This window comes from Triticum aestivum, chromosome 2B (assembly GCF_018294505.1).
Source record: "Triticum aestivum cultivar Chinese Spring chromosome 2B, IWGSC CS RefSeq v2.1, whole genome shotgun sequence".
Taxonomy (NCBI): Eukaryota; Viridiplantae; Streptophyta; class Magnoliopsida; order Poales; family Poaceae; genus Triticum; species Triticum aestivum.
Window position 1 is genome coordinate 535,849,390 of NC_057798.1, and position 71,691 is coordinate 535,921,080.

General features: G+C 47.7%; 3 protein-coding genes across 3 annotated transcripts; 1 reads left to right on the top strand and 2 right to left on the bottom strand.

Annotated features, from left to right (window-relative positions):
- Positions 1-36,853: 36,853 nt before the first annotated feature.
- Positions 36,854-39,292, top strand: LOC123045888 (cytochrome b561 and DOMON domain-containing protein At3g07570). The gene is made up of 4 exons (XM_044469118.1): positions 36,854-37,338; positions 37,446-37,845; positions 37,971-38,269; positions 38,787-39,292. The coding sequence occupies exons 1-4, from the start codon at positions 37,147-37,149 to the stop codon at positions 39,021-39,023; spliced, it is 1,128 nt and encodes a 375-aa protein (XP_044325053.1). The 5' UTR covers positions 36,854-37,146; the 3' UTR covers positions 39,024-39,292.
- Positions 39,293-39,558: 266 nt separating this feature from the next.
- LOC123045889 (transcription factor RF2a) lies at positions 39,559-44,438 on the bottom strand. Its single transcript, XM_044469119.1, has 4 exons — positions 43,486-44,438; positions 42,392-42,524; positions 40,666-40,750; positions 39,559-40,330 (listed from the first exon to the last, which is right to left on the bottom strand). The coding sequence occupies exons 1-4, from the start codon at positions 44,010-44,012 to the stop codon at positions 39,927-39,929; spliced, it is 1,149 nt and encodes a 382-aa protein (XP_044325054.1). The 5' UTR covers positions 44,013-44,438; the 3' UTR covers positions 39,559-39,926.
- A 2,363-nt stretch (positions 44,439-46,801) lies between these two features.
- LOC123045890 (homeobox protein Hox-B3) lies at positions 46,802-52,727 on the bottom strand. Its single transcript, XM_044469120.1, has 7 exons — positions 52,380-52,727; positions 51,727-51,826; positions 51,555-51,620; positions 49,161-49,275; positions 48,200-48,282; positions 48,044-48,105; positions 46,802-47,266 (listed from the first exon to the last, which is right to left on the bottom strand). The coding sequence occupies exons 1-7, from the start codon at positions 52,592-52,594 to the stop codon at positions 47,158-47,160; spliced, it is 750 nt and encodes a 249-aa protein (XP_044325055.1). The 5' UTR covers positions 52,595-52,727; the 3' UTR covers positions 46,802-47,157.
- Between the last annotated feature and the right edge of the window lie 18,964 nt (positions 52,728-71,691).

Sequence of the window (71,691 nt, forward strand, 5' to 3'; positions counted from 1 at the left end):
CGGAGCGCCGAAAAAGGCCCCAAGATGGGATCTCACGGGTACAGAAGGTTGCAGTGGTGGAAATAGGGTCTCGTGGTGCTCCTTGATGTTTTTAGGGTATGTGGATATATATAGGCGAAGGAAGTCAGTCAGGGGCGCCATGAGGGGCCCATGAGGGTGGGGGACGCGCCTACCCCACCTGGGCGCTCCTCCCTGCCTCGTGGCTGCCTTGTTTATTTCTTGACGTCCACTCCAAGTCTCCTAGATTGCGTTTGTTCCAAAACTAACTCTCCCGAAGGATTCATTCCGTTTGGACTCCGTTTGATATTCCTTTTCTGCGAAACACTGAAGTAGGCAAAAAAACAGCAATTTGGGTTGGGCCTCCGGTTAATAGGTTAGTCCCAAAAATGATATAAAAGTGTATAGTAAAGCCCATAAACAACCAAAACAGGTAATATAATAGCATAGAACAATCAAAAATTATAGATACGTTGGAGAGATGATAACAATGATCTCCTATTCTAACATAAACAACAGGCATGCCAACAACAGGTCTATGTTTATTTTTAGTATCGGGTCTAGCAATTCTAGCAGCTTCATCACAGAAGTAAATAACATGCCCATCAATATTATCGACCAAGAGATCCTTAACCATAGCAATACTATGTTCAACTTTAATTTGCTCAGGGGGTGTAGGTGTTTTAGCATTACTCTTACGAACCATAGTTGAAGCTTTAGCATGACCCTTTATTCTAACAGGGAAAGGTGGATTCTCAATATAAGCAGTAGGAACAATAGGATCAACATTATAAGTGATAGTCTTTTCTTCAACTTTAATAGGTTCTACTACTTTTACTTCAATGGGAGGATGATATTTAAACCACTTCTCTTTAGGGAGATCAACATGACGTATCACCAGTCACCTCCTTTTCTTCACCGACGTGATGACACGCCTAGAGAATCGGTCCGAAAGGGCTCGTGCGCTTGTTGAAGAGAGGAGCCGCGGCCTACTCAGGTGCGTGTTCTCCCGCGTCTTCAGCCACCTCCAGAGCACCTACCCCAACTTCGATTTTGATGCCGCCATTGCCCCCGTGCCCGAGGCCACCCCGGGCGACCTGGCGCGTTGGGTAGAAGCCAACGTGGATGCTCTAGTCAAGGCCTTCACCTCCGAGGATGACATAGTGGTGGTCGATGCGGATGAAGGCGACATGGTCGACGATGGTGAGGGCGGCGTCGGTGATGGCGATGGTGATGCCAGCGACGGCGACAGTGACGCCAGCAACACGTTTGAGGGCGACCCGGAGGGTGCAGTGAGCGACATGTACGATTGAGCCCGCGCTTCCTTGTCGCTGACCCTGCATGCGAAAGCTCGGGCATAGCCTTGGAAGTTGTAAGAGCATTTTGGGAGGGGAGCCCCTCATGTAAACAGATTATTGCTTCTATTCCTTAGGCCAAGCCAGAGATGTGTTTTTATGAGCCCGCGAGTCTCGCCGCAAGCTTGCCGCTGTAATTTACCTTAGTCCGGACAAGTTCCGAACCGTCCGAGGGCCGTGAACTTCTGAGGAGCATGTCGATCCGTCCGAGGGCGCCTCGCGAGAAGCAAACGTCAGCCATGGTAGAACATGCGTGCTTCACGCGTATGCTATGCCCAGCCCCCGCCCAGGAGGGGCTCGCGAGGGGGAGGCAGCAGGGGCAAAATCCAAATCAAGGCAAGGAACCAGATTGCAGGAAATCGGACGAACGAGAAAAGGCACCCCTGCGCACACCAATGAAAATTCAACTTCAAACTTAAATCCAAAGCCAGAAATCGGGGCTACGGAAAAGAGGTTAAAAGCAAATGGTTGCGTCCGGCGCCTAGTCTAGTCATCTTGTCTCCTCACCAGCGTGGAGCTAAGTGCTACCACTGGGACATGGGAGGGAGCCCCCAAGGCCCAAGGGTTGCACTCCTGAGACTCCGGGGCGTGTACAGCCCCACTCATTATTATGTGAGAATGTCACAAGAGGAGACCTTCACAGGCGTGAGCCTTACTTCATATTGCCAGACGAGGGCCCCACCTTGCGCTGCCCTCAACCACCATTGGGGCGTCCGGAAACCAGGACGAAGCCAAGGGGCAAAGGGGACGCTAGCGGCGCCCCCGGCAACCACGGGTCCTCTGCCGAGGGAAGGCTCGCCAGCACCTCCCTGGCAGAGGGCCTACCTCCAGGGGACGCCCTGCTCCGCATGATACGGGAAGGGGCCTTGCTCCCGGCCCCTTCCCTGCAGCCCCCAGTGCGCTCCTCGTGGTGGAAGGGAGGATGTCGAGCTGGGGCCACCATCCGCGGCTGTGACCTGATCCTCCTGCGACCCATGGTTAGCGTAAGCTTGCTCCTGAGAGATTAGTGGTACCCTGTAGCTGTTTTTGCCGGCACAGTTGGTGAGGCTCCCGGAGGCTCCTGGAAAGCCTCAGCTTCTAGCGCCTCCTCCTCCTAGCCTGGCTCGAGGAACAAGCCAAGGTCGTCCTCCAACGTGTACTCCTGGTCCACCATGCGGGGCACGTAGGCCTCCGAGGCCGTCGCCCCGAAGACCTTGCCGAAGTGCCCCACGCTCCATGTTGCCCGGTGTCGGTGTCAAAACTGGCGGATCTTGGGTAGGGGGTCCCGAACTGTGCGTCTAAGGCTAATGGTAACAGGAGGTGGGGGACACAATGTTTACCTAGGTTCGGGCCCTCTCTATGGAGGTAATACCCTACTTCCTGCTTGATTGATCCTGATGAATATGAGAATTACAAGAGTTGATCTACCACGAGATCGTATTGGCTAAACCCTAGAGGTCTAATCTATGAAGTTGTGATGGTTGTGGCTAAACCCTAGAAGTCTAAACCCTCCGGCTTATATAGACACCGGGGGGCTAGGGTTATACAAAGTCGGTTATAGAGAAAGGAATCTACATATCCGAATCACCAAGCTTGCCTTACACGCAAAGGAGAGTCCCATCCGGACACGGGACGAAGTCTTCTATCCTGTATCTTCATAGTCCAACAGTCCGGCCAATGTATATAGTCCGGCTGTCCGAGGACCCCTTAGTCCAGGACTCCCTCAGTAGCCCCTGAACCAGGCTTCAATGACGATGAGTCCGGCGCACAGATTGTCTTCGGCATTGCAAGGCGGGTTCCTTCTCCGAATACTTCAAAGTAAATTCCGAACACAAGAATCATGTCCGACTCTGCAAAACAAATACCACACACAACCGTAGAGAGTATAATATTTCACGAGTCCAATCCGCTGACAACTTTTTGTAGCATGACATCACGCCACTGCCCGGTCATTATTCGAACCGTTTTTTAGCCTGCCGCTCCGTATTTCAAGAGATGGTTTCATTGGCACGTCTTGTCGAAGCAGAGATCATGTCCCCTTATCACAGGATTCTCATCAATACGGGCATGGGTAACCCAAGTGCGTCATCTACACGGTGCTTGGGGAATGGGCGGATTTTAAGACGAGCAGGGAGGCGCATGACTTTTACTGCCTTTATAAAGGGATAAGGATGCATCCTTGTTCACCCAGGCCTTCTCCTTCGTCTGCCCATCCATTCTCGAGCTCCAGCGCCCAAGCTCTAGCTTTCTCCGCCCAAAAAATCACTCCAACCATGTCCGGATCTAGAGCTGGAGGGAAGTGGATGGCCTCCTCTGTCAAGAAGAAGGACATCAAGGAGCTCCGGGAGGCTGGGTACCTGGCCAAGGAAATCGCTTATCGCCTTCCGGCCAAGGGACAAATCGTCCCCACCCTGGAGCCCCAGGAAAGGGTGGTGTTTCTCACACACTTCGTCCGTGGGCTGGGATTCCCTCTCCACCTGTTTGTCCACAGACTAATGTTTTACTACGGGCTAGACTTCCATGATTTGGCCCCCAACTCTATCCTCAACATCTCGGCATTCATTTTCTTGTGCGAGGCCTTTCTCCGCATCCCACCTCACTTCGGCCTATGGCTGAAGACCTTCAATGTGAAGCCCAAGGTGGTGAGTGGCCAACAAGCTGAGTGTGGGGGCGCCATGGTGGGCAAGATGCCCAATGCCACCTGGCCCGAGGGCTCCTTTGTGGAGACGGTGAAGGGGTGGCAGTCGGGGTGGTTCTACATCACCGAGCCGCGTGACACCAACTGAGCGGCGGCCCCCAAATTCCGATCCGGAGTTCCGCTGCGGCTCACCTCCTGGCAAGAGAAGGGCCTAACCTGGGATTCTTTGGACGAGCTGACTGGGCTCCAGACATGTGTCTAGAACATGATAACCAAGAGAATCAAGCTCGTCAGCGTGATCCAGGTTATTCTCATTCGTCGGATCCTTCCGTGCCAACGCCGGACTTGCTATTTGTGGGAGTTCGATCCGGCCAAGCACCAGACGCTACTAGAGCTCTTCAGCATGATGCACGAAGACATCTGGAAGGTGCTCTTCAAAGCCGGCGAGGCACCACCACCCACAACCGAGGATCGCGTGCTTAGCTTGAAACGTCAGGCTAATTAGGTAAGTCCTTTCATGTTTTCAAGGTATACCCTTTACCGACATATTTTGAGGAAGGAACCTAAGCCTTCCTATCAATTTTTTCAGGCTTGGATAGCGATAGCGGAGCGGATTAACTGTTCGGCTCCGCTACCCAAAGACCAAGAAACCCCACTTCTGACGAAGATGTTGTTTCCGGTGCCTTATGAGGTGCCGAAAAACAAGGCCAAGAAGACGGCCAAGGGGACCAAAGATGGTCTCCATCGCTAGGGCGCTTCAGACGTGATGTCCGAAGACGTCGAGGATCACAAGAAGACGGCCAAGGGGACCAAAGATGGTCTACATCACAAGGGCGCTTCGGACGCGATGTTCGAAGACGTCGAGGATCACTCCTCCGTCGCCGGAGATGACGAGGAGGAGGAAGAAGAAGAAGAGGAGATCTATTTCCCCCCCCCCCTTGGAAGAAGAAGAAAAGGAGATCGATTCCACACATGGGGAGGCCGAGGCATCCAAGAAGGGGAAGACTTCCCTTCCGGACAACTCCGCGGCGACCACCAACAGCGGTAGGGAGTGGGAGCCCAGGGTCAAGCCCTGGCCAAATCGTAAGTACCTGGACACAGTAATATATCCGGCCTTTTTACTTTATTGCTTTTAATAGGCCAGATCGTATACTTGCAGTCCGGCTGAGTCCAACATCGATCTATCCTCCTCTTCGGAGGGATTGCTGGACCCGTCGGTGATGAACAACGAGTCCCTTCCGACGGCCTCCTCCCCCAAGGCCGCGGACAACACCGAGGTGTTGTCTCGAAGGATCCCAGGCCAGGGAGAGGATCAGGTGGCCATCCCGGTGGTGCCGGAGGGCAAAACCCCGGTTGCCGAACACATGGGGGACCGACCCCTATGGACACCGATGATGGGGGTCGTCTCCAACTCGTCCCCCAGCCGAATACAGCTCCGGAGACCCAAGTGGCTCCGGATTCAGGCAGGCCGCCTCTTTCGAACGTGAGGGGTGAACCAACTCCACCGGTGACCTCTGTCTATCCAAAGGCACCGGATAGATTACTGGAAGCGCTACAAGGCGCTTCCATTGTGGAAGAACACCGTACTCTTATGAGTACGGTGATTGAGAAGGTCCAGTCCGCCAAAAGCGGACTGACCGAAGCCTGCACTAGCCTTCTAACAGGCTTTGAGGTAAGTAATATAATTGTAAAAGAATATCATAGTGTAGACAGTAGCCCCTGATGCTCTGTTGGTGTTCGGAAAGAAAAGCCGAACAAAGGATCAAAATAATTTTCGCAGGAGTCTAACATAAGATGTCTATGTGAGTAAGCAGGCGTTGCTGCTGGCTGCTGCTGCTCATACTGCAGAGGTCTCCGGACTGAAGCAGAATCTAGAGCGGGCCGGGGAAGAGCTCGGCCTTGTGAAGAAGCAGTTGGAAGAGAGCAAAGGTATGTAGTAACCTGCGTGTATATTTAGGACGGATGAATGGTTCATGCTGACTAAAGTGTTATGAACTTTAGTAGGGGCCACGACCAAGGTGGCAGCCGTCAAGAAGGCGTTAGCCGAGGCCGAGAACAAAGCGGCCAAGGAATGCGCCACGCGCGAGAAGCAGGAGGCCCGGGTCAGCGAGGTCTAGCAAGAGCTCCAAGACGCCGTCAAGAAGTATGAGTCATTGGAGCGTGATTCTAAGACTCAAGAGTCCGAACTTGCCAAGGCCCGCCAGAGTGCATAAGATGCTCGAGCCGAAGCCCCTCTATGAAATCCAAGCGGCCAAGAAGATCGCAGCGGGTAAGGCTTTCATTATGCAAAGCAAGTCTGTGAAGGAAAGGTTCCTTTTACTTACCCGAATTTGGAGCTCTCTAGGGGCGTTTGCAGATCTACCGCGCAGCATATCAGATGCTGCAGAGTTCTATCGAGCTGAATAACGGAGCTCTACAGAGAAGCTGTTCTGGTCTCAATACCTTGGACCAGAACATCCAGTGCCCTTTAGCGACCAGCTGAAACAGCTGGTCGAGCTGCATCAGGTGTCCGAACTAGCCATGAAGGACCTAATAGTCCGGCTATGGCCTGCTGAGCCCATGCCCAGCAGCTACTTCAGACTCGTGAAGCGGCTTGTCAGTGCCTGCCAGCGGCTTGAAGTTATAAAGCAGTCGGTTTGCATTGAAGGTGCGCGGATGGCCTTTGCCCGCGCCAAGATGCACTGGGTGAAGATGGATGCCAAGAAGTTGATGACCGAGCGGCCGCCTGAGGTCAAGGAGCACCGCGGACCCGAGCTATATTTTGATAGTGTCCTGGAGGGATACCGCCTTGCGGCGGAGCAATGTGCCAAGGATATCATATTCCCATTAATACATTCATGTTATCCTGTCCTGTAATATGAAACAAGGTCGTTATGTAATATAATGCTTGTTACTTTAAAATTTTACCTCTTGTGCGCCGTTTATGAAATCTGAGAGTTGGCCAGTCGTCGGCTTCTGCCCCCACGTAGATAGTACGGGGGTGTTCGGGATTTAAACACTCTTTACTCCAAATTTTGGTCCTTAAAGGAGGTGTTTAACGCAACGAACAAGGCAATCGGACGATACGGCTTTATCACCCTCACTTAGCCATAGGAGTTTGACAATGAGAATTTTGGCGAAGCCCCCGGTATTCGGAAGGCTAAAGTTGGGGCACTATACACGCCTAATCAGATAAAAACCGATCCCTCGCATAAAGCAGAAAAAATCTCTAAGGATTTGAAAACCTCTCGAACAGCTGACCAACTCTCGCCGCATAATGACAGTCAGTTTTCTGCTTTCTCTACTGACGTGCTCGTCCGGAAGAACTGGGACACAATCACAGTAGTTCTCCCTTTACTACCCTAGCCGATATAGCAGAACGTAAGGTAGTAAGCACAGGAGCCAGGCAACCCAACTATTGACCAAAGACATGATTCGGAGCTGATGCATATAATGTTATAAGTTCGGGGTGCCGAACTGTACTGTAAAAGTGTTCGGACTTTATTGCCGTATTGCGGGGCGTGATGAAGCCCTGGCGAAGTAATGCGTACCAGAGTGTACGGGTGCAATTTATAAAAGATACAAAGTCAAGGAAAAATCAAGTAATAAGCTGACATCGCAAATTATTTTCCATTGTAATTTGATTAATACGTCGAGGCGTACTTGTACAAGTAATGTGATAAGCAAATAAGGCTATTTGACATGCCAAGACCAAGAGCGAGCTGCGTGTGGGTATGTAAAACAGGTATAGCGATCGTTAGCAGAGATCACCTGGGGATTCTCTTGTACGTCAAAGCTCCTTGCCTCCTTGGTGTGTCCGTCCCGTGATGGGTCCGATGATCAGGTTATCAGAAAAGCCTCAAGAAGACAAAAACCCTGAAAGAAAGAGAAAAAGTGAAGGTATGCGGATCCAGGGGCGGTTGTGCCGCATTGTGGACCGCGGTCTAGCTGTGCCTCCATCCATGCCCATGGTATTTTAAGTGTGTAGTTATGTACGCGCGGCACAAATTTCATCGCTTGATTGGGACTGGGACGAAGGCCGAATTGCTAGTCAAGCTCTGGACGAGCTGGACGGTCCTGCTACAGAGCAGTTCGGACTCGCTTAACGGTGTACGAGGGCTTTACTGCCGAATTGAGGTTCTGCCTAAAAAGGCAACTCTGTACTTCTGCTGCAAGGGCCACGGTGTGCTCCTCGGTACGGAGGGAGCGCTCTATATTTCCATTGACTGTTATAACACCGCGTGGTCTGTGTCGGCATTCTGGGAACGGGGGTCCCCAGACTTGCCTGCCTGCAGCCCACGATATGGCTCCACCAGTGGCCCAGTATGGCATGCCTTCATCAACCAACACTCAAGACCCTCGCGAGGGGCCAAGCCTCGCAGGGCGGATGACACAAGGCCTCCTCAGGAGCGGACTCACCAGGCAGGCTCGCGAGGGAGGCGGAGAGATCAAGGCAAGGGGTACCTCGTGAGGTTCCCGTGATGCAAGCCATGACGACCAAGGCCACGCAGGCGCCAGCACGCGCAGCGTTCTCATTTCCCCTTTGGTGCTAAGGGGGCAAGCACAGGCATGGAGTACCGAGGCATCAGGCAAAGGTTTCCATATCGGTGCAACAAGACCAAGACCAGCAGGACGGCAGGATGGAGGTCATCGTGGAGCCCAAGACGGCAGCACCACCAGTGCCTTTGATAGACGAAGACCACCTTTAGTCAAGATAGCTTGTACTAGTTGTCCCCCTTCAAATTGGTTGTTGTTGGATCCCTTCCCGCTCAATATTTGGGGAGAGTACCAGGGCCTCTATAAATAGGACTAGCCACCACAGTAGGAGGCAATGGATCTCGACCCGAGCCTCAACTAAGCTAGGACGGATCATTCAGATTACCCTCACCCACACAAGTTCACCAAGCACAAGAACACCTCTCCTCAGGAGGCTGTTCTTCCCTTGTACTGTTCATCATCAGCCCAAGAGGCAATCCACCACCACCACACAGGAGTAGGGTATTACACAACAATGGTGGCCCGAACCTATATAAATCTTGTGTCTCTTGTGTTGTGAGTTCATCGAGCTAGCTTAGGGATCGCGGCGAGGCTGAGAGCGAGATTCGGTATGGGGAAATCTTCATGCGCACCCTAGTGTTCGAACCTCAAGGGTTTTGCCAGAACCCTAAATCTGACATTGGGCGCGCCAGGTAGGGGTGCACCGAAATATTTCTTCCCCTAATCCGCGTCCCACCGCTTCATCGCATCCATGTCTGACGCCCGTCGAGCCCGCGCTGAGCACCGGGCCGCTCTCACCGCACACGTCACCCAGACGGCTCCTGTCGGTGGACCTCCACGTCGTTCTCTGTCGCCTTCCGCCAACGCCTCCACCGGCCTGATGGGGAACGAGCAGCAAGCATCCTTGCTGCACCCCTCGGTGCGGCAGGACGGCCGCACTGCCACTCCGTCGCTAACCCCAGTTGGCTCATCGTCCCATGCTCGTCGCGCCCGCATGTATGCACAGGCCGCGCTGCTTATGGCACGCGAGCTCTTGCGTTACCGCCCCGTCAACAACTTCTACGAGGAGTGGCTCACTTGCATCACCGAGCTTGTTAGTGCCGCAGGGGGCTCTCCCGCGTCGTCCCTCTCGTTGCCTCACCCTCCGCCAGGTACGGGCGACATGGCTCATGGAGCACCTCCACTGCCTCTGCCCCAGGACGGCGCCCTGGCGCCAAGGCGCGCGGCCCCTGGGAGGGACCCACCGCGTCCAGCGCCCGCGCGACAAGAAGGAAGCTGTTAAGAAGTCCCTCGACCTCAAGAAGGCGCCCCCGTGCTCCCTGCACCGGCGTGACAAGACCGCGTGCTGCCTGTGGCGGCGGTGCACGGGTATCGTCAAGAGCAAGCTCCACTCCAGCAAAGGGCCTCGGTGAGCACAGCAGGCTGCCGTGCCTACACCCCCAAGCTGCGTAGCGTCGCCTGGCCCAGCAAGTTCAAGCCGGACCTGCCTCCTCGCTATGACGGCACCCCGAACCCGTGGAGTTCTTGCAGCTCTACGAGCTGAGCATCGAGGCGGCCAACGGCGACTAGAAGGTCATGGCGAATTGGTTTCCCATGGCACTCAAGGACGGTGCCCGCTCATGGCTCCTGAACCTGCCTCCCGGCTCGAACTCCTCCTGGGATGAGATGCGCAGTCGCTTCATCGCCAACTTCCAGGGCACTCGCGACCGCCCCCCGGCCACGGGTGACCTGTGCCGCATCAAGCAACATCCTGGGGAGACCCTGCAGAAATACATCCAGCGCTTCAATAGCGTCCGCCTCAAGATCCCTAAGGTGACGAACGAGGCCATCATCTCAGCGTTCTCTGATGGCGTCCGTGACGTCAAGATGAAGGAGGAGCTCGCCATCCATGAGGAGTTGTGCACATCCCTGGAGCTGTTCAACCTGGCGACCAAGTGCACAAGAGCTGAAGAAGGACGCCTCTCCCTCCTCGAGCTCCCGGCTGCCGGCCCAGAAGAAAAGAAGACCAAGGCCAAGGATGTGAAGCGCAAGGGAGTGGCCGTGCTCGCGGTAGAACCAGACACGAAGCACGGCAGGGACCAGCCGGAGTCGTCCAAGGGCAGCCGACCATTCTGTGCCTACCACAACCTCCACACCCGCAACACCAATGATTGCCAGGAGATCAGGGCCGTTCGAGAAGGATGCTTCGATCGGCGCAACGACCGGGGCTACGGCCGAGGAGGAGGACATGGCGGAGGATGATGGGTGATATGTATCCAATGTATCTATAATTTTTGATTGCTCCATGCTACTTTATCTACTGTTTTGGACTATATTGGGCTTTATTTTCCACTTTTATATTATTTTTGGGACTAACCTATTAACTGGAGGTCCAGCCCAGAATTGATGTTTTTTGCCTATTTCAGTGTTTCGAAGAAACGGAATATCAAATGGAGTCCAAACGGAATGAAACCTTCGGGAACTTGATTTTCAAACCGAACGTGATCCAGGAGACTTGGACCCTACTCCAAGAAGTGCCAGAGGCGGTCACAAGGGTGGAGGGCGCCCCCCCCCCCCGGGCGTGCCCCTACCTCGTGGGCCCCCTGTTGCTCCACCGACGTACTCCTTCCTCCTATATATACCTACGTACCCCCGACAGATCAAAAGGGGAGCCAAAAACCTAATTCCACCGCCGCAACCTTCTGTATCCACAAGATCCCATCTTGGGGCCTGTTCCGGAGCTCCGCCGGAGGGGGAATCCAGCATGGAGGGCTTCTACATCAACACCATAGCCCCTCTGATGAAGTGTGAGTAGTTACTTCAGACCTTCGGGTCCATAGCTAGTAGCTAGATGGCTTCTTCTCTCTTTTTGGATCTCAATACAATGTTCTCCCCCTCTCTTGTGGAGATCTATTTGACGTAATCTTCTTTTTGCGGTGTGTTTGTTGAGACCGATGAATTGTGGGTTTATGATCCAGTATTATCTATGGAAAATATTTGAATCTTCTCTGAATTCTTTTATGTATGATTGAGTTATCTTTGCAAGTCTCTTCGAATTATCCGTTTGGTTTGGCCAACTAGATTGGTAGTTCTTGAAATGGGAGAAGTGTTTAGCTTTGGGTTCAATCTTGCGGTGTCCTTAACCAGTGACAGAAAGGGTTGCAAGGCATGTATTGTATTGTCGCCATCGAGGATAACAAGATGGGGGTTTTATCATATTGCATGAATTTATCCCTCTACATCATGTCATCTTGCTTAAGGCGTTACTCTGTTTTTAACTTAATACTCTAGATGCATGTTGGATAGCGGTCGATGAGTGGAGTAATAGTAGTAGATGCAGAATCGTTTCGATCTACTTGTCTCGGACGTGATGCCTATATACATGATCATTACCTAGATATACTCATAACTATGCTCAATTCTGTCAATTGCTCAACAGTAATTTGTTCACCCACCGTAGAATATCTATGCTCTCGAGAGAAGCCACTAGTGAAACCTATGGCCCCCGGGTCTATTCTCATCATATCAATCGCTATCGCTTTATTTACTTGCTTTATTTTTACTTTGCCTTTTACTCTTCACTTTGCATCTATCTATCAAAAATACCAAAAATATTATTTATCATCTCTATCAGATCTCACCCTCGTAAGTGACCGTGAAGGGATTGACAACCCCTAATCGCATTGGTTGCGAGTAGCTATCGTTTTGTGTAGGTACGAGGGACTTGTGCGTGGTCTCCTACTGGATTGATACCTTGGTTCTCAAAAACTGAGGGAAATACTTAAGCTACTTTACTGCATCATCCTCTCCTCTTCGAGGAAAACCAACGCAGTGCTCAAGAGGTAGCAATGGGACGACCGTGGCCCTCGTCAGGAGTGGCGTGACCGACCTTGTGAGGATCACTGGTAGGACCAGCCTCACGAGGGCGCCTGGAGGGACCAGTCCCGTGAGGGCACCTGGAGGGATCAGCCTCGCGAGGACCGCCCCCAGGGGAACGCAGGCCTTCCTCCGCTGTCACCGCTGCCAAGAAGGAATGACAACCATCATTAGGACGAGGGGGCTGGGGGCTTCCAGGAGCCACGTGCTATCGCTTGCATCTTGGGCGGAGCTCAGGCCCCAGCCTCTCAGCGTATCTTCAAGCAGTTTGCTTGCAACGTGAACGCAGCCCTCCCCAGGTTCGAGGCCACGCACCCGCTCAGGTGGTCCAAGTGCGCCATCACCTTTAGCTCGGCAGATCAACCCAAGTGTGTGGCTACTACTGGCGTTCTCCCGATGCTCTGCTCACCTGTCATCAGCAACGTGCAAGTTACCAGGACCCTCATCGACGGTGGCGCGGGACTTAACGTCCTGTCCGTTGAGATGTTCGACAACCTTCAAGTGCCATATGATCAACTTCAGCCTACCAAGCCCTTCTCAGGAGTTACTGACGGTTCCACCACCCCAATAGGGCAGGTCCGCCTCCCTGTCACCTTCAGACAGTGCGACAACTACCGCACCGAGCTCATCTGTCGGATGTGGGGTTCTGGCAAACCCTTAAGGTTTGAACTCTGGGTGCGTGCGAAGATCTTTCCTCTACCAACCCACGTCTCAACGCCTCGCTGAGAATCTAGACTACACGATGAACAACACGAGGGACACGAGGTTTATACTGGTTCAGGCCACCATTGCGGTGTAATACTCTACTCCAGTGTGTGGTGAGTGGATTGCCTCAGCGGCTGATGATGGATAGTACAAAGGAAGAACAACCTCGCGAGGGGTGTTCTTGTGGTGGTGTGCTTGGAGAGGAATTGCTCCGTCTCTGTTGGCTCTGGGTGAGATCCAGATGAGATCAAAATGAGATCCCCCCCTCCTACTGTGGTGGCTAGTCCTATATATAGAGGCCCTGGTCCTCTTCCCAAATATTGAGTGGGAAGGGCACCAACAACGGCCATTTTGAAGGGGAACATCTAGTACAGCTTATCCTGACTAAAGTTGGTCTTCGACTGCCAAAGACTCTGGTGATGACACCATCCTGGGCTCCACGGTGACCTCCGTCCTGCCGCTCTGCCGGTCTTGGTCCTGTTGCACCGGAATGGCAACCTTTGCCTAATGCCTCGGTACCCCGCGCATGCGCTTGCCCCCTTTGCACCAAAGAGGAAACAAGGACACTGCGCAGGCCGGCACCCGCCTGGCGCCTGCCTGGCCTTGATCGTCATGGCTTGCGTCATGAGCACCTCGTGGGTACCCTTGCCTTGATCTCTCCGCCTCCTCGCGAGCCTTGTCTGGCGAGGCCGCTCCTGGGGAAGCCTCTTGTCGTCCGCCCCGCGAGGCTTGGCCCCTCGCGAGGGTCTTGGGCTTGAGTCGATGAATATGGGTCGAACTGGGCCACCACTTGAGCCACGCCGCAGGCCGCAGGCAGGCAAGTCTGGGGACCCCCGTTCCCAGAACGCCGACATCATCAACCTCGATGTCGCCCACATCCACCTACCGTACAATGCCATCCTCGGGTATCCAGCCCTGGCTAGGTTCATGGCAGTGACCCACCACGGCTACAACGTCCTCAAGATCCCAGGAGCAGCGGAATCATCACGATCCCCTGCAAAGAGAGAGATGCGGTATGCTCCCTTGAGCATGCCTTCCAAGCTACAGCAATCAAGGACCCGGACAGTAGGGGCGAAAACCCTCCTGAGGCCATCCCCAAGAAGAAGAAACAACCGCTCCGCACAGGGTCTCAGGAGGTCGGCACCTCAGGTGGTGCCGCGTCAGGATCAGCGCCCGTGCTTGGGGAGCCTCCTTCCATTGCATAGGAAGGCACGCCCGGCGCCCTCCTTGGGCAGGGCTCGGGGGCTCTCGTCTGGAGGGCCTCAGACCTCGCCAACATCGCGAGGGAGGCGCTCGGGCACCACTTGGAGGCGTGCTTCACGGCACGTTTCCCTCAGGAAGGCACATGGCGTGTAAAGCCCAACGTTCTGGAGTTCATTGCCAAGACCACTCAGGAGCTTCAGGAAGCGAGGGTCGTGCGCGGCGACCGCCGCTTGCCCGGCGTGGCTCCCCATCCGAGCAAGGATGGTGGGCTGCGTGTCTATGTCGACGTCCCAGGGCTCAACCGAGCCGCATCTCAGGAGCACTTCTGGCCTTCGTGTGTGGGACGCTGCGAGGGTCCATGGCACAGCTACGTTCGCATGCCTTTTGGCCTGCCGAACGTGGCTGCCACCTACCAGCGTCACCTATGGAGCATTCTAGCGTCTTAGGAGGCTAGGCACCACGCGGTCCTAGCGAAGATGGAGACGGTCCTCAAGGAAGCACCTGGACCCCCAGAGCCTCCCGAGGCTCAGGGCCCTGGTGGCTCGTGAGGATCGGCCCCTTCAACGCGCATCTTCGGTTGCCCCAACACCCCCTCTACAACGAAACCAGGTGACATCCCCCAAGTTCATTTCAGCTGGGAGCGCCCTCACGACTGCATCATTCCCAGGCCGCATGGGTCCGTCCCTGCAACATGTATCTCTTTTTATGTCTTTAGCTTACCTTGCTGGGGGCACCCCTCGGGCTGCATCATCCCCGAGCCGCTTGGGTCTGACCCAGTGGCATGTATCCATTCTGCATCTACCTATGCAGATTTGCCTTTCATGCCTAATCTACCTATGATTATCACCTGCTCGATTGCCACCTACCACGGGAGCCGCTCGCGCTAGCACGGCGCTTGTGCACGGGTCCGTCCCTGCAACACCAACAAATCTGAGCGGTCGAGCTCTGGCTCGCGGCAGGCTCGTGCGCGTCACCTCACCAGGCCCTCAGTGCCCTCACCTCTCTCTCAGAGAAACCAATGGCCGGCCGGCAATCATAATGGCAACTCGTTCTTTTCTCGTGCTGACTTACAGTAACCTCCTGAGGTCTACAGCGGGCGGCACCACGAGCTCCTTCTCTTTCCCATGCAATCCACTTGCGCGTTAAAAGGGGGGCTCCTGAGCATCGCGACTCAGGAGCTCTTACTGGCTCTCCAGCCCTCACCCCCTGGCCTTGACCACGGCATCGCGACCTGGCATACCAGCGGCGGCTGAGCTCGCTCGAGGGCCGGGACCTGAGGACGTAGAGCCCGAAGGAGAGTGCGGGAAATTAAGGGGGAGGCTCGCATGGGCCTAACCTAGCTGTGCCACAGCTGCCGACGCACAAGTCTGGCGGAACGCAAGGGAACGACTCCAGATTGCCGAGATAAGTTTCACGCCTAGAACAGCTAATCGTTACAATGCGGAATTTCTCACTTGATGCGGCCCTGTGGCAGCAATGTTGCCTTCCTTTCTCACCTCTTGGAGGCTGCTTGCATGCTAAAGGGGACCTCCTGAGCATCGCGCCTCAGGGGCTCTTACTGGACCTCGGGCCGCTCACCTCCTGGCCTTGACCACGGCATCGCGACCTGGCATACCAGGGACGGCTACAGCCTGCCTGGGGACCGGGACCTGTCAGCGTAGAGCGCCAGGTTGTCACGAGGTTAGAAAGGGGGAGCCAAGCCGGGACAGGACAAGCACTCGCATGATTTCATAATAAGGATAACATCAACAAAATGCATCGCGGACCCTTTACATGCCCCACCGGGGTGTTTCTCGATTCCTCATAGGGAACAAAAAGGAAAGAACTTTGAGGAGCCCTAACTACACGTGTCATCATGGCCAACGCCATCATCAACAGTGGGCCTCAAGAGGCCGGCGCCAACCCCATCCAGATCAGCGATGGCGACGGCCCGATTCTGCCGCCTTGCTCCGGGCGCGGCAAGACCTCGGGGGTGCGTAGCTGTCGTCGCTCGTCTCCGGAGTCTCGTAGAGTTTGGGATAGTCGTCGGGCTCCCGAGCATCGCTGCTGCTGCCGGAGGAGTCATTGGGGGAGCGTACGGCAGGCCCAGCCCCCGCCGCGTCAATCGCCTGACTGCCTCCTCCAGGGCAGCACTCCAGGCGGCGGCCTTCCGCGTCGAAGACCTTGAAGAACAACATGGAGGCGCCGTCGTACTCAAAATGGATCACGAGGGCGCCCCCCATTTGGCAGACTCGGGCGACCTCGCCCCAGCCTCGGGTCATGAAAAGCTTGCCCGGGGAAATGACCACAACCTCCGCTCCAGGCGCCGGGGCGCCACAGTCGGTGTGTTGCATCCAAAGCTCGAGAGGCCCCCTCGGCGGCATCTCGGTGGAGAAGAACACAGGAAGGTGGATCCAGGTGCTTGGAGGCATCACCGCATGCAGCACGAGCTCGCGAGAGGAGCCCACAGCATGGACTCCAGGGGCGACAGCGCGCGCTACCATGGCGCGCCGACCTTGGCTGCGGCGCGGGCAGCGTCGCTTGCCGCCCCTTTCTCCAGAGCACCCGGCTCGGGCGCTCTGGGGTAGCGGGTACCCAGGAGGTGGCCGCTCGCACCAAGGCCTCGTCATCACCAGCCTCACAACCTTGCCGAGGCGGCAGCGGACCGGCCTCTTCTTCGGCGGGAGCGGATCGGGCTTGTCCCGGGGAGCCTTCCCCTTCTCTTTGACCGAGAATCTGCGGATCAGCGACATCGGTGTCAAGACTGGAGGTGGAGTGGGGAAGAAGAAGCGAGCGGAATGGGAAGAGATGGGCGACGGGGGCTCTCGCCCCTCCTCATTTATAGCCCAAGGGAACCCAACCGTCGACCTCCACGATCACGGGTAATGATAACCCTTTTTGCATGCAGCAGGGACTCGTCAAGTCGGGCAGTTACCGAGGCAGCATGGGGAAGCGGAGACACCCATGTCCAATCAATCGCCACGCGTCGACCAAGGCTGTAGGCTATTGGGCCCCGCGGCGCTCCGCACTTGCCCTTTGGCTTCGCCGCTAAGCCAAGTCCGAGCGCGCCTTGGGCCCGGGGGCTACTGTCGGCATTTTGGGAACGGGGGTCCCTAGACTTGCCTGCCTGTGGCCCACGACATGGCTCCACCATTGGCCCAGTATGGCCCGTCTTCATCAACCAACACTCAAGACCCTCGCGATGGGCTAAACCTTGCGGGAAGGACGACACAAGGCCTCCTCAGGAGCGGCCTCACCAGGCAGGCTTGCGAGGGAGGCGGAGAGATCAAGGCAAGGGGTACCTCGTGAGGTTCCTGTGACGCAAGCCATGACGACCAAGGCCAGGCGGGCGCCAGAGCACGCAATGTGTGCTAAGGGGGCAAGCGCAGGCGTGGAGTACCGAGGCATCAGGCAAAGGTTTACATATTGGTGCAACAAGACCAAGACCAGCAGGATGGCAGGACGGAGGTCATTGTGGAGCCCAAGACAACATCACCACCAACGCCTTTGACAGGCAAAGACCACCTTTAGTCAGGATAGCTTGTACTAGTTGTCCCCCTTCAAATTGGCCGTTGTTGGATCCCTTCCCGCTCAATATTTGGGGAGAGGACCAGGGCCTCTATAAACAGGACTAGCCACCACAGTAGGAGGCAATGGATCTCGACCCGAGACTCAACTAAGCTAGGACGGATCATTCAGATCACCCTCACCCACACAAGTTCACCAAGCACAAGAACACCTCTTCTCAAGTGGTTGTTCTTCCCTTGTATTGTTCATCACAGCCCAAGAGGCAATCCACCACCACCACACAAGAGTAGAGTATTACACCACAACGGTGGCTGAACCTGTATAAATCTTGTGTCTCTTGTATTGTGAGTTCAACGAGCTAGCTTAGGGATCGCGGCGAGGCTGAGAGCGAGTTTCGGTAGGGGAAAATCTTCGTGCGCACCCCAGTGTTCGAACCTCAAGGGTTTTGCCGAAACCCTAAATCCGACAGTCCGGGCATCTTTAGCTTGAGGTACGCATAGTGCGGCACCGCATTGAATCTAGCAAATGCGGTTCGTCCGAGCAGTGCATGATAACCACTGCGGAAGGGGACGATATCGAAGATCAACTCTTCGCTTCGGAAATTATCCGGGGATCCGAAGACCACTTCCAGTGTGATTGAGCCCGTACAACAGGCCTCTACACCTGGTATGACACCTTTAAAGGTGGTTTTTGTGGGCTTGATCCTTGATGGATCGACACCCATTTTGCACACTGTATTCTGACAGAGCAGGTTCAGGCTACTGCCACCATCCATAAGGACTCGCATAAGGTGGAATCCATCAATAATTGGGTCAAGGAACAGTGCGGCTGAACCGCCATGACGGATACTGGTCGGATGGTCCCTGCAATCGAAGGTGATCGGACAAGAGGACCATGGGTTGAATTTTGGGGCGACTGGCTCCATTGCATAGACGTCCCTGAGTGCACACTTGTGCTCCCTCTTGGGGATAGGGGTGGCGTATATCATGTTCACTATTTTGATTTGGAGGGGGGTTCTTCTGTCCCATGTGTTTGGTGGTCGGTGATGAAGTCATGTACCTAGGGTAGGGTCATGGACTTGTCCAAGGTACCCTCCCCAAAGACATCTTTTAGAAGAAGTTGTCTTCCAGTCGACCAAGAGGAACTCCACTCGATGGACTAGAAGACACTCGACGAACATGAAGACACTCGACCATGAAGACTCACTCGACCACCAGGAGTCCAAGATCTACTTTGTATCCAAACGGTCTGTAATTAAGTAGTCTTTATGGTCATAATGACACTTTATGTAAGGCGTTACCAGTAACGCCCGACCTTAATGTACTTTAACCCTCCGCTACGTGGGCTGGCTGGGGTCTTGGCGTCCTCTATATAAGCCACCCCCCTCCACTGGTAGAAGGGTTCGCACCCCTGTAACTCTCACACATATAATCCAGTCGACCGCCTTCGGGCTCCGAGACGTAGGGTTGTTACTTCCTCTGAGAAGGGACTGAACTCGTAAAACACTTGTGTGCACAACTGCTCCATAGCTAGGATCTTGCCTCTCCATACCTACCCCCTATTCTACTCTCAGACTTAGAACCACGGCAGTTGGCGCCCACCGTGGGGCAGGTGTCTTAGCGACTTATTGGAGAAGTTGCAATCTTTTCGATTCCCATCATCATGGTTTCCGGTGGAGTTTTGGTTGAGGGCCGCGAGATCCGTCTCGGTGTGCTCACATTCATCGCCGACGACTCTGCCTGGCTGCAGGAGGCTCCGCTCGACGTGGATGCGCTCCCGGTCCGCGGAGCTACGCACTTTCGAGTATGCGTCCGCGGCGTCCTTCTGCGGCAACCGTCGACCCAGTATCGGCCGGTTTTCGTGTCATCAAGCCTAACACGTCGCCAAAAGGTGAGTGCTGGAAAATGTCAGCGGAGCTGAACTCTAAGACCGGCGCCCAATCAGGATAGATGGACGCGGGTGCACACAGTCTGGAACCCATGGCCGAAGACGAGTCCGAGGTTCCGGTGACGCAAGCCCAGCTCGATATTGGGTCTGTGTGCGGCTTGAGCGCCGCTGAGTCTGCGGCCTCCGTGGCGGGGTTAAGCTTCCCGTCTTCGGACAACGCAGCCCGCTCTGGCTCTAGGGCCAGGGCGGGCACAGGTGCTATCTCCTATGTGTGGCCCGATGATAGATCTAGGTCATGTTCATCGTGGTGGCTGGGGACATCCGTCATGGGCTCGAATCCGTCAAAGATCAAGTCTCCGCGGATATCGGCCACAAAATTCAGGCTTCCAAATCTAACCTGATGGCTAGGGTCGTAGCTATCGATCTGCTCTAGATGGCCAAGCGAGTTGGCCCGCAGTGTGAAGCCGCCGAATATGAAGATCTGTCCGGGGAGGAAGGTCTCCCCCTAGACTGCATTGTTGTGGACGATTGATGGAGCCATCAAGCCTATCTTCGACGACACAGAGGAACTCTCAATGAAAGCACCAATGTCGGTGTCAAAACCGGCGGATCTCGGCTAGGGGGTCCCGAACTGTACGTCTAAGGCTAATGGTAACAGGAGGCGGGGGACACAATGTTTACCCAGGTTTGGGCCCTCTCTGTGGAGGTAATACCCTACTTCCTGCTTGATTGATCTTGATGAATATGAGTATTACAAGAGTTGATCTACCACAAGATCGTAATAGCTAAACCCTAGAAGTCTAGCCTATGAAGTTGTGATGGTTATGGCTAAACCCTAGAAGTCTAAACCCTCCGGTTTATATAGACACGGGGGGGCTAGGGTTATACAAAGTCGGTTACAGAGAAAGGAATCTACCGAATTGCCAAGCTTGCCTTCCACGCAAAGGAGAGTCCCATCCAGACACGGGACAAAGTCTTCTATCTTGTATCTTCATAGTCCAACAGTCCGGCCAAAGTATATAGTCTGGCTGTCCGAGGACCCCTTAGTCCAGGACTCCCTCACCCGGCCCAGTGCGCCGCCATGAGGATGGTAGGGTGGCATCTCGCTGGGGCTGCGGGTGGTAACGCTCGTGCCCGTGCTCATTAGAGGTGGCGCGGGTGCGATTGTGCGTCCGGTGCTGTTGGTCACGCCGGTGTCGATGAAGCCTCTTGGTGCGCCCGGGGGCACGCGGGCGCGGCAAGACCCGCCAGCAATTCGGCCGTGGCCTGAGGCGTAAGCAGGGAGCAGAAGGGTGGTGCTCCCGAGGCCGCGGCGTCCAGTAGCTCGGCAACACGCTCCAGCAATGCATCTCGGTCGCTCTCCATCAACCGACATCGCAGCAGCTCCCGAGCCACCGTGAGCACGGCCCTCATGTTTGCTTGCTCCCGTCGGCTGTGCGGCACCATGGCCGCAGCGTAGCTTGAGGCCCTTGCGGCCACCCGCGCTTGTCATGGAGTAAGGGTGGATGGCATTTGACCGCGCCACCTGTGCCCCGCAGTGTTTTGCGGTGCGCGTGCCGCCTGGGGCGCAGGGTTGAGGTCTTCTTGGGCGGACGATGCCGCCCGGGCTGGCCGAGCTGCCCAGCGGTCTGTGTTGGTCCTAGGGTCGCCAGACATCGGAACCGCGGAGTGTCGGTGGATCAACTAGCGGAAGAGAGGCTCCGACGCACCCCTACCTGGCGCGCCAAATGTCAGATTTCGGGTTCTGGCAAAACCCTTGAGGTTCGAACACTGGGGTGCGCACGAAGATCTCTCCCTACCTAATCACGCCCTCAGCCTCATTGCGATCTCAAATCCTAGCTCGACGAACCCGCAGAAAGAGAGAAACAAGAGTTTATACTGGTCCGGGCCACCGATGTGGTGTAATACCCTAGTCCAGTGTGGTGTGGTGGATTGCCTCTTGGGCTGAGGATGAATAGTACAAGGGAAGAACAGCCTCCTAAGGAGGGGTGTTCTTGTGCTTGGTGAACTTGTGTGTGGTTGAGGATGATCTGAATGAGTTCAAGATCAGTTGCCTCCTATTGTGGTGTCTAGTCCTATTTATAGAGGCCCTGGTCCTCTCCCCAAATATTGAGCGGGAAGGGATCCAACAACGGCCAAATTTGAAGGGAGACAACTAGTACAAGTTATCCTAACTAAAGGTGGTCTTCGCCTGCCAAAGGCTCTGGTGGTGACGCCATCTTGGGCTCCATGTTGACCTCCATCATGTCGTCCTGCTGGTCTTGGTCTCATTCCACCGATGTGGAAACCTTTGCCTAATGCCTCGGGACTCCTCGTCTGCGCTTGCCCCTTTAGCACCAAAGGGGAAACGAGGACACTGCATGCGCTAGCGCCCACCCTAGCGCCCGCCTGGCTCCAGTCGTCATGGCTTGCATCACAGGAACCTCGCGAGGTGTCCCTTGCCTTGATCTCTCTGCCCCTCGTGAGCCAGCCTGGTGAGGCAGCCCGTGAGGGGGTCTTGTGTCGTCCACCTCGCGAGGCTTGTCCCCTCGCGAGGGTCTTGAGTGCTTGCTGGTGAAGATGGGCCATACCGGGCCGCTGGTGGAGCCATGCCATGGGCTGCAGGCAGGCAGGTCTGGGGACCCCCGTTCCCAGGACGTCGACACAAAGATTTAGCCAAAAATCACAAGAACTACACATGCATCTCCCAAAACCTAGAAGCACAACAATGGGGCAAAAGAGAGAGGGACTAAGGGAGATATCGGGGTCCATGGCAAGAGGGCAAGGTGGGGATCAATCCCACTGGTCAGAATGCGAGGAGAGCGGCCGGAGACGGAGATCCGGCGAGGTCCGTCGGCACCATTCTTGGGCAGGAGAGAGAGAGACGGAGTGAGGGGAAGAGATGAATGGGTATGGGGGAGTTGGAACTCCCCTGCCCGCTCTTAACCCCCACGCGCTCTCGACAGCATGGTAGTACCGCAGGTCATCACGGTAGTACCGCCCGGGCAGAAGTACCGCACACAGGGTGGTAGTACCGCTCTTCCAGCAGTAGTAAAAAATTACCACCATGCTATAAGCGGTAGTACCGTGCCAGGGTTGCAGCTGCACGAGCACAAATGCCACCCACCTCCTGCGGTAGTACCGTAGCTAGCCATGGTAGTACCGTACACCCAAGAAAGTGAAAGTTTCGGAACGACAGAAAAACACGGCCATTGCAATGCACACTTCGAGCAACGGGACACGCAAAATAGCACAAACGAAGCAACTAAAACACAAACACGGCTCAAAAGAAGGCAAACGACAATGAGGGCCAAACACGACCCAAAACCTCTCACAGAGAGAGGGCGGTGGCCGAAGCCACCTATGTTTGAGTCAATTGGTATGGCACCGCGAAGAATTATCCTTGGGCCCCATGACCTAAACTCGGCTTTGAAGCACAAGTATCATAAAAAAGTCTAATGTGAAAGAGTTGATCAATTTATGCATAATGGGGGAGGGAAAGTTCATTGAGAGAACAACACTCCCCCTATGTCCATGCCTACACCTAAACAAGACATCAATATGAGTATGGTGGGGTGTGCAAAGGTTCAAGCCACATTTCTCGAATCAATGATATTTAGCTCATGCCTTAACTCGTGAAATCTTGCTTCATCCAAAGGCTTCGTGAAAATATCTGGAAGGTTATCATGAGTGTTGACATAGTTGAGCTCGATCTCCCCTCGCCTTATGTGATCCCGGATGAAGTGCTACCGAATCTCAATATGCTTCGTCTTGAAGTGTTGCACCGGGTTGAGGGAAATCTTGATGGCACTTTCATTGTCACACCAAAGAAGCACTTTCTCACAAGTGACACCGTAATCCTTTAAAGTTTGCCTCATCCAAAAAAAGTTGAGCACAACAACTACCGGCGGCCACATACCCCGCTTTGGTGGACGAGAGAGAGACACAACCTTGCTTCTTAGAAGACCAACTCACCAAAGAGAAACCAAGAAATTGGCACCCTCCGGAAGTTGACTTCCTATCCACTTTATCTCCTGCCCAATCCGAGTCCGAAAAGCCAACGAGGTTGAAGTTAGCTCCTCTTGGGTACCATAAGCCAAAGTTTGGGGTATGAGCCAAATATCAAAAGATTCGCTTGACCTCCACATATTGGCTTTCCTTAGGTGCGTCTTGAAACCATGCACAAATTCTCACACACAACATGATATCCGGTCTAGATGCACAAAGGTAAAGCAAGGAGCCAATCATGGAATGATATACTTTTTGATCCACCGCTTTACCATTGGGATCTATGTCAAGTTGGCATTTGACGGGCATTGGAGTGGAAGCCGGCTTGACATCACTTAGCTTGAATCTCTTGAGCATGTCTTGAGTGTATTTGGCTTGGTTAATGAAGGTTCCTTCTCTTCTTTGTTTGATTTCGAACCCGAGAAAGAACTTCAACTGTCCCATCATGGACATATTGAACTTCGAGGTCATGAGAGCGGCAAACTCCTCATTGAAAGCTTTGTTAGGAGAACCAAAGATAATATCATCAACATATAGTTGGCATACAAACAACTCCCCTTTGACCTTCTTTGTAAAAAGAGTGGGGTCGATTTTCCCAATTCCAAACCCATGATCTTGCAAAAACTCGGTAAGGTGCTCATACCACGCACGTGGGGCTTGTTTAAGGCCATAGAGTGCCTTATAGACTTGGTACACATGATTGGGGAACTCGGGATCCTCAAACCCCGAGGGTTGTTTGACATACACCAACTCATTAATAGGACCATTAAGAAAATCATTCTTCACATCCATTTGTTGCAACTTGAAGTTATGATGAGAAGCATAAGCAATCGACAAACAAATAGATTCTAGGCGAGCAACGGGAGAAAAGGTTTCACTGTAGTCGATACCCTCAACTTGGGAGTAGCCTTGTGCTACCAAACGAGCCTTGCTATGAACAATTATCCCATGAGCATCTTGCTTGTTCTTGAATATCCACTTGGTTCCAATGACATTATGGTTCCCCTTTGGCCTTGGCACCAATCTCCACACCTTGTTGTGCTCGAAGTTGTTGAGTTCTTCATGCATTGCATTGAGCCAATATGGATCCTCGAGCGCCTCATAGACCTTTTGGGGTTCAACACAAGAAACAAACGCATGATGTTCACAATAGTTTGCTAATTGTCTACGAGTGTTTACCCCCGTTCTTAAGCTTCCAAGCACATTCTTCATGAGATGATCTTTGGTAGTGAGCTGGGATGCAATCTTGGCGGCACGACGCTCCAATTCTTCCTCAAGAGAGAGTTGAGGAGCGGTAACTTGATCATCTTGAGCGTCGTCTTGAGATTTTTCTTGATCTTGAACTTTCTCGGTAGAAATAACTTGACCTTGGGCATCACTTGGTGGTTCACCACCATCTTGAGGTTGAACTTGCCCTTGATCTTGTTCATTTGGTTGAGGGCCTTCACTTTGTTCTTTGGAAGCATGTGGGTCTTGGGTTGGTGATGGTTCCACTTGAGTGGAACATTGTCCTTCTCCTTCGGCCACAAGGGGTTCCTCAATGGGTAGAATATGATCAACACCCATTCTTCTTATGGCTTGGGGAGGAATTTCATCACCTACATCACAAGTACCACTTTTCTCCACTTGGGAGCCATTATTCTCGTCAAACTCCATGTTACACGTCTCCTCAATGAGTCTGGTGAACTTGTTGAGGACACAGTAAGCATGAGAGTTTGTAGCATAACCAACAAATATGCCCTCATGAGCTCTAGCCTCAAATTTAGACAAATGAACACCTTTCTTGAGAATGAAACACTTACACCCGAACACCTGGAAATACTTGAGGTTGGGCTTGTTGCCGGTGAGTATCTCATATGGATTCTTGTTCAAGCCTTTGCGGAGATAGAGCTGGTTGGAGGCATGACAAGCGGTGTTGATGGCTTCGGCCCAAAAGTTGTATGGAGACTTGAACTCCGCCATCATGGTCCTTGCCGCATCCATCCATGTCCGGTTCTTCCTCTCTGCTACACCATTTTGTTGAGGGGTGTAAGGTGTGGAATATTGATGCTTGATCCCCTCATCACTAAGAAACTCATCCAAGGTGTAGTTCTTGAACTCGGTGCCATTGTCACTTTTTATCGTCAAGATCTTTGCATTGTGTTGACGTTGAGCTTCATTTGCAAAGTTGATGACAGTTTGTTGGGTCTCACTCTTCCTCTCGAAGAAGTATACCCAAGTGTATCTTGAATAATCATCCACAATCGCCAAGCAATACTTTCTACCCCCGAGACTATCAAAGGATGGAGGCCCAAAGAGATCCATGTGAAGGAGCTCCAAGGGCCTCTTCGAGTAGATGATAGTCGTGGGTGGGTGAGCCTTCTCATGTAGCTTTCCATCGATACAAGCACTGCAAGCACGATCTTTGGAAAAACTAACATTTGTTAGTCCATGGAAATGGTCCCCCTTGAGAAGACTTTGCAAAGATCTCATATTGACATGGGCTAAACAGCGATGCCAAAGCCATCCCATGTCAACTTTAGCCATTAGGCATGTCGCGGTCTTAGTGGGTCGCTCTGAAAAGTTAATCACATAGAGACCATTCTCGACATGCCCAACAAAGGATACTTTAAGAGTCTTGCTCCACAAGAGGGCCATGGTATCAATATCAAATAAAGTGGCAAAGCCCATGAGTGCAAGTTGACGAACAAAAAGTAAGTTGTATGCAAGGGACTCAACAAGCATGACTTTCTCGATCGTGAGATCTTGATTAATGACAACCTTGCCAAGACCCAATACCTTAGAAGATGAGGCATCACCCCAATCGACGTTGGTGGGCATAGATGAAATCTTGTGCACGTCCACCACCAAGTCCTTGCTTCAGATCATATGATTTGTGACTCCACTATCGAGCAACCATGATCCCCCACCGGAAGAAACACCTGTAAGAGATCAATGCTTGGTTTTAGGTACCCATTTTGTAATGGGTCCTTTGATGTTAGTAACAAGGGTCTTAGGAACCCAAATAGACAATTCAATGTACTCATAAGGAGAACCAACAAATTTGGCATAAACATGCCCATCACTAGCACGACATAACACATAAGAAGGGTTAAAGTCGCTGGCTTTGTTGGAAGGGGTGGCATTGCCCTTCTTGACACCACCACCCTTCACATTGTTCTTCTTCTCCTTAGAAACACCCTCTCCCTCCTTCATAAAAGTTTTCTTGAGGAGAGGAGGTTGTTTGGCCTTGTCATTCTTCTTCTTGTTCTTGGACTTGGGTGCAAACCCAATTCCCTCCTTGCCCACAACTTCCTTTTGATTGCTCAAAAGGTCATTGAGGTTCTTCTCACCTTGTATGCACGACACAAGGCCTTTCTCAAGTTGCTCCTTCAGCTTGGCATTCTCCTCCAAGATGCACATGCTCACAACACGGGTTAGTAGCATTTGCATTATCAATTAAAACCATATGAGTAAATGTGGCTTCCTCCTTGGTTAGCTTCACTTGGAGTTGATCATGAGACTCTTTGAGGCTAGCCTGAGCACCCTTCAAGGCCTTGTGAGCCTTGTCAAGTATATCAAACTCCTCCTTGAGTCTAGCATGGTCAACTCCAAGTTTAGCCTTCTCGGAATTGAGCACACGAGATACAACAAGAGCATGATCAAGATATTTATTTAATATAGCATGGTAGTCATTGTGTGACTCCTCAAGAGCCAAACAACGACCACACTCTTCCTCAAGCACATAAGAGAGATCTGATATTTCATCGGCATAGTCACGACTATGCCCTTCCATCTTAGAGATGGTTTCTTCGTGAGCCTCGATCATGTCATTGGCTTCACCAAGTTGTTCCAAGAGAGAAACAAAGTGCTTCTTGGATTTACCCTTGAGCTTACTCATAAAAGACTCAAATTCATTCTCCTCCTCCTTCGTCCCCTCAATTTCATCAATGCAATCCATCAAGGAAGGATTAGTAATGATGGTAGTTTTGATGTTGGGGGTTACTGATACATCTCCAACATATCTATAATTTTTTATTGTTCCATGTTGTTATATTATCAATCTTGGATGTTTTATAATCATTTTATACTCATTTTATATCATTTTTTGGTACTAACCTATTGACATAGTGCCAAGTGTCAGTTGATGTTTTCTGCATGTTTTTTACATCGCAGTAAATCAATACAAACAAAGTCCAAATGCAACAAAACTTCATGGATAATTTTTTTGGACCGGAAGACACCTAATGGGCCCTGGCTGTGCCTAGGGGGTGCTCTGAGGAGAGCACAACCCACCAGGGCACGCTAGGAGGCCCAGGCGTACCCTGGTGGGTTGTGCCCACCTCGCGTGCCCCCGGGACCGCCTCTTTGCTCTATAAATACCCCAATATTCCCAAAACCCTAGGGGAGTCAACAAAATATTGATCGAGCCACCGCAGAGTCCAGAACCACTAGATCCAATCTAGGCACCATCTCGGATGGGGTTCACCACCTCCATTGGTGCCTCTCCGATGATGTGTGAGTAGTTCTTTGTAGACCTTTGGGTCCGTAGTTAGTAGCTAGATGGCTTCCTCTCTCTCTCACAGTATTCTCAATACAATGGTCTCTTGGAGATCCATATGATGTAACTCTTTTTGCGGTGTGTTTGTTGGGATCGATGAACTTTGAGTTTATGATCAGATCTACTTTTTATATCCATGAAAGTATTTGAGTTTCTTTGATCTCTTTTATGCATGATCTCTTATAGCCTCGTATTTCTTATCCGATATTTGGGTTTTGTCTGGGCAACTCGATCTATTTATCTTGCAATGGGAAGAGGTGATTTGTAGTGGGTTCAATCTTACGGTGCTTCATCCCAGTGACAGAAGGGGAACTGACATGTATGTATCATTGCTACTAAGGATAAAATGATGGGGTTTATCTCTACATAGATAGATCTTGTCTAAATCATGCCATCGTTCTTATTGCATTACTCCATTTTTCCATGAACTTGATACACTAGATGCATGCTGGATAGCGGTCGATGTGTGGAGTAATAGTAGTAGGTGTAGGCAGGAGTCGGTCTATTAATCTTGGACGTGATGCCTATATAATGATCATTGCCTGGATATCGTCATGATTATTTGAAGTTCTATCAATTGCCCAACAGTAATTTGTTCACCCACCGTTTGCTATTTTTCTCGAGAGAAGCCACTAATGAAACCTACGCCCCCGGGTCTCTTTCTCATATATTTGCCTTTGCGATCTATTTTTCCTTTGCATTTATTTTTAGATCTATTAAACCAAAAATACAAAAATACTTTGCTGCTATTTATTTTATTTGCAATCTATTTATTCAATCTATTACAACTTTCTCCCGTCCACGCACCAATTTCTAGCGCCGTTACCTGAAAGGGATTGACAACCCCTTTAACACGTCGGGTTGCGAGTGGTTGTTATTTGTGTGCAGGGGCTGTTTACATTGTGTTGCTTGGTTCTCCTACTGGCTCGATAACCTTGGTTTCATCACTGAGAAAAACACCTACTGTCGCTGTGCTGCATCATCCCTTCCTCTTTGGGGAAATACCGACGTAGTCCTAGCCGACATCAGTTACCTTGTTGGCGGCTTTAGCCATGAGGCACTTGGCGGTGATGTTCTCGTTGGGTGAATCGTAGAGGGACACCCATGGAGTTGTTGCAATGGAAACGGAGGCCATGGCAACCGTCTCACCATCTTCATCATCATCATCATCCTCATTGTACTCTTCTTGTGCCACCAACCCCTTGGGAGGAGTCTTCTTGGTGAAGTTGTTCTTGTTGGGGAAGGACTTGGCCTTGTCTTTTCGGATAAGCTTGCCACCATTGTCTTCCCTCTTCTCGTATGGGCACTCCGCAACAAAGTGGCTCACATTGCCACAATTGTAGCATGTCCTCACACGTTGCTTGCCCTTTGCACCACTTGAGTTGTTCTTGTTGAAGTTGGGCCTTGAGTTCTTCTTGCTCCAGAATTGCCGTGAAGAAAGAGCCATGTGCTCATGATAAGCATATTTAGTGTCTTCGGGGAAACACTCCTCTTCTTCCTCTTCACCCTCTTCTTCCACACTAACCTTGGCCTTCAAAGCCAGGTTGTACTTCTTTGCTCGTTGAGAACGCAACACTGCATTGTCGGCGGTCTTGTCCAAGATCCTCATTGCAACAAACTCATCCAACACTTAACTTGAGGACAAGGCGTGAAAATCCAGCCTTTGACGGATGACGGAGGACCTGGCCTTATGGTAAGGCATCATGTCCTTGAGAAACTTGCGCTTGATCCAATTGTCATCTGTATCCTTGCTCCCATGATCTCGGAGTGAGACCGCGAGAGTGGTTAATCTCCGGTAAAGCTCTTGAGGTTCTTCATCTTCATTCATTGCAAACTCATCGGCTTCATCTTGCACCACTTCAAAGTTTGAGTGTTGAATGCTTGCGCTTCCCTTGTAAATGAAAACAACATGTTGCCATGCTTCCTTGGCCACGGTGAAAGGACGGAGATGTGCAATATCATCGGGTGGAATTGCTTCTTGGAGAATGAAGAGAGCAGACTCATTGAATTGATGATCCGCGGCTTCTCTAATAGTGAAGTTACTTGGGTCGTGCGGGTAGAAAGCTTGCTCAATATTTCTCCAAAGATTAGTAGAACTATGATTTAAATGACGTTTAAAGTGATAGACCCAAGCGTCAAAATCCTCATTTTTCACAAGCTTGGGAGGAGGACCAACATGATTCATATGCATGGAGGAACCGGTCCTCCATAAGTAATTGGAGGTTCAACATGGGCAAAGATTCCATTTCCACTTCTACCACTAGTCAAAGGAACTTGATCACTAGTAGCTTCCCCCTTGTTGGAGTTAGCATCTTTCACCTTGTTAGTGGGATCGACCACTTCCAACGGTGCGGTAGAAACTTTAAGACCATCAAGAAACTTCTCAAGCATGCCTTTGACCTCGGCCGTCATGGAGGTTTTCAATGTGTCCAAGGCCACATTGAACTCCTCATGAGAGACCGAGGATCCCCCTTCGGCCACAGACAAAGTGGGCCTCTCACCAGGGTGCTCCTCCACCTCGTCTGCGGTGTCAACCATACTCTTCAGACGGCAAAGTCCTTAATAAAGAGACGAGGCTCTGATACCAATTGAAAGGATCAAAATAATTTTTAGCTTTTTTGACCAAATTAAACTTAGCATCAAAATAGGTTGTCTTTATATGCAACTAGGTGAGCAACCTATATGATGCAAAAACAACAAGCACACAAGCAAGCAACGTATATAACACATTATGAGCTTGCACAAGTAAAGGTAAGAGATAACCAAAAGTGGAGCCAGTGGAGAGGAGGATGTGTTACCGAAGTTCCTTCCCTTTGAGAGGAAGTATGTCTCCGTTAGCGGTGTGGAGGCACAATGCTCCCCAAGAAGCCATTAGAGCCACCGTATTCTCCTCATGCCGTCACACAATGCGAGATGCCATGATTCCACTATTGGTGCCCTTGGAGGCGGCGACCGAACCTTTACAAACAAGGTTGGGGCAATCTCCACAACTTAATCGGAGGCTCCCAAAGACACCACGAAGCTTCACCACAATGGAATATGGCTCCGCGGTGACCTCAACCGTCTAGGGTGCTCAAACACCCAAGAGTAACGAGATCCGCAAGGGATTAGTGGGGGGATCAAATTTCTCTTGGTGGAAGTGTAGACCGGGGCCTTCTCAACCAATCCCTAGAGAATCAACAAGTTTGATTGGCTAGGGAGAGAGATCAGGCGAAAATGGAGTTTTGAGCAACAATGGAGCTTGGGAGGGAAGAGGCAGTCTTCTTGGCGAAGAAGACCCCCTTTATATAGTGGGGGAAAAGATCCAATTGTTACCCACTCATTCAGTCCGCGACATGCGGTACTACCGCACATACTCGCGGTACTACCGCAAGGAGTTGTGGTACTACCGCTTGCCTATGCGGTACTACCGCTGGAGTAGCAGTGACCAGACGAGGCCCTGTTGCGTATAGCAACGAGCGGTACTACCGCGCGCCCTTGCGGTACTACTGCAAGGCAGGGCTCAACTGGGCTGGAAAGGCACGGACTAAATAAATTATGTCCGTGGCTACTTCCGCTGATTTGAGGACTGTGCAAAAATCTGGCACGGTACTACCGCTCGCAGGGAGCGGTACTACCATATGGGGGCGGAAGTAAAAAATTACTTCTGCACCTACTTCCGTGCGCGCTAGTGTCAGGGCCAGAGCTAGCGGTACTACCGCTCACCAAGAGTGGTACTACTGTTGGACCCTGCGGTACTACCGCTCCCTTGAGCGGTACTACCGCAAGGCCCTGCGGTACTATTGCTCCCTTGAGTAGTACTACTGCATGCCACAGACACTAAGCATTTGGAAACATTCATTTTGTAGAGACAAGGTAGACGACTAGTGCTCCAAAGAAGCGAAGGAAAGGTGGTGCAAAGGAATAGATGTGTATGTGTTGATTCCACCCTAACCTTTCCGAAGCGGACCCCCTCTTAATAGTATGACTTTCCTACGACTCAAATCCACCGAAAATAAACATAGAAAACCGCCGTCTTTGATAGGCTGCGAGGGGCACCGAATCGTCTTGTGCCTAGACATGAGATATTTGAAATGCTCAATGCACACGATTAGTCCGCAAATGCACTGTCATCAATCACCAAAACCACATAGGGAGAAATATGCCCTTACACCTGGGACACCTTCTTGACCTTGGGTTCTAAGCCAACCCATCTCGTGAGCCGCCCTTCTTGATATCATGTATGTCCTTGGCCAATTAGAGGCCGAGCTCCCAAAGTCGCCAATAATCTGACTTGGCCCAATTAGGGCGGGTTATATCGCGGGGTTATATCCCCAACACGCTCCACGGCCCCGCCCGCTCCATAGCCATTTCCTAGGCTCTACACCGCTAGCTCCAGAAAAGCGCTCCCATCCTCGCTGTGGGGGACGTCTTCGCCAGCCCGGACACCACCGTGGTATGTCCGGCAACTCTCCAGCTCCGCCTTGCGCTTGATGTGTTCGACACATTAACCGACCAGAATTATTGTGATTTTGTTAAGTAAATGATGGATTATGATGCTTCATCCGACGAGGAGTATGGACCGGCGGAGCTTAATGAAATGATTCAAGATGAGTCCTTCGATTCGTCAGATTCAAACAAAGAAGTGTACATGGTCATGCTCATGAGCATGCAAGAGGAAATGGACCGGCAAGTGGAGCATATTCTCAACTTCAAGGGCCCAATCAAAGGGAGAAGAGTGATCAACCGGAACAGAGTGTCCGAAGCAAAGCTACTGCACGATGACTACTTTGCTCCCACACCTGCTTTCCCGGAATATCCATGGCTTTGTCGCCGTTTTCGCATGCGAAAACCATTGTTTTTGCGCATTGTGGAGGGAGTGGAGGCACATGATGACTACTTGTAGCTCAGAAGGGATTGCTGCGGCCAACTCTCTTTCTCGACCAAGCAGAAGTGCACGGCTGCTCTAAGGATGCTTGCACTTGGTACTGCTGCAGACACCTTTGGTGAGATGGTCAGGATGGGGAGAGCACGTGCCTGAAGACTACTGCCAAATTTGCCCACGCCGTGGTTGAGGTGTTTGGACCTGAGTATCTCAGAGAACCAAATGCGCAAGACACGGAGAAGTTGTTGGCCATTGGGGAGGCAAGGGGGCTTTAATGCTCGGATCAATTAATTGCATGCATTAGTGATACGTCTCCAATGTATCTATAATTTTTTTATTGTTCCATGCTATCACATTATCTGTTTTGGATGTTTTATATGCATTAATATGCTATTTTATATTATTTTTGGGACTAACCTATTAACCTAGAGCCCAATGCCAGTTTTTTGTTTTTTCCTTGTTTTTGAGTTTCGCAGAAAAGGAATACCAAACGGAGTCCAAACGGAATAAAACATTCGCGATGATTTTTCTTGGACCAGAAGACACCCAGGAGACTTGGAGATCAAATCGGAAGAGCCACGAGGCGGCCACAAGGGGGGAGAGCACGCCCCCTGCCTTGTGGTCCCCTCGTGACTCCCCTGACCTAATTCTGCCTCCTATGTATTCACATATATTCCCAAACCACTAGAAGAATCCACGAAAACACTTTTCCACCGCCGCAACCTTCTGTTCCCGTGAGATCCTGTCTTGGGGCCTTTTCCGGCATCCTGTCGGAGGGGGATTCGATCACGGAGGGCTTCTACATCAACTCTATTGCCCTTTCGATGAAGCATGAGTAGTTTACCTCAGACCTACAGGTCCATAGCTAGTAGCTAGATGGCTTCTTCTTTCTCTTTGATTCTCAATACCATGTTCTCCTCGATGTTCTTGGAGATCTATCCGATGTAATCTTCTTTTTGCGGTGTGTTTGTCGAGATCCGATGAATTGTGGATTTATGATCAGCTTATCTATGAATATTAATTGAATCTTCTCTGGATTCATATATGCATGATTTGATATCTTGTAATTCTCTTCGAATTATCGGTTTGGTTTGGCCAACTAGATTTGTTTTTCTTGCAATGGGAGAAGTGCTTAGCTTTGGGTTCAATCTTGCAGTGTCCTTTCCCAGTGACGGTAGGGGCAACAAGGCACATATTGTATTGTTGCCATCGAGGATAAATAGATGGGGTTTACATCATATTGCTTGAGTTTATTCCTCTACATCATGTCATCCTACTTAATGCGTTACTCTGTTCTTCATGAACTTAATACTCTAGATGCAGGCAGGAGTCGGTCGATATGTGGAGTAATAGTAGTAGATGCAGAATCATTTCGGTTTACTTGACATAGACGTGATGCCTATATTTCATAATCATTGCCTTAGATATCGTCATAACTTTGCGCTCTTCTATCAATTGCTCGACAATAATTTGTTCACCCATCATATTATTTGCTATCTTGAAAGAAGCCTCTAGTGAAACCTATGGCCCCCGGGTCTATTTCCATCATATAAGTTTCTGATCTACTATTTTGCAATCTTTTACTTTCCGATCTATAAACCAAAAAACCCAAAAATATTTACTTTATCATTTGTTCAGTTTCATCTATCTCTATCAGATCTCACTTTTGCAATTGACCGTGAAGGGATTGACAACCCCTTTATCGCGTTGGGTGCAAGTTGTTTGATTGTTTGTGCGGATATTGGTGATTTGTGCGTTGTCTCCTACTGGATTGATATCTTGGTTCTCTACCTGAGGGAAATATTTATCTCTACTTTACTGCATCACCCTTTCCTTTTCAATGGAAAAAACCAACGCAAGCTCAAAAAGTAGCAATTGGCAATGCAAGAACTGCCCCAAAGGTCTGCGGGGAACGTATCAAGGTCACACAAGAGAGGCCATCATCATACTAGAAGCGGTGGCATCACATGACTTATGGATTTGGCATGCTTTCTTTGGAATGCTCGGTTCTCACAACGACATCACCGTGCTTCAACGATCTCCGGTGTTCAGGAGGCTTTGCAACAGGGAATCACCGTCGTGCAACTACACCATCAACAGTCGGGACTACAACATGGGATACTATCTTGCCGATGGTATCTATCCTCAGTGCGCGGCGTTTGCGAAGACCATATCTGAGCCGCGTGGCAATAAACAGAGTCACTTTGCAACAATGCAGGAAGCGCCTAGGAAGGACGTGGAGAGGGCATTTGGTGTGCTTCAGGCTCGTTGGGGAATTGTGCGGAGCGCTGCAATAATGTAGGAATCGGAAAGTTTGTGGCAGCTGATGACATGTTCTGTTATTCTGCACAATATGATTGTCGAGGATAAGGGTGATGGTGTAGGCCAAACCCATAATTTCGAAGCACTCTTGATATCCCAGAAAATCAAGATGCGGCTCAGCTTATGAACTTTCTGCAGATGCATCAGAATCATCAGAATCTTCGAGATTAGTAGGTGCACACGTAGCTACTCAATTATCTTGTGGAGTACATGTGGATCCACTGCTTGAGTTTGACACTTCAAATAAATTTTATGTAAACGCTATCTATGCTTGATACCAACAATTGCTATTTATGTGCGACATTGTGTTGCGTGATCGACGTGCATGTATTTGCATGAATTTAAGATATGTGAATGCACGTAAGGAAATATGAGGGGCCGTCCGGATGCGCCCGCAGGCGTTTAAGAGGCCAGATTTGTCAAGTCCGGACGTAGATGCTCTTAAGATGATTCGTCCACCATTCAGTTCCACTGATCAATTAACCCGTGTATGTGAACGTATGTATGTATTCACCTCCTCTTCCATGGGAGAAACCACAGCACTCAAATACACAATACAAACTCTACCCGAATGAATGGCAGGAAGATCCCTCCAGGATCAAAGCATTGAGGCCAGGTTCCGACTTGCGCACCACTACGGCCGGTCTGGCCTGCCGCTACGGACGGTTTGGCAAGCGAGGGACGCGCCGTTCGAAACCGACGGATCGGTGTGCGCCACACTGGCAAAGAGCCGCATGTGCGCTCGGCATCTCCTCCCCGTTCTTTAATCAGCCCGTGCAGCTAGCCAAAGCATGAGCTGTGCCCGGACGCAATAACCATCTGGACCAGCCTGCCCCCGCCCTTCCTTTCCCCCTCCCCTCCCGTGCCACAGCGCCGTACCGCTGGGGGAGGCCGCCGGGCCCCATCCCCGGTGGTCGGATCGCGCGCGGCTTTCCCCTTCCTCGCTGTGCAAGCTCACCGCCCGCTTTGCCTGGAGCTAGACGCACTGGCTACTACTGGCTAGCCCACTGATTGGACGCGCGCCGGTACACATGCATACACGTACGCGACGTCGTTGCGTGGCGCTCCCGGTTTGTCCCTGCTCGTGTAATCTACCTCTACAGGACAAGCGACATGCTGGCGCCCGCCGATGGATTGGCTTCTATTTTGGCTGTTTTTCATCATTGGTTGCGCGGTCACAAGCAACGGCATTCTCATCGGGTTTAATCGGAAGCCTGGTAGTAGTAGTAGTAGTAGGTGTCGTCGGCGTGGCCATGCTCGATTTACTACTACTACAGAACTGTGTCCCAGTGTACGGGAGATGGGCCAAGTAAAGACTTTATTAGAGTGGAGCCAGCGTGGCTCTGGTGGTAAACAAACATGCATGGGTCTTCTTTCTCATTTCTGCAATCACATCAAGTGGAAAACCCGCTGCAAACTGCGGTGCAAGGATGGCTGGCGTGTAAATGCATGTGCGCCTCCTGTAGGTGAACCTTAACCACCAGCCAATAGCCATCCCAACACAGCACGATATATATCCATGTACACACAAGGACACCGCAACTTGAGGGAGGGAGGGAGTCAGGGAGGGAGGATATATGTACATACTGGCACAGGGCAACGCCATTCGATTGGAGGGCAGCAGCAGGGCAGCAAGCATCCTCTGACCTGCCAAACTGCCCCAGCAGCAGCGCGGCGGAACCTTGGCCATTTCCTCCCTTCCAAGCACCGCCAATCTTGTCCGGCCTCCGCGTCCACCGCGGTGCCCAACCCAAGAAAGACACAGCACAGGTGGTGGCCGTGGCACAGGAGCGGGAAGCTCGGGGAGAGGATTAGACTGACTGACGCGACAATGGGGGCTTCCTCTTGTTCCTCCGTGCGGCTGCTGCTGCCGCTGCTCTGCCTGCTCGGCTTCTGCTTCGCGGCGAGCCACCAGAAGTCGGACTCCTGCGACGGGGACCTCCAGGTGGCGCGCCTCGTCCCCTTCGACACCGACGCCTTCCACTGCATCACCCTCTGGAAGGACGAGGACTTCATCCTCAGGGTACGCCTTCTCTCACCGCATTGCTGCGGATTTTTGGTCTGGATTTTTCCAGCAATCAAGTCGTGGCTGCCTGATCTGATCCGGAATGCTTCTTGTGCCGTCGCCAGTACAAGAACACGGGGACGAGCCAGTGGAGCTTCGTGCTGTCGGCGCCGGAGAAGAGATCCTACGTGGCCGTCGGGTTCTCGGGCAAGGGGGGCATGGTCGGCAGCAGCGCCATGGTCGGCTGGTCGTCCGGCGGCAAGGGCGTCGCCAAGCAGTACTACCTCCAGGGCAGGAGCCCGGAGGCCGTGACGCCGGACGACGGCCGCCTCACCCTGGTCAGGAACAGGACCGTCGCCGTCTCCAAGTCCGGCCGGCTCTACCTGGCCTTCGAGCTCAGCACCGACCGACCGCAGCCGTACCTGATCTACTCCGTGGGCTACGAGGGCAGCCTCCCTTCCTCCTCCGACTACACGATCCAGATGCACCGCGACATGGGCTCCCGCTCCTTCAAGTTCGCCTCCGGTACGTACATCCATTATTAATTCCACCGCTAATTCATTTTCTTTTCTCCTCGAGAGAGCAGTGGTAAGAGAAACGGTAAACATTTTTACTAACCGAGGAGGATCTGTGGGTTGGTTTCTGTCCAGCATCGCCTTCTAGCGCCGGCAGCGAGTCGGGCGAGGAGGGGTTCCCGGCGAAGAGGTGGCACGGGCTGCTGTCCATGATGGGCTGGGGCGTGCTGCTGCCGATGGGCATGATGGTGGCGCGCTACTTCCGGCGGCAGGACCCGTACTGGTTCTACGGCCACATCGCCGTCCAGGGGCTGGGCTTCCTCATCGGCATCGCGGCGGTCGTCCTCGGCTTCCGGCTCAACGGGGACGGGCTCAAGAACATCGTCGTGCACAAGGTCATCGGCATCTCCATCCTGTCCATGGCATGCCTCCAGGTGCGTACGCAGCACAGAATTTTTCTTGAGTTCGATCGAGTCTCATTAGATTAGCCTTAATCTTCTTTTTACTGGATTAACCTTAATCTTAATAACATGGGGCGGTGGTTGTGTGGAAATTGCTGACTAATCTGAGTCCACTTTTGGTTCCTTGGCTGGCTGGATACATGTGCTGTGGTATCTAATCATTTGAGTTGCCAGAATGGCATGTGCTGTGTGGGATGGGAACACAAGCCTGGAACAGCAAGAAATTTTACCAGCTTATTAATTTCTAGGAGTACTGTAGTAGATGTTGACTGTGAATCTGACTTGCTAGTTAAGTGTAATTTCCACATGCCCCGTGATTTGTTGCCATCAGAATAGATAGATGCTGCCGTTCGTTGACTCCCAGGATAGTACTTACTGTCGGTCGCGTTCATGTTCTTGAGGACGGCAGAAGAACATTCTCCCGAGAGAGAGTTGAAACCACGATGATAGATGTGTGCTCACCCTGCTGCCTGTGTTGGTTGATGGACAGGTGACGGCGGTGCTGGCGCGGCCGGACAAGACGTCCAAGGTGCGGCGGTTCTGGAACTGGTACCACCACAACATCGGGCGCGTGGCCATCCTGCTGGCCATGGCCAACGTCTTCCTCGGCCTCACCATCGCCAGGGAGGTGAGCGCCTACATCGTCTCCTACGGCGTCTTCGTCGCCGTCTGGATCATGGCCGTCGCCGCCTTCGAGTTCAAGCGCTACTACGAGGACGACGACTGAAGACTCATCCATCACCCTTCATCCTACATGGAGGCGGCGATTCGCATAGAGAGAATTAATTTGGAGCAGCTACTACCAAACGGCATAGTTTGTGGTAGCTCACTTCGCAGTTTGGGCGGATGGCGAATTTGAGGATTCTGTTAAAAAAATATTCTTTTGCGGTATAGGATACGGAACAGGAGTGACTGATGTCGCTAAGCCTAATTAGCCGGACGCTCTGATTCATATTTGTACATTGGTACATGGTGTTATAATTCTTGTACCATCCCTGCCTTTTGGTTGCTTGGTAGATTGCTCAACTTTTCTTCCTCTTTTTTTACCTGTACATCGACCGATTTTATTCCATTCCATGATGGATTCACATCCCTTCGGCTTCACGTCTGAGCTTTTCCCCGCTGAGAGCAGTGGCAACATGTGGTACTGGAAGGCTGCAAATGTGGGTCAGCAATCATTCGATCTTGCTGAAAGAGAGATCTACCAAGCAAAATTTAGGCTATCCTATTTAGTAAGGAAAAAAAAGGTGCACCCAGAATAGGAATTTTCTTTCCACCAAGCATTTTATTTGCTCTGGCTGGCACAGACGCCAAGCCGACATGGTTGAGCTTCAACTATCAGTCTCTCACTCTGTTCTTGCACCATATTCGAGAAAGGTTTTGGGCACCAACTGTTTATGGTTAAATCCAGATGGAACACTCCGTCTGGTAAAAGTACTCGCTCCGCTTTCAGCAGTTCTGCAACAAACTTGCGACTGAATGGGGTCGACATTCTAGAGGACTGCTGCAGACATCTAGGCACCTACCTACACACTGCACTAGCCTATGCATGAGCCACTCGACTCAGGCAGTAGTACAACGCAAGTCTATTATTACTGGCAACTGACATGTACCCTACCTGCGCCGGTTCTCACGGCTCGCTCCTTGCGCGGCCATCGAAAGGGGACGGGCCCGCATTCTGCACATGGGCTGTCATGGCAATTCCCTTCATCTTGAGGTCTCCCGGAAATGGCAGTGCTTCCGGACGCAGCAGCGACTGCTGCTGCTGCTGCTGTTGCTGCTGCCGGACACTGGCAAGGCGTTGCTGCTGCAGGTGCATTTGGGGCTGCTGGTGCTGAGAGTGGATTTGGAGCTGCTGAAGCTGCTGAGCAGCCAGAAGAGATTGTTGTTGCATCTGGCTTCGCTGGTAGCTCTGTGAATTGACTCCGTACGAGGACAGACCGCCGAAATTCCCCAGGTTTCCATTGTTGGCGTTAAGCTGTCCTGTTGCCATCTTCAGCTGCTGAACCTCGTCCCTCAGTCTGTCGTTCAGCACTACATGTAACCAAAGGAACAGTTACCAAAGATGGTAGGGAACAAAGTTAACATAGCCAAAACTAAAACACAAGTAGACTCTGACGTGTAGATTGAATAGGAAAAGACCGAAAATGGCTGTTCAATCTCTAGATGATCAAGAAAAATCAGGACTCAAAATCCACGCGAATACTATCAAACTCAAGTTTTCTGTGTTATAAGAGCAAGTGGACATGTAGAATTCAGAACATCATCGAGTTATTTGCAGTTATGGGAGAACATGGAGTCAAATGAGCATGGCATCAACAAAATATCTTTGTATTAATTTTGAATTTGCTGTACAAAGAAAACCTTACCATCTTGCAACCTGACCTGCTGCTCCATTGTTTGCACTTGCAGCTTCAAATCACCATTTTCATTTGTTAAACCACTGGTATCTCTCTGTATCATACAGAAAAATAGGGATAGACTCATTACTCATGGAAATCAAAGAGCAAGTTCTTTGAGTAACTACAAATTGTATGTAGAATACAAGACCAGCCACTCAAGGAAAACCGAAGAGGAAGTACTTCGAATAACTACAAAATCTGCAGTATATTAACAATATGTATCTGTAGATTACAAAACTCGACACTCATCGAAAATCGAAGGGGAAGTTCTTTGAAAAACTACAAAATCTGCAGTGTAGTAACAATATGCATCTGTAGACTACAAAACTCACCACTCATGGAAAACCAAAAAGAGGAAGTTCTTTGAGTAACTACAAAATCTGCAGTATATTAACAATATGTATCTGTAGAATTCAAATAGTGAGTTCTTGGTGGCCTTTGTTGCTTTTTTACCTTTTTATCACTTTTTTTAAACAAAGACTTACTGAAAAATATATATTAATAATATGTATATGTAGAGTACAAAACCCATCACTCATGGAAAACCGAAGAGAGAGTTCTTTGAACAACTAGAAAATCTACAGAATATTAACAATACGTATCAGTAGAATACAAATAGCACAAGTCTCAAGCTGTTGGCGCTTATTGCTTTTTTCTCTTTTTTTAAACAAAGACTTGTTCAACATCATAATAATGGGCTGTGTGCATTCCAGGTGCAGAGGCAGGAGAATATTCTTCCATTATCTAAAAAAATTACATGGCTATGTGCATCAATAGATGCAGTGGCCGGGGGTATAACCTCCTTTTCGATAATTATTTAAGCTGGTAATAATATGTTAAGACATACACAATTCGCAGAACTAAAATAAATAATGACTGCTCAGACAAACAGATTCAGAAATACAAGTTGTCGATATAGGGGCTGCACATATCCAATAACTTCACTAGTTAGACGTCCATATGGCGACATGGCGTGCCAGGGGATTTGATACTTTTTGAGAATGGCCTACGTCAAGGTGATCCTGTCTCTCCCTATTTGTTGATTCTAGTCGCGGATGTGCTTTCATGGCCTCCCCAGCGGCCCAACCAAGCTCCACCTCTCTACTTTCACTCCGCTGATCTCTAACGCGGAATGCTAACTCGCCAGCAGGAGCAGTCTCCTTTCCTTTGGTCATTGTCAAGACTGTACTGATGGCCATTACTGATCTTAATATTTGGAACACAGATTCAAGATGGATAAGCGCGTGCGGCCATTTTACTGCTGAAGGGCTCATATTCTGTTACACCCCCTACCTTGTAATTTCCTTTTTCTACTTCTCACCTTCGCTCAGAACCTTGTGTATGATATATTGATATGCCCGTCATATCGGGTTTATTTAACAAGTAGTTGGGAGTTAACATGCCGAAAAACCCGCAAATTTAGTAACCATATGCAGACGTAAAAGGTATTTCAAAAAATTGACAAAACATTCAATAACTGAACAAATAAACAATGTCAGCGGTTGGAATTCTAATTAAATGCTTAAAATAGCATAGGCAATTAGGCACGCATTCATTTGAACACCTAAGCATTTACTATTTTTGGCAACCATTCCTGACATTTAGTAGCAATTTTCAGCCAAACCCAGGTTTAAACCATCTAACGCATATCAATGTGCAAGAATTTAAATTAAGGTAAAGCCCAATAGCTAACCTGTAACAGGGCCAACTGAGCTGATAGCGTAGTTGCTTCTGTTTGAAGACACTGTACTTTCCTCTCAAGCTCCGCAATGTAGCGCATCTTTCTTTCTTTTGATCTAGCAGCTGACTGGCGGTTTGCCATGATCCTAAAATGTTTCAACAAAATAGAAGTTAAGAAAAATCAATCCAAGTAATAAGCACTAACCCCTAAAGGCACACACAATGAATAACACCAAATGGTTGGAACAAAATAACTGGAGCCAAATCAAATTACATGACAAAGACACATCCAGATTGTTCTAGCAAAGAAACACACTGAGAAGTTACTCTCATGATATTAAGAGGCTAATAACTTGCACACACTGCAATACTTGCACTAAATTACCATCAGTGAAAAGGGCTATACTGAATTACAATGGTGAAACTCTGTGCTCTCATGTGGCCTCACTCCAACAAAGGTAATGCAATAAAATCAGATATAAGAATTGTACTGACAATTAATCACACTAACATATCCACATATAGAGTTACTTAATTAACAAATGAACAAATTATAAGAGTTAGGTCGTTCTTCATGCCAGAAAATGATGCACTCGCATACATCACCAATTCGCTAGCGTATTTTAAAATGCATATCGCACCAAAGAAGTAAGATTAATATATGTTTAGTACTAAGCTATACTGGAACTATAGACGGTCTCTGTTATATCAAAATACATAGACAGTCCCCTGTGCCATGTTTTGTTCATATATGTTTAGTATTAAGCTATACTGGAACTATAGACGGTCTCTGTTATATCAAAATACATAGACAGTCCCCTGTGCCATGTTTTGTTTCAATCAATCAGGCCAAAAAAAGAGCAGCAAGATCACGTATGATTACTGACTGTTCTGGAAAAACATATGATTCGAGATTCCACAACTTTCGCCCCTTTCACACTTTGTACCTGGGACTGGACTCCTTTTCAAAGAAGGAGAATCCATGTAACCTGTCCCTGTCAACCGCCGCAATTCGATATATCCTACTGCGCGAATCCCTAATAAAGACCAAAAATAGCAACGAAGCAAAGGGAAGTCGGTTCACTTGCGCCGTCAGGGTAGCCTCACCTCTTGGCGCGCTTGGGGTCAACGAGAGCGAGCTCGGCGAGCTTGGCGTCGGAGATGGCCTTCTTGGCGTCCGCGCCGTGCCTCCCCGGCATACCGGAGGAGGCGGACCCGAAAGACGTGGAGCCGTCCATCGACATGCTGTGCTGGTGCCGCGGCCGCGCGGGCGGCGGCGGCTGCGGGTACGGCGACGGCTCCAGCGGCTCGGAGAGTCTGCCGCCGGCCTGGAGGAACATCTCGAACATCCGGCTGCCCCCGCTGCCGCCGCCGCCGCCTTCCTCGTCCTCCTCGTACTCGTCGTCGTCGTCCTCGTCGCCGCCGCCGCCGCCGCTTCCTCCGCCCTCGCCGACGACGCCGAGGTCGGCGTCGAAGGTGAGATCGTCCGGGAGGGCGGTGGCCCCGAGGAGGATCTCCGACTGCGCGCGGCGGTGCCCCGCCGGGCGGCGCGGCGTGGTCTCGGCGGCGGCGTCCTGCGACGCCGACGCCGATCCCGCGGCGGAGGTGGAGGTGGAGGCGGGCGGGGCGTCCATGGCGGGGTTGGGGATGGGAGATCTGCGGCGGGGGAGGAGAGGGGAATGCGGGTGCCTGCGCCGGCGGGGGGAGGGAAGGGGAGGGGAGGGGGCAGGGGGACACGGGGAGCAGAGGGGGCGGAAGCTTAGGAGGGGCAGGAGGAAGACATGCTCGCGCGGAGGTTTGACCAGGGCATTGACTCTGCAGGGAAAGAAAGGAAAGAGGAGGCGACGGGGGCCGGATGGCCGGATGGGGGTGGGGCACCAGCGCCCAATGCGGCGGCGTGCCGCATGCCCGGTTCGGCTGATCGGCTCGGCCGCTGCGCCTTCCGTCCCGTCCGTCCGTAGCCTGGGCCTCGTGGGCTTTCGCGCTCCGCCTCCGATGATGATTCTAGACCGACCGAGCCTCGGTTAGGTGCCTCGCGGCTCGCACCGTGCAGCGGCAGCAAATTCGTCGGGTGCTGGGGAACGGACGGGTTTGGCTGAGCCGCCGCCACCTCTCCACGCAAGAACTTTTGTACTGGTGCTCAGTATTTTTTTTTCCCGGGTAGTACTGGTGCTCAGTATATCCGTGAAACGTACTCCCTCCGTTCAAACATATTTATCATCAAAATGGATAAAAAAAGATGAATCTAAAACTAAAATACATCTAGATATATCCCATTTATCCATTTTGATGACAAGTATTTCCGGACGGAGGGAGTATCTTATACAGGCCGAGCATTTTTTTTAACACAGTACATATCTAGTATTTGACACACTACAATCTAAAGAGTGGTTTAATAATATACGCTTATTTAAACAGTTGATGAGCAATGTACAACCTTTAACAAAATGTGTTGGATTGTGTAAAGATACAGTTTTATCATCCTTTAATAAATTGTGTTGGATTGTTGTAAAGATATGGTTTTATCGTCCTTTAATAAAATGTGATGGATTGTGTGAAGATATGATTACCCGCAAAAAAAAATATGTAAAGAACGATTTTATCATCACTCCCCATTAACTCTATCACATACTCCCTCCATCTCATAAGTGTCAAAAATCGTCTTACAATATGGACGGAGGGAGTAGAAAGAAAAAGAAAAGGAAATAAGCTAGAGCACCAGAAGGCATGTTTGTTTCAGTTTCAGTTGGCTTCAAATCACCTATAAATTCGCTTCACTAGCAAAGTTGTTTCGCAAAATCGGCTTTCCAACTGAAGTACACTTTGCCTCTGCACCTCTAGCAGTTTGTCTAGCAGGCGATGTTAGTGGTTGAAATGTTGATTTACTTTAGCTTCACAACAAAAAGAGATAATTAGTGAAAGACTGCGTAATTGACTAAAATTAGCCTTGAGCTCGGGCATGGCTGTTTTGGTTCTCGGGAGCATTTGCTTCACTGATGAACAATAAATTCAAAACAGGAAACAAACAAATTTTAAAAATTGAATTTTTCATTGTACATATTCATATGTTAGTGTCCAAAGTGTACATGACAAATTTTATGTGAAACGGAACAGTAGTTTTGTCAACAAAAAAATGTTACATAGTCAAGAAATGCCAAAAAAAATGACATCCGATTTGCTCTTTTTTGCGCAGATAGAAATGCTTGGGCATTCCACCTAAGCATTTGCAGATAACATTTAGACAAGAATATGTACATGTCTAATTTTTCACCTTTTTTACATTTACAAAACTATTTTTGGCGGGCAGAAGCAAATGCTCCCCAGAGCCGAATTGAATGTCCGCTTGAGTTCAGATGAACAAAGAAAAATATTCTACAAAAAAATATGAGGCTGATTGGTTTAAGGTCAATATTTGGCTAGCCAACATTTGCCAAAATCAAAAATTGTGAAAATAAAAACATTTGGCAAGAATTAATTGGTTGCCAACCAATTGATAGCCTACTTCTTTTTGACTCGCAGACAACTGGCATGCCAAATATTGGCATCAAAACCAATCAGGCTCATAGAGAAACTAAATTGTGGAGTGCGAGCTTATGGCTGCAGAGCTCCATGGAGCTTGGTAAAAATAAACATATTGATAAGTTTCAAAACAAATCCCTAAAAACTTGTATGTGTTTACTGCAGATTGTGAAATATTGTTTGAAAAGACTATAATTTGTAGGCTACACAGGTAAAATAAATTTTGGCCCAACAACAAAAAAAGCAGATCATTTTGAAATACATGTCATTTTTACGCTACATGTGAAAGAATTTGTTATAAATTTCACACATATGTACTACCTCCGTCCTGGTTTATTGGTCACCATAGTATTTTGTGTCAAACTTTGACCATAGATTTAACTAAGTAAATAATAATGCATGTTAGCAAAAATTATATCCCTAGATTCGAATTTGAACATAGTTTTGAGAGATATTATTTTTGGTTACACGCGTTAACATTTTTTAGTTAAATCTAAGGTCAAAGTTTTGCACAAAATACTAAAGGGACTAATAAACCAGGACGGAGGTAGTAGTATATGTGTATGTTCATTTATAGGTTTCTCTAAAAAAAAATCTGTGATGTATAAATACCGCATTTTAGCCCGCATTCCATTACTCCCTTCGTAAAGAAACATAATAGCATTTAAATCACTTTATTAATCTAAACGCTCTTATATTTCTTTAAGGAGGGAGTACCATTTTTCGCTAAATTGTACCATCATCTGAAATCCTACAGTAGCAATTATTTGAGCATCAGATACCATAACCATTTCATCTAGCCCCGGCGTGGCAAACTTGAGCATCATATAAAGATATCCGACCCAAGACGTAGCAAATTAGACATTACATCAACCAAAAGAGAGCTCAACTTCCTACCGCGATGTAACGAAGGCAAGTATATATTACTTAAATTTAAGGAAAGACTGCATAGAACAATTCATACCAAGGCCAACTCACATATTCCATCACATTCACATTAGGCTATTACACTACAAAGAATGCCAGAGTTGGAAACTCACAACTGCAGTAGAAGCAACCCCTGGTAGCCCTGTACATGTTCCAACCCCCTAATTTGAGTAACAGTTGGAAGATCAACATCTGCAGATACATATATGACATGAGGAAGGGTCTAAAACGAACGAACTAGGGCCAAGGCTGGCATTTTTCTTAGGAGTATTATTTTTGCTGCCTATCTAAGGGGCTCTTCAGACTATGGAAGACACATTCCATTCACTATCACTACTGCATAGGTACAGTTGGCCTGGGGAGTATGGAGTTGACAAGATCCTCGTTTATTTTCACGGGTAGTGGTGGCATCTGCTTCATGATCTCGGGGGCATCATTCATCCTGCAAGCATGTCGCGTGCAAATTATAACTTCACTTGATTCCTCTACGAATGAAACTCAGCCATCATGCTTATTCTTGAAAGGAAAAAATAATTATGATTTGAATCTTAGAATCCTTAACAATTTGAAGACAAAAAACTTTATGCAAATTAAAGGTCGATTAGATATGATGAAGTATGGCATTGACGGGTATGAGCATACGGTCACTTTTTTACAATGAAAAAAAGAAGACGAGCCCTAAAAGTGGATTTGATTAAGCGGACAGATATTGGTTTTCTTGAATTTCTCATGCCGCAAGAAACTGACCTTATAAGCCTATAAGTTTCTTGTAGCAATAGTAGTAACACTGACTAGCAGATGTTTCGCCAAATAAAATAAAATTGGCTAGCAGATGAATCCACACAAGAACATTCATCTACTGTGAACACACATATATGATGTGCCAATGTCGGAAGAAATGACAGTCCTAAAGACAAAATTTATCCTTTCCTTGTGTAATAGAAATTACTCTGTGCCTACTGATAAAAGTGTCAAAAGGATACTGATCAATACAGTGATGAATAACAAAAAAAGGCTTGAACTGATGTCATGGATTCATCATTTTCAAAATTTAAGAATATACGGGGAAAAAAACAAGGGAATGAAAGCATACTCTTTTAACACTTTGAGTATGTTACCGGATCAATACTTAATAACAAAGGCCTTAAACTGATGCCATCATTATTTCGAAAATTTAAGAATATAAAATACAGTATAAGGCAAGGAAATGAAATCATACTCTTTCAACACCCTGAGTATGTTATCTCGAGTTTGGCACAGCAGAGAGATGTTATCCTGTATCTGGAGATGAAAGAATTCAAGTAAGAAAAACAGTCTTCATTTGCAAGTGTGCATAAATCATCACCAAAATAGTCTTGAAGTTTTAAAATGATACCTGCATGGTGCCAAGGTTTGTTGAAATTTGACTTAAAACCTGGGCGTTAGTTTCAAGGAGTTCTCCTGTTGGACCTCCAATTGCTACAGAAAGGAAATAAAAGTGAGGAGATGAGCAACTTGGAGTCTAGGCCATCAATGACAATAGTCATGATATTTAAAAACTGGGAGATAAATCACTCTTGAACATAAAAAACATTATTCAGAAGGATAATGCGAGCAATAAGCATGTATGACTATTCTCAAAATAGTTTTTGACTTGACATTTCGAAATGCACAGAGATGCCAAGACCCATGTGACTATAGACTACATATCACCTAGTTCACATGCACAAAAAGTTGTGTTTGCTAGTGTCCTTAACCAGGTTATTGCCCGGACACCCACTATCAAGAAGAAATAAACAAAGCAAGCTGCAGTGGAACTGAATCTAGAAACACAACTCCAGTACTTCACCCAAATAATTCTAATTCCAGGCATCTAAGCCATACACGAATCATTTGAGAGCGATAACCGCACAATTCTCACCGGCATATGAAGGATCACATTTGTGTTCAGGATCTGTATCTAAGATATGAGAAATATGTGACCAAGATTATAACAACTGATCAAATCCTCCGACACAGGATATTAGATACCAAAGGCATAGGGAACTGCATTTCTATTGAACTGAGCTGGTTCCAAAACTGAATCAAAGTGGTGTTAATTGTAGAGTATAACCAAGATGCGTGTATCATAATGATTTTCTTAAGAATATAAACATGTCAGTTGATGGCTAATATGATGTTGGAATCAACGATATGAAAACATTTATTGAATATCAGCAGAACCAGTCCTACATCATGTAAGCAGGTTATTTCTTTCACTTCATGCAACACATACAGTCCTACATTGCAGCAAATAAAAACAAGGACCAAACTAGAGAGTCAACTGAAATAATTCAGCAAACATCAATATGAGTTACCTTTGGATGAAATTTCGTCATCATCAACGGGAAGTGCTGGGAGGGAGTATGGCGGAACACTCGGCCTTCCAGCTATATGAACAGGTGGTTTCGATGAAGAATCTGCAACCTTCTCCTGCAGCAGTGAGCGGCTGTCAGTTACAGGTTTATTCAAATTTAAATGAGGCGCATTAGCTACATAATCGTGTACAGCTGCCATGTGTGCGCTTGGGTAAGGGCCCTGCGGCCTGGTTGAGGTGAATGGGATACCAGCACAAGGGCAGTGGAGAATGAAAAGACTTGTTTGTTTGCGCTTCTGCTTCTGCTTTTGCAGCTTTTCCACTTTGGCAAAAAAGCCAAAAAAGCTCCTAAATAGGTGCTTTTTGCTTCGGCTTTTGGCTTATACCATCATATAACAATATTGATTCATAAGCCAAAAGCCGAAGCAAAAAGCCCCTATTTAGGAGCTTTCGTGGCTTTTTGCCAAAGCGGAAAAGCTTTGCTTATTGCTTGCTTTGTGACAGGATAACTGTGTTGTACTTATATAGCTGGCCACAAAACAAGATCTAATGTATACCAAAGATACAATCCATCTATCCAAACATAAAAATGCACTTAACTGACTAGCATACCTTATGTCTAAGTTCCTAACATGAAAGTATGAATCTTTTTTAACTGAAAACTGTATGGGAGGCCCCAACAGCAAATAAAATTAAGAAAAGAAAGTATGAATCTAATTCATCCACTTGTGTAACTATGGTGCCAGCAATGCCGCAGTCCTCAGCAGGACCTAGGAATGGCTACTGCTCTGATGCAGTCCCCCTGACAGACTTGGGTGGGCAGCCACACCGCCATGAAATAATGGAGCAGAAAGATTAGTACTACTCCCCCCGTCCAAATATATAAGTCCCCCTCGAATTTTGAGCCTAAGTTTGACTAACAAATATGAGTTATAGGCTATAAAAGTTAGGCTCGAATTCATAGTCAAAATTAGGGTCACATTCTAGGGGGGGCTTATATACATGGACAGAGGGAGTGTAAAACAATATTTAAAACTTATTTTGATGAGCTACTGCACTTAAAGGAAGTCAAAAAACATATTATGGGATGTTTGGGTTGAAAATCAATAGAGCAAAGGCCAGGCTATATTTGTACAAAACAAAACAAGTTCAATAAAAATAGTATGTATCTTCAAGCATGAGTTTGTGGTCTAAAGACCATCTCCAGTGTTGCAGGAAAGAGATTTGAAGCGAGTAATGAGTTGGTTTCATAGTTTCATACAATGGAGCAGGCATTTTGAAGCGGGAAAGCTTGAAGTCGAACCAACTTGTTGGTTAGATTCCAAGACAATAAATAATGAAAAATACTAGTGAGAACTTGCGTCGACCAGTTGGCTAGCTAGAGCAGGCTGAAATGCTCACAGCCTGCCGACCCGTGCTCAAGGCTCAGCCTCCGCTGGGTTGGTGTTCACCTTTCTTCTTAAAAAATGCACCAATGGCTAGTCTTGGTTGGTCGAATTTCTTTACAAAACAATACTAGTACTCCCTGTCACCTGTTAGCGCTGCTGCTATACTCTACGCTGCTATTCGCTTGCCTTTCCCATCAACATTGCTACCGCTGCTATTCTCTTGCCATTGTTGGTGATAGCGGAAGATAGGCTTACGAATTAAAACATTATGAACCTTAATTGAAGGAGGGAATAGTATGTATGGCCACCGGTGGCTAGCATCGAGATCATTTTTGGGCTAGCAGAGCAATTCGCCATCGCTTGCGGTGGATTTGGATGGTGTCCCGTTAAGTTTGGATGAGAAGAGAAGGAATCAGAGGGGGAAGAAAACATGGCTGGATTCCGTTTTGTTACCGTTTTCTTTAGTTCTGAAGGTAACTCCCAAACATTGATGTTATGCACTGGACGGAAAAATCTCAATGATTCCAATTGTAACCCTTTCTACTTCGAACCAACGCAACATTGGAGATAGTCTAACAAGCTAAATACTGGACATTAAGAGTTTCATTCAAGTTCAGAAAAATGTTCTGCCTCATACTCTGTTAATACGTGAAAGGAGCGTACATCCTTGCGTTTATAAAATGGATATTTCAATGTAACCACATGAAGTTCACATATGCATCTGCAGTGCATAGTCATTGATGAAAGTTTTAGCAGAAAAATTCCAACGCATAATCGAATATCGAAGAAATACTAGTAGAATAATATGCTCGAGTATTAGAGCAGATTTCTTGATTTCTTCCTTTGGGAAACAAACCTACAAAAAGTTAGTCGATCTGGAGGAACCACTCAAACTTGCCAAGCTATGTGCAACCAAATGCTGACATTTCCCAACTTGTTACAGCATTGATTTTTCTAGTTGCATTGTAACAGTCATAAAAATTGAGGAAAAAGGGAAATTGGCAAACCTTTTTGTCCTTGCTTTTCTTTGATGAGCTGTGGTCCTCTTTCTTTCTTTTACCACTCTCCTTTTTCTGCAGATTGAATGCATAGCATCAGATCATTGCTGAAACCCAGTAAGAGACTGGGTACCATGATAATAGAAATGCAAAAGGTGCATTCCAAGTCTATATTACTCACACTCATCCATCTACACCGCAAAGCCACATCTCGAACTGTTTTCTCTGGCAACTTCATGGCTATTTTTGCATACCGAATAACAGGTGCATCAGATGCATACCTGAGCAAATATCGAGGAACATCAATGGAACTGTGAGGTGCAAAAACTATGGTGCACAAAGTTAGCGAATTCATAGAACCCCTCAAATGTTGTTAAAACAGGGAATGCTACTTTCGAACCCAAATCAATCTTGACTCTGCTACCATTTTGATGACAACAAGGCGACTGGGTGCCTTGCGCATAGGTGCTTTACCACATTATATAGCTACAGAATAATGGCGTAATATACCGTGTGGCAGAATAAAGCATATCTATATGGACAGAGAAGAAAGGGTGGATAATATATATTCTGAGAACATTATTCACATGTCCAAATACCACTACCATTTCAAGAAGAAGCATATTCACATGTCAACCTGAGGGGGAAAGATTGATTAATCTCAACCCAGAAGGAGGCGGTGGCAACTTGTAATCTCCACTACATGATAACGAACCTACTTAACTCTCAAAGTTATCAACGAATTATAGCCACAAACGTCCGTAATAAGAACTCAAACCCTCCACCTCGTCCAAATTGACGAAATCCCCAAACCCGCGTAGCCCAACAACTCACTTGACGAGCAGCTCGTCGAGGATGGCCTGCTCCTCCGGCGTCCACTCCCGCGACAGGCCCGGGTCGTGCCGGAGCGCCGCCGCCGTGCCGCCGGAGCTAGGGTTTCCTCCCCCTCCCCCGCCCCCACCTCCTCCTCCTCCGCCGCCGCCGCCGCTAGAGTGGGACCCGTTCTGGGCGGTGGCGCTGGCGGGCGGCGGGTGCCCGTTGGCGCCCATGCCTCCCAATTGGCGCGAATATTTTGGCTCCCTTCGGGAAGCTGGAGCTGCTGCTTCTCAGCGAGTGTTGGGGGAGCTCCTGTCTCTCCTCTTCCCGCTACGAGTGGATGTGGGGAATAAAGAAGTTTTTTCCTTTTATTTTGGGGGTCTTCTCGATCTATTTGGGGGTTATATGTTGGAGCCGTTCGCACTGTGCGACCGTAGACAGTGTTTTCTTTTCAAAACTGCCCTTCTTTGCGGAAAACCAGCGACTTTTGGGGTGTAAAACCAGTGTTTGCTAGTAGTAACGTCTACCCGTAAAATGCGTATTGAATATAGGCATGGTATGCTGATATTAGATAGGATATTAATTGCATATTGATAGTATTAATGATATATTAATTATAATGCTCCGTTGTTTATGCTGATGTTAATATTTGATAGTACAGTACTACTCCCTCCGTTCCTAAATATAAGTCTTTGTAGAGATTGCACTAGGTGGACTACATACAGAACAAAATGAATGAATCTAAACTTAAAATGCATCTATATACATCTGTATGCGGTTTATAGTGGAATCTCTACAAAGACTTACATTTAGGAACGAAGGAAGTAGATATTGGTTGTACGGTAAACATGTTGAGTGTTCATCATTTGAGTAGTTTAGGTCGTTAGATTGACATAGTTTTTTTAGAGGATTAGATTGACATAGTTTGATGGTCGAGATTAGTCGGCTTTTTTTGTGTCCTTTTATTTTGATATATAAATATATAGATTTGTGTGGTTTTACAACTACTAGGGATGTGTTTGGTTTGTCAGTTAAACGTAACATGTTTGCGTCTGTAATAGATAATTCTAGATTATATTTTGTTTTGGTTGAGCTGTAATCTATTTACATGGTAGCAGATCCCACCCTAGAAGAAAATTGATTCCGCCCAAAATCGTGTGTAATGTAAAACGGCCTCACGCTTTATTAGTTATCTCTCCACGCGATTTCTTTTCCGTGAGTCAGTAACAAACTCCAGCAAAAACTCTGCAGCCCTGATCTCCTCCTTTCTCTGCCTGGCGAAATCGATGAGGCGGAGCTGTCGGGGCATAGTGGCGCACCAATGAGGTTGAGGAAAGGAACGACCATGGCCTTGCCGGCAAATGATGTCGACGAGCACTCGCAGGCTGGCTCAATGCCATCGCAACGGCCACCATGCCAGCGCAGCAGCTTTAGACGTCGCACGAATGACATCTCTTTGCTGCTTCGCATGTAGACATCATCTTCAGCTGTAGTAGACCACGTCACATGTCTCTTCAAGTCAACTGAGCCAACCTGTAGTCACAACAACGATGACGAGTCGCTCGGCCAACTCCACCATGTCGTCATTCGAACGACACCTCGGCACTGGCACAATAGCTGCTACAACCTGAAGCCTCCGCCATAGAGAAGGGGGTGAGACGTGAGAGCACTGGCATTCTTTCAGTTAATAGACGAAAAGTGAGATCTGTGTAATCGATTACGTTACATCCCAATTAACCAAACAGGTTCCATTTTTATCCATTATGTTTACATTAATAATGCTATCTAACTACGTTTACATTTACATTCCTTCTGGTGTCCCATAGACCTCCTCAGAGTAACTCCATATATGACAGGTCCATGAATGATGAAAATGAACATAAGAAAAAAGAATTGGCAAAACTTGTTGAGTATCTTTTGGAGTTAAAAGAAATCCACTACTTGCAAAGATCAAGAGCAACTTGTTGTTGATTGAAAAATGGTGACCGCAACACTGCATCTTTTTCAAGTTTTTGCATCATCTAGGAGAAGGAGGATTTAATAAAAGATAATAAAGGATGATAATGATGACATTTTGGAAGCTATGACAACATTAAGACCGCACATCCAGAATTATTTCATTAATTCTTTTACATCAGAGGTGCGGAGAGTGAACCTGTATATCCTATATACTTAAGAAGTTCACCCCCCCCCCCTATCTTATTTATCTAAACATGCAAGCTATCCACGTCATCATAGTGCCACCTAAGTTGTTCAATTATAATTACTCAATCTTTTTTCAACCGAACAGCCAGAATAATCTGACAGATTTTTTATAGTGTAAGCTTAAGCTTATTTTTCTTCCAACCAACACCAACACGCTTCCCCTTCCCAGCCTCTTCCCCTTCACGACCCTTCTTCTCCTCGCCTCAACTCTCTATCCACTAACTTCAATTTGACACACTCATGAGTCACGACCCCTTCCCTCCCATCCCCCCGTCATTATTTTTTCAGCTCACCTTCCACCTCCAGAACGCAGATGGCCAGCCACAACCATACCATCCTGCCTGGATTTATGTTCGTGACTCATCTACTGACTATAGGTTACCAATTCCAAAAATAGTGGCCGCGACGGCCATAAGATGAGCTTCACCGGTAACCGGCATCTACTATTATACGGACGGATGGACACCACAAATGCATTCTCCATGTAAGGCGTCGCCGGCAGGCCTATGCCCTTGCTGCCGATAATCGCCAATGTAATACTGGCTTCCTGTCAACTCTCCATCTTCCCCACCTTAATCTCCTCAGGTAATATTACTTCCTCCCAACTCACTCTTAAATCTCACGTATTATGTTTGTGTCAACAGAGTCTGCTGCTGGTTAGGCGTATATTTGTGTGGTTCCAAATTTTTGGCTGGGGTATTGCCATACTGCTCTACTTTGTGGCCATGGGAAGAGCAGTAAACTTTTTCAGCCCATGCGTCTCTCTTCCCTCAATTTTGTGAATATTTTTTTTGCTTGCCTTAATATTTTCATCTTTTTGGTAGGAAGAGACCTTTACCATATAGAAATTTCCCCAGTTTGGATCTGAATCGTGAAACCTCTCTTCGGAAGTCTTGAGCTATACATCCAATGATTTTTTATCTGATCCCTGTTTTAGTTTATTTTCGTTGTCCCATATGCTTGCAGGTGGGTGCAAAAGGCAGACAACAACTACCAGGTAGAAGGTGTTTCTATCTTCTATCAGATATTACATGTCATATTCATTAATCCAAAGCAACCTCTCTTGCTTCCCACAAGAAAAGCTAGCAACAAAAGAATGTTATTTAATTACTAATGCTCCTTATATATTATTACTACGTCAGTCTTTCACGGTTTCATCTGAAATATTAATTCTGCACTATTATTAGCACATATATATTTGGTCTAATGGTATAGACCATTTTCTTCGCAAACCATGATATTATATAGTTTCCCACATACTTTTATATTGATCCCAGTGATCAGGTCATGCGTGCTACCTTACTGCAGGGTCATTCAGTATTGACAGGTAAAATTTACAGATCATCCTGTTAGCTGTGATGTGATCTAACGTTAATGTCATGTATATGCGGATATCAGCTCATTCTGGTTTCCGTAGACAATGTTCGTTTCTTTACTTATGTGCCCAGCGTGCATTCTTTTCACTTGGAATTATGTACTGTAGTTCATTTGTTTCATTTGTTCTCACCTCTCGATCAACTATCTCCATTTGTACCCTTCATAATGTTTGTTTCTTTTATTGATGTACCCAATATGTATTATTTTTATTTGGGATCATAGACTGTAGTTTGCTTTTTTTTACAGCAGAATAAAATGGTCTGGAAAGAAAGACAACAAGGTGAGACTTTGCTTAACTGTTGATTATGTTCATAAAAGCCTATAACTATCTTTGTTTGTACATGTCATTTAGTTATACAAAGGCCTAATTTTTGAGTAATAAAGAGTTATTTCACAAAAAAAAGACATCTCTTTTTAATCCTTCCCCTACAAGCTTGCCACGGGATCACAATCAAAACTACATGCTCCATTAATACTTCGTCTCCCCGCTTCACATCCTTTTTACGATGTAATTTATCAATCCTTTGGCATATTATATTAATTAGTTTAATCAATTTTACGGCCATAGATAATTAGATATTTAATCATGATTAAAAAGTTGTGTATGCAGATTAGTACCCCTTTTGACTCCCAATGATTTATTCATTCCCACTAAAATATCGAGAATTAACTAAAAAATATATCATTTTGCAACTATTAAACTATGCATGCTAAACTTTCCTTCGTTTTTCTGTGGCGGCAAACTTTCGTGTGTTTCTTAAATCAGAATATGTATAGAAGTTATCGAGGGGGTATGTTCTATTTTCTCAGTATGTCGATGAGTGCCCATACTATATGCCTTGGAAAATGCCCACCTCACCATGCATGGAAGAAAGGTCCACCTCAGTAATTCTATACAATAAATCATATATATTTCTTGGGCCAGTCCTCATATTACTAATTCAAATATTAATTTTTCAAACAATTAGATTTCATCAAAATATATTGCAATCAGTTCCTGCAGCAACACGCAGGGCATTATCTAGTTATTTAGAAAGTCCAAACCAAGGTATAGGATCAAATGAATGATGTGTTGATGGCACCATTCACTCGGGGTGATGTTTTTATGCAGTTTTTAGCATTGATAGTTTCAAGGCACCAGGTCTGAATGGGCTTCATGCAATTTTATTTAAGAAGTTATGGCGTATTTTGGGAGATGTAATTACTCAAGTGGTGTTGTTTGCTATTAACTCAAGGCAAATACCGGTTGAACGGAATGATACCTCTATTGTTCTTATACCTAAGATTGAATCTCCTGAGCTGGTAACGCAATATAGGCCTATTAGCTTATGCAATGAGCTTTATAAATTTATCTCAAAGATGTTACCATCAAGATTGAAAATTAGTCTGCCAGACATTTTCTCTCCTACCCAGAGTGCCTTTAACCCATCAGACTTATCACTGATAACATCCCTAATACTTATGAGCGTGTCCATAAGATTAAAAACAAAAAATTAGGGCAAGCAGGATTATGTGTAGTGAAGTTGGATATGCACAAGGTTTATGACCCTATATAATGACTTTTCTTGAGGAGCATGGTGCAGAAATTTTGGTTCCATGGACAATGGATCAAAATGATGCTGGCATGGGTTAGCTCGTCGAGGTATAAGGTGGTATTTAATTCTCAAGAGATGGGTATTTTCACCCCCTCCAAGAGGTATTAGGCAGGGGATTCCCCGTTCCCCTTATCTTTTCCTTCTTTGTGCAGAAGGTCTTTCTAGTATGATATAGTATGAGGAAGTTGGTGGCATGGATGGGACTATAGAGTGTGTAGAAATGTGACATCTATATCACACCTTTTATTTTCCGGTGATTCTCTAATTCTAATGAGAGTTGATGTGTTAAATGCAACTTTCTTACAACATGTACTAGACACCTATTGTCAAAGTTCAGGACAAATGGTTAGTTTGGCAAAGTCAAGTATTTTTTTAGTCCAAATATTAATGTCAATTCTAGAGTGGAGATTGCCAAGTTCTTCATGTTGATACTGAAGCATTATCAGATAAATACATAGGACCTCTAGCTATGGTGGGGCCTGCTAGAAGTGACTGTTTCAAGCACTTTCCTAAGAGCATTAAAATGTGTTTGGTTGGTTGGATGAAAAAGTGATTATCTATAGGCGGCAAAGAGATACTTTTATAGGAAGTAGCCCAAGCTATACTAGTGTTTGCCATGTCTTTCAGCTTGCCTAAGGATCTCTGCAAAGATAATACAAACATTATTGCTCAATTTTGGTGGCGTGGTGATGATGAAAATAAAAAGATGCATTGGTTTGCTTGGTGGAAGTTATGTTTCCCAATGAGTAAAGAAGACATGGTTTTCATGGATCTCTATTCTTTTAATTTGGCAATTCTTGTTGCACAATGGTGGAGGTTAATTATGGACCCGGAGTCTTTGTGTGCAGAAGTTCTAAAAGCAAAATATTTTCCTAATGGCAGCTTGTTGCAAGCAACACCTAAGAAGAAGGGGGCGTCATTTACATGGCAAATTGTCACGCCCAATATGCGACCCTATCCAAAAGGAACTCGAAGGTCCCACCAAGGATAGACCCACATATTGAAACGCTTTTGCAAGGTGGATATCATTACATCAACATTACAAAATAGGTAGGGATACATACATAAGGCATACAATGCCACATGAATACAACAATATATCATACATGAGAACAACATCCAACTACGAATGAACCACAAACAGAAGCTCAAACAACATCCACCCTGCTAGCCCAGGCTGCCGACCCGGAACCTATCCCCTGATCGAAGAAGAAGTAGAAGAAGAACTCCAAAACAAGTAAACATCGCTCTCGCGTAAAGATCATCGCGTAACCTGTACCTGCAACTGTTGTTGTAGTAATCTGTGAGCCACGAGGACTCAGCAATCCCATTACCATGGGTATCAAGACTAGCAAAGCTTAATGGGTAAGGAAGGGGTAAAGTGGTGAGGTTGCAGCAGCGACTAAGCATATATGGTGGCTAACATACGCAAATAAGAGCGAGAAGAGAGCAAACGGAACGGTCGTGAAACTAGCAATGATCAAGAAGTGATCCTGAACTCCTACTTACGTCAAACATAATCCAAAACCGTGTTCACTTCCCGGACTCCGCCGAAAAGAGACCATCACGGCTACACACGCGGTTGATACGTTTTAATTCGGATTTGGTGTCAAGTTATCTACAACCGGACATTAACAAATTCCCATATGCCACATAACCGCGGGCATGGCTTTCGAAAGTTTATACCCTGCAGGGGTGTCCCAACTTAGCCCATGATAAGCTCTCACGATCAACGAAGGATATTCCTTCTCCCAGGAAGACCCGATCAGACTCGGAATCCTGGTTACAAGACATTTCGACAATGGTAAAACAAGACCAGCAAAACCGCCCGAATGTGCCGACAAATCCTGATAGGAGCTGCACATATCTCGTTCTTAGGGCACACCGGATTGTACAAACTTCCGGTAGGCCAGCCCAGAGTTGCCCCTGGTGACCACCGGCGGCTGACAGGTTGGACCAACACTCACGACGAGCACTGGCCCCGGGGGGGGGGTAAAATAAAGATGACCCTCGGGAGCGCGACTCCCAAGGGAAAAAGGGCTAGGTGAGGCAAATGTAAAACCAAGGTTGGGCCTTGCTGGAGGAGTTTTATTCAAAGCGAACTGTCAAGGGGGTCCCATAAATCAACCAACCGCGTTAGAAACGCAAAATCCGGGAACATAACACCGGTATGACGGAAACTAGGGGCGGCAAGAGTGGAACAAAACACCAGGCATAAGGCCGAGCCTTCCACCCTTTACCAAGTATATAGATGCATTAATTAAATAAGAGATATTGTGATATCCCAAACATAATCATGTCCATCATGGAGCAATCTTCAACTTCACCTGCAACTAGCAACGCTATAAGAGGGGTGGAGCAAAGCGGTAACATAGCCAAACAACGGTTTGCTAGGAAGGATGCAAAAGGTTAGAGGCTGACATGGCAATTTGGGAGGCTTGAAGAGTAAATGATAGGTAGCGCAGCATAGCGATAGAACGAAGCAACTAGCATAGCAATGATAGTAGTGAGATCCAGGGTAGCGGTCATCTTGCCTGAAATCCTGCAAGGAAGAAGAACGAGTCCATGAAGAAGATGAAGCCATGAAGACGAACCAAGCATAGACGAACGAATCCTCACGATCGCAACGAAACGGGAACTATCGAGAGAAGCACACAACATGGTAAACACACCACACATATACAAGACATGATGCACAACAAGCATGATGCAAGACAAGACTACATGAAGCTACTCATGGCAAGAGATGATGCAAACAAGAGCAACACATCAAGGCAAGTTTAAATGAGGCCGGGAACAACATATAACAATTCCGGTAAGTCCTCATATGCAAATTTCGAAATTGGTCCAGATCTGAACAAACATTAAGTTGAATTTGTTAAACAGCAAGTTAAAGAGCACCAGGAGGATCTACATGAAATTCTAGTCAAGTTACATATAAAGTTCATTTAGTTTGGAGCTACGGCCTAGAAGATATGAGCAAAATAAGATAAACACGGCATTGATGCAAAATGCATACAAACATCAAGCAAACACCTCAAGACAAGGATCCAACATGATAATATGAAACTACATGCAAAATCAAGCAAGTTTCATAAAGAGCACACTCAAAACGGAGCAACGGTTCAACACATACACGCTATACAAGTTTAAAGGACAAGCTATCCAAAACAGCAACTAGGCATATTGCAAGCATCAAAACAACATGCTACAGCACCCCAACATGAGAACAAAAGGCATGGACATGATGTAAAGGTAAAGCATAACAAAACATGAACATTGAGCTATCTCCAGAAATCACTAGAACATGCTCAAAAAGACATGGCAAGATTGCAAATAATAACAGTTTCAGACTTTGCAGAAATAACATCAGGTTGCAATGTTTAGAGCTATCAAACAACATGTTACAGGAACTTATCATGGCAAACAAAGGCATGGCATGAATATACTAATTGCATATAACAAAAGTCCCTTACTGACCATGAGCCAAAAGGGCACAGAAAATATCATGGCACCCATGTAAACATGGCAAGTTATATGACAGATTCAAACATGGCAGGAACAACAATAAGTAGGCATGTTGGTGAGCTTGTGCCACTCACCACAGAACAATACATGGAATGACAAGGCAACTAACAGTAGGAAGACATGTTTATGAAGCTAAGAATGGCAAGAGCAAGTTCATAGGGTGCATGGATCACTAGAAAAACACATGGCAAAACTAAACTTAATGTTAACAGGCTGACAGCAACATTATTTAGCAATTTGAGAGCAAGATTACAACAAGCTACAACAAGCTATAAATGCAACCAGGGGCATGGATGGATAGAGCATGACATGTATAACAAAACATCCTTAGTGAACATCTCCAGATTATGCATAGAATGACTTGTAGCAGTAGGTTTACATAGCATCATGATGAACATTTTGACATATTACACGCACAAAACAGAGCAGTATGCAACAAGTTATGGCATGTCAAAGTATGCACCAGAATGCAATTATTTTAGGGACTTGGCAGATTTTTGAAAAAAAATGAGCGGACGCGATATACTAAATAGCGCACGGGCGGGGTTTAGGCGGGTTCTCACCATGGGCTCGGCCCAGGAAGGAGGAGGAGGCAGGCCGGCTTGGGCTGGTGGAGAGGCGACGGGGGCCGGGGCTGGAGTGGCTTGCTGAGGCGCCGAGGTGCGAGGTGGCGCTGCGGGATTGGCCGGGGTGACGCTGCGGGGTGAGGTGGCGTGCGCTGGTTGGTCCGGGCGCGGTGGCGGCGATGCCAAGTAGCGGGGAGGGGAGTGGGCGGCGCTGAATCCAAGGAGGAGGGGGGTTGGTTGCGGTAGGAGGTAGGGGAAGGGGTCTAGGTTGCCCAAAATGGACTAGGGGTGTCCATATATAGCAAATTTGCTAGGGTTTGGGGATTAGGAGGGGGTTTTGGAGCCTCCGATCGCGATCCGACGGATCCGACCAAGAGAGGGGATAGGTAGGCCTAGGTGGGCTGATTGTGGCTGTGTAGAAGGCCGTGGGCTGAGAGGAGAGAAGAGAAAAGGCGGCCTGGCATCAGTTTCCGGAGACCGAAAACGTCCGACGAAAATACCGGCAATGGTGCCGCTATATATTTAACGGTTGGGCTATCAAACAAGCTCCAAATGCGATGAAACTTGACATGCGCTCTGCCTACACTATAATAAGACCGCACGCCAAGTTTCAACCCATTCCGAGAACATGTTCTGGCCACTTATAAAATAATATTCGGACGTGCCGCAGGCGCGTGCGAGTGTGTATGGGCTCGGAACGGACAACGGAGAGAACTGGGAGACCGGGACGGATGCAAGTTTTGAAAACATGATGATGCAATACACATGATGACATGATATAAAATGCAGATGATGACATGGCAACATGCAACACGCAAGCACATGACATGGCAAGGACAGCGAATAACTAGAAGACACCTGGCGCATCGAATCCGGGGCGTTACACAATCATCTTAAAAGGACTTGACACGTTTAAAAGAGGATTAGTTCGAGCAAGGCAGTTAATATATGGAATTATCCTTGGATTCCATCAAGTCTAGATAGATAGGTTATTACACCCCGTGGCCAAACAATCTTATCTTTAGTCACATGATCTTATTGGTCCCTCGAGTGGCGCATGGGATTCGACATCAAGCCACTGATAATGGATATGTTCCCCATGTAGCGATGTGGTCGACTAAGTCTCCCCGGGATGCTTGTAGAAGTAGGGTGTGTGTGTGCGTTATAGGGATGATTGTATACTCGTGTATGTGAGCAACTTCGAATGTACCGTGTTAAAATAAGTTTTATTTCTCTCTTTTTTCTCAGAAAATGTGGTTCTCCATAAATCCGATCCCAAAATGTGTACATAACAAGCCCTACTTTTAAGCATTCATGGTGTTTAGGACCTGGTTTGCCTGCAAGCTGGACAACACAACATGCCTCTAAACTTTGGTCAAAACCTTGTAGCATATGTTTCGTGGGAATAATTGTTTTTACCTATGTTTTCTACTGCCTTGTATACTCAGTTGTTTTGAAGACTTTAAAGCGGGGCGAGAGTCTTTTGTCGATAAAAGTCATGCGCGGATGGGTTGCACAGGGTACAACATTTGCTGGGGAAAGAAGAAGAAGAAGAAGAAGAATAAGAAGAAGAAGAAGAAGAAGAAGAAGAAGAAGAAGAAGAAATGTAGCCACCACAGGTACAAGACCACAATCTTAAAGCCTCCCTCATAGACAATTATGAAAAGAACATGACTAAATTAACCGAGTTCTATAGTTAGAGAGCTAAGAAACATTGGGCTATAGATGGAGATAGGAATACAACTTTCTTTCACCAAGTTGTACTCAAAAGGATAAGGAGGAGCACAATTTTATCTATAAAAGATGAAAATAATGTTACTCACTTCAAACCTGAAAGCATAGCTCAAATTTTTGTGAATTACTTTAGACACATCTTCTCCTCTCAAAACACTAACAATGGCAAGCCCTATCTTGGAACTCAACCCCTTCAAATGGACCAAGACTACATCATTCCAAATAAGCAAGAAATTTGGCGGACGTTGTAGGAAATGAAAAGGAGAGCATCACCAGCCTGGATGGATTTAATGTGGAGTTCTACATTGCTACTTGGAGCTGGATTGGGGATGATGTCCCCATGTTGGTAAGGTACTTCTACACCACATGTATCCTCCCTTCTCATATAAATGATACTCATATAGCTTTGATTCCAAAAAAGCTTGTTCCTTTGGTTCCCACTGATTATATACCCATAAGCCTATGCAACGTGATTTATAAAATCATAGCATAAACCCTTGTGAATAGGCTTAAGGCTCATCTTCCTGGATACATTCACCCTTCACAACAAGATTTTATTGAGGGATGAAGAATTAGCAGTAATATTATCATTGTGCAGGAAATCACCCATTCCTTTACTTTGACCAATTGGAATAACCAGGCCTTTATGGTTAAGATTGACCTTGCAAAAGCTTTTGACCATATAGAGTGGAACTTCATTGTGGCTGCTCTCTCTCCTAAAGGGCTTCATGGTCATTTCATTAACCTCATATATGCTTGCATATCTTCCCGTCTTTTCTCTGTGATCATTAACAGTCAATCTTATGCTAGATTTTGCAATAATATGGGAATCAGGCAAGGTTGTCCTCTGCCTCCTTATCCTTTTGTCCTTACCATAAATGAGTTGTCTATCTCTCTTCGGGGAGCCATGTCAAACAGTCGGTTGGTTGGCATCACTCTTGGTCCAAATCACCCTCCGATTCATTCTCTCACGTTCGCTGATGACCTGCTCATTTGGGGCCAGGCAACTATTCTTGAAGCTTCAACTACAAAGGATCTTCTTCAAAAAAAATTGCTTAGATTCAGGTCAAACTCCAAATTGGTCAAAATCTGCTATTATCTTTAGCAAACACGTCCATCCTAATGTTTGTGCTACTACTAAAACTATGTTTCCTGTGCCGGACATTGATGCCAACTTAGTTCACCTTGGACATCACTTAATTCTTCTTGCCAAAGACAGATCTTCTGCCTACAATTTATCTTTGACAAGTTTTAAATCCAAGCTCAGCGGCTACAAAGCAAACAAACTTTCCCATGCAGCTAGGCTTGCTCTAATCAATTCCGTCCTTGCTTCTATATCGGTCTACTAAATGTCCAATATTTTATTTAAAAAAACAATTGCCAAACTCACTGTTATAATTAGGAACTTCTAGTGTAGTGGTGTTAAGGATGAACCTACTGCTAGATCTCTTTGCCTTCGAGCTTGGAAAGACATTTGTACTCCAAAAAGAGAAGGTGGGTTCTGTATTAGGAACCTTCAGGCTTTAAATCAAAGCCTCATTCTCACTAGTGTTGGGATAATTGTTGAAGCCCCTCATGATCACTTGCATCAAATTCTCAAATCTAAGTATTTTCATGACACTTCTTTTTTGAAGAGCCAACCCAACTCTTCCCAAATCTGCCATTTGGACCTCAATTCTTAAGGTTAGACCAATTCTTGAAGCCCATTCTTTCTACCAGATCACAAAGGGCAATATTTCTATTTGGAGCACTCCTTGGTGCAACATATGGCAATCCATTTATGATCATTTGATCGTCCAGCGGAATCCTTTTACTTATCCAAGTCTTGTCAAATATCTTTGACTCCCAAATTAGAAAGTCCTGGAATGAAGCCCTGATAGATGTTATCTTTGAACAACCCGCAACCAACATTATAAAACAGACCCCAATTATTCAAAGTGATGATAATGGTATCTTATGACGGGACCTAACTCCTACAGGCAAATGTAGCACAAAATCATCATATAGACTTTGCTTATAGGTTATGCAGGAATATGGAGAGCCAAGACCAAGACAGGTGCCTGATGAAGCTATGTACCTAGGGTAGGGTCATGGACATGTCCAAACTACCCTCTCCAAGGACATCTCTAGAATAAACCACCTTTCAATTGACTCAGAAGTGTTCCACTCGACGGACTCGGAGACACTCGACCATGAAGCCAACCACTCGACAGCCAGGAGATCAGAAGTCGCTCTGTACACAATCGGCCGGTCATTAAGTAGCCTTTATGGTCATCATAACACTTTATTTGTGGCGTTACCAGTAACGCCCGATCTTAATGTACCTTAAACCCTACATAACTGAGGGCCGGAGGGATCTGGCGAACTCTATATAAGCCACCCCCCTCCTTAGTGTAAAGGGTTCGCACCCCTGTAACTCATACACACATAATCCAGTCGATCGCCTCCGGGCTCTGAGACGTAGGGATGTTACTTCCTCCGAGAAGGGCCTGAACTCGTAAATCTCTTGCGTATACAACTACTCCATAGCTAGGATCTTTCCTCTCCATTCCTACCCCCCTACACTACCGTCAGACTTAGAACCACGACAGTTGGCGCCCACCGTGGGGCAGGTGTCTTAGCGACTTATTGGAGAAGTTGCGATTTTTCCGAGCTCCTTCATCATGGTTTCAGGCGAAGCTCTGGTTGAGGGCCGCAAGATCCGTCTCGGAGCGCTCACGTTCATAGCCGATGACTCTGCTTGGCTTCAGGAGGCTCCGCTCGACATCGACGCGCTCCCTGTCCGCGGGGCGACGCACTTTCGCGCGTGCGTCCGCGGCGTCCTCCTGCGGCAACCGTCGACCCAGTATCGGTCGGCTCCTGTGTCATCCTCCCTCCCTGTTTCCCGCCGGCGCAAGCGCTCCGGTCGGTCGAGGCTTCAGCAGTGGGTGAGGCATGCGGTGGCTCGCCAGTCGGCCACCCCCCAAGTCACGGCGATCGAGCCCGATGAATCTCTCTACGGCCTGTTCGACCTGTCGACTAGCTCCGCAGAGACTGCATCCGAGTGCGACAGCAGTGATCCAGCGGTGGAGGTTCTGATGGTCGATGGACCATGCAGTCCTCCCGGTTTTCCCCGCACCGACGGAGGCGACGGCGAAGGCGATCCGTCGCATGCCCATGAAGAGTATCTCCCCGAACCCCTCGCTTTGCTGCAGAGGGAAGACCTTCGCCGCCGGAACATGGATGCACTGCACACTCCTATCGTTGGAGAAACCCCCGAGGCTCGTGCCTTAGAGGACGCACGCTTGGCCAACTTGGCTGAGCGCACTCGACTGGAGAACCTCCAGCGAGCACTCGACAAGCGTGCGCGGCAATGGGTTCCAGAATCCAGTCGACGTCAACTCTTTCCACCACCGACTCAGGTATATCGAACTTTGATTCATAATTTGGCAGCTGCAACCCGTATAGCAGAGTCGATTCAACCTTCCCAGTCAGAGGCTGGCAGAGGCTTGTTACATATCAGAGCATTACTCCGGGCGGCAGGAGATCAAAATTCAGCTGTATCGCAGTCGCGGAATAGGATTCACAGTAGATCCATCGCTGCAAATACAGTCCAGTCGGCCCATAGCCCAAGATCGCCCCCGAGGCGTGAGGAACGTGGAGACCAGCGTGATCAGTACAAGAACCGTGAGCAGTATGATCACCGACTCGATCGTGATGATCGACATCGAGTGCCCACCCCTTCCCCAAGGAGTGGATCGTACGCGCCTCGACAGCAGGATGACAGATGCCATCACAGTGTTGGGCGAAGGATTCCAGTCGACCCCAGGGAACCAGGCTTTGATGCGAGATCCATTATCGTTCAAGGTTTGGTCGACAGGAACAGAGCTCACCGAGAAGGTCATGACAGATATGTACCCACCAGCAGCAAAGTACACGTCTCAGGACCAGAGTGTTTCAGCAGAGCCATCAGGGCCGCGGTGATTCCTCCCAACTTCAGGTTGACGACTGGAGTCAGTAAGTTCACTGGTGAGTCCAAGCCTGATACTTGGCTTGAAGACTACCGAGTGGCTGTTTAGATTGGCGGCGGCAACGATGAAGTGGCCATGAAACACCTGCCTCTTATGTTGGAGGGCTCGGCCAGAGCATGGTTGAATCAGTTAGCACCCAGCAGCATTTACACTTGGGAAGATCTTGCTCGAGTGTTTGTCAGAACATTTGGAGGAACTTGCAAGCGACCAGCAGGGTTGACAGAGCTGCAATCTTGTGTGCAGAAGTCGAATGAAACTTTGAGGGATTACATCCAAAGATGGATCAGGTTGCATCACACAGTAGAGAATGTATCTGATCACCAGGCAGTATGTGCCTTCAAGGAAGGCGTTAAGTACAGAGAGCTAAACCTAAAATTTGGTCGAACCGGAGACATGTCTCTGAGTCGAATGATGGAGATTGCCACCAAGTATGCCAATGGTGAAGAAGAGGATCGGCTCGAGAGTGGCAAGCACAAGTCAGTCGCCCACGAAACCGGAGGAGGGAACTCCAGTCGAAAGCAGAAGCGGAAAGCCGAGCCAGCTGCTCCTGGAGAAGCCTTGGCCGTGACTCAAGGAAAGTTTAAAGGGAAGCCCAAAGGGCCTTGGAACCCTAAGAAGGTGAAGGACAAGGAAGGGAATGACGTGATGGATTTGTCGTGCCACATCCACACGAAGAAAGATGAGGAGGGTAAACTCATTTACCCGAAACATACCACTCGACAGTGTCGGCTCTTGATCCAGCAATTCCAGGGGAAACAGCCCAAAGATAAGGAAAAGGAGTCGAACAAAGTTGAGGACAAATAAGATAGTGATGATGGATATCCCCAGGTCAATTCCACCCTGATGATTTTTGCTGACGTTGAAAGCAAAATTCGATTGACAGTTATCAACCGAGAAGTGAATATGGTTGCTCCGGCGACACCCAGTTATCTGAAATGGTCTCAGACTGCCATCACATTCGACCAGTCCGATCATCCGACACACATAGCCACCCCTAGGAGGCAAGCTTTGGTGGTCGACCCAGTCGTCGAAGGCACTCGACTGACTAAATGTTTGATGGATGGTGGCAGTGGCCTGAATATACTATATGCAGAGACGTTGAAAGGGATGGGTATTCCGATGTCCAGACTCAGTACCAGCAACATGAGTTTCCATGGAGTCATTCCTAGAAAGAAGGCTGAGTCACTCGGCCAAATTGCTCTTGATGTGGTTTTCGGTGATTCCAAGAATTACCGCAAAGAAAAGTTAACATTTGAAGTTGTGGATTTCCAGAGTGCTTATCATGCTATTTTGGGCAGGCCAGCTTATGCACGTTTCATGGCTCGGCCATGTTATGTGTACCTCAAATTGAAGATGCCTGGTCCCAAAGGTGTGATCACTATTACCGGTAATCGGAAGAAGGCGGAAGAGTGCTTTCAGAAAGGCTCAAAGATCGTCGATGCTCAGATGGCAGTGGTAGAGCTGCAGGAATACCAGAAAATTGTAGACCCGAGTGATTTGTTGCGAGCCAAGAAGCCCGCTACGGAATCAGCGTTTCAGTCGTCCAGTGAGACAAAACCGATTCACATTCACCCGACCGACCCCAGTGCTGCTCCAACTCATATCTCTACAACACTCGACTGGTCACTGGAAGCGGAACTACCCCAAGTGATTGGCAGATAATAAGGATGGCAAAGTGAACATAAGTATATTTGATATACATGTTATTGATGTGTACTTTACTAGTGTTTATAGCAACCCCTCAGTATTTAATACTAGTTCAGTTGCTAAGATTAGTAACTCAAAACGGGAGTTGCAGAATAAACAGAGACTAGTTAAGGGTGAAGTGACGATGTGTGTTGGAAGTGGTTCCAAGATTGATATGATCATCATCGCACACTCCCTATACTTTCGGGATTAGTGTTGAACCTGAATAAGTGTTATTTGGTGTTTGCGTTGAGCATGAATATGATTTGATCATGTTTATTGTAATACGGTTATTCATTTAAGTAAGAGAATAAATTGTTGTTCTGTTTACATGAATAAAACCTTATATGGTTACACACTCAATGAAAATAGTTCGTTGAATCTCGATCGTAGTGATACACATAATCATAATATTGAAACCAAAAGATGCAAAGTTAATAATGATAGTGCAACTTATTTGTAGCACTGCCGTTTCGGTCATATTGGTGTAAAGCGCATGAAGAAATTCCATGCTGATGGGATTTTGGAATCACTTGATGCTTGCGAACCATGCCTTTTGGGCAAGATGACTAAAACGCCGTTCTCCGGAACAATGAAGCAAGCAACAGATTTATTGGAGATCATACATACTGATGTATGTGGTCCGGTGAATATTAAGGCTTGTAGCAGGTATCATTATTTTCTGACCTTCACAGATGATTTGAGCAGATATGGGGATATCTACTTGATGAAACATAAGTCTGAAACATTTGAACAGTTCAAAGAATTTCAGAGTGAAGTGGAAAATCATCGTGACAAGAAAATAAAAGTTTCTACGATATGATCGCAGAGGTAAAATATTTGAGTTACGAGTTTGGTCTTCAATTAAAAACAATGTGGAATAGTTTCACAAACTCATGCCACATGGAACACCACAGCATAATGGTGTGTCCGAACGTCATAACCGTACTTTATTAGATATGGTGCAATCTATGATGTCTCTTACCGATCTACCACTATCGTTTTGGAGTTATGCATTAGAGACAGCTGCATTCACGTTAAATAGGGCACCATCTAAATCCGTTGAGACGACACCGTGTGAACTATGGTTTGGCAAGAAACCTAAGCTGTCGTTTCTTAAATTTGGGGTTGCGATGCTTATATGAAAAAAGTTTCATCCTGATAAGCTCAAACTCAAATCGGAGAAGTGCGTCTTCATAGGATATCCAAAGGAAACTATTGGATACACCTTCTATCACAGATCCAAAGGCAAGATTTTTGTTGCTAAATTCGGAAACTTTCTGGAGAAGGAGTTTCTCTCGAAAGAAGTGAGTGGGAGGAAAGTAGAACTTGACGAGGTAACTGTACCTGCTCCCTTATTGGAAAGTAGTACATCACAGAAAACTGTTTCTGTGACACCTACACCAGTTAGTGAGGAAGCTAATGATGATGATCATGAGACTTCAAGAACAAGATACTACTGAACCTCGTAGATCAACCAGAGTAAGATCCATGCCAGAGTGGTACGATAATCCTTTTCTGGAAGTCATGCTACTAGATCATGATGAACCTACGAACTATGAAGAAGCGATGGTGAGCCCAGATTCTGCAAAGTGGCTTGAAGCCATGAAATCTGAGATGGGATCCATGTATGAGAACAAAGTTTGGACTTTGGTTGACTTGCCCGATGATCAGCAAGCAATTGAGAATAAATGGATCTTCAAGAGGAAGACGGACGCTGATAGTAGTGTTACTATCTACAAAGCTAGAATTGTCGCAAAAGGTTTTTCGACAAGTTCAAGGTGTTGACTACGATGAGAGCTTCTCACTCGTATCTATGCTTGAGTCTGTCCGAATCATGTTAGTAATTGCCGCATTTTATGAAATCTGGCAAATGGATAAACAAAACTGCATTCCTTAATGGATTTATTAAAGAAGAGTTGTATATGATGCAACAGAAGGTTTTGTCAATCCGAAAGGTGCTAACAAAATGTGCAAGCTCCAGCGATCCATCTATGGACTGGTGCAAGAATCTCGGAGTTGGAATATACGCTTTGATGAGTTGATCAAAGCATATAGTTTTATACAGACTTGCGGTGAAGCCTGTATTTACAAGAAATTGAGTGGGAGCACTACAACATTTCTGATAAGTATATGTGAATGACATATTGTTGATCGGAAATAATGTAGAATTATTCTGTAAAGCATAAAGGAGTTTTCGAAAGGAGTTTTTCAAAGAAAGACTTCGGTGAAGCTGCTTGCACATTGAGCATCAAGATCTATATAGATAGATCAAGACGCTTGATAAATTCTTTCAATGAATACATACCTTGATAAATTTTTGAAATAGTTCAAAATGGAACAGTCAAAGAAGGAGTTCTTGCCTGTGTTGCAAGGTGTGAAATTGAGTAAGACTCAAGACCCGACCATGGCAGAAAATAGAAAGAGAATGAAAAGTCATTCCCTATGCCTCAGTCATAAGTTCTATAAAGTATGCTATGCTGTGAACCAGACATATTGTATACCTTGCTCTGAGTTTGTCAAGGGAATACAATTTTGATCTAATAGTAGATCACTGGACAGCGGTCAAGAATATCCTTAGTAAGGACTAAGGAGATGTTTCTCGATTATGGAGGTGATAAAAGAGTTC

Coding starts and splice junctions, on each gene's coding strand:
- LOC123045890 (XM_044469120.1), bottom strand. CDS start 52,594: ATGGGCGCCAACGGGCACCCGCCGCCCGCCAGCGCCACCGCCCAGAAC. Junction 51,827..52,379: donor CTCGACGAGCTGCTCGTCAA/GTGAGTTGTTGG, acceptor ATATTTGCTCAG/GTATGCATCTGATGCACCTG. Junction 47,267..48,043: donor ATACTCAGGGTGTTGAAAGA/GTATGATTTCAT, acceptor ACATGCTTGCAG/GATGAATGATGCCCCCGAGA.
- LOC123045889 (XM_044469119.1), bottom strand. CDS start 44,012: ATGGACGCCCCGCCCGCCTCCACCTCCACCTCCGCCGCGGGATCGGCG. Junction 42,525..43,485: donor GACCCCAAGCGCGCCAAGAG/GTGAGGCTACCC, acceptor GAAACATTTTAG/GATCATGGCAAACCGCCAGT. Junction 40,751..42,391: donor CTCAGTTGGCCCTGTTACAG/GTTAGCTATTGG, acceptor TGTATGATACAG/AGAGATACCAGTGGTTTAAC.
- LOC123045888 (XM_044469118.1), top strand. CDS start 37,147: ATGGGGGCTTCCTCTTGTTCCTCCGTGCGGCTGCTGCTGCCGCTGCTC. Junction 37,339..37,445: donor ACGAGGACTTCATCCTCAGG/GTACGCCTTCTC, acceptor TGCCGTCGCCAG/TACAAGAACACGGGGACGAG. Junction 37,846..37,970: donor CTCCTTCAAGTTCGCCTCCG/GTACGTACATCC, acceptor GTTTCTGTCCAG/CATCGCCTTCTAGCGCCGGC.